This window comes from Salvia hispanica, chromosome 1, assembly GCF_029641045.1.
Source record: "Salvia hispanica isolate PSC_SH4W2 chromosome 1, Shi_PSC_v1, whole genome shotgun sequence".
Taxonomy (NCBI): Eukaryota; Viridiplantae; Streptophyta; class Magnoliopsida; order Lamiales; family Lamiaceae; genus Salvia; species Salvia hispanica.
The window spans coordinates 50,402,142-50,472,633 of NC_142692.1; the positions used below are offsets into that span (position 1 = coordinate 50,402,142).

The 70,492-nt window shown below is 37.8% G+C and overlaps 6 protein-coding genes across 9 annotated transcripts; 3 read left to right on the forward strand and 3 right to left on the reverse strand.

Moving 5' to 3' along the window:
* Positions 1-3,736: 3,736 nt before the first annotated feature.
* Positions 3,737-7,996, forward strand: LOC125220444 (SNF2 domain-containing protein CLASSY 3-like). Its single transcript, XM_089057922.1, has 3 exons — positions 3,737-5,284; positions 5,361-5,513; positions 5,918-7,996. Exons 1-3 carry the CDS (start codon positions 3,794-3,796, stop codon positions 7,733-7,735), a joined length of 3,462 nt encoding a protein of 1,153 aa, XP_088914048.1. The 5' UTR covers positions 3,737-3,793; the 3' UTR covers positions 7,736-7,996.
* An 895-nt stretch (positions 7,997-8,891) lies between these two features.
* On the reverse strand, positions 8,892-14,335 carry LOC125222013 (uncharacterized). The gene is made up of 9 exons (XM_048124390.2): positions 14,193-14,335; positions 12,198-13,852; positions 11,799-12,025; positions 11,405-11,737; positions 10,629-10,875; positions 10,125-10,253; positions 9,834-10,049; positions 9,579-9,702; positions 8,892-9,462 (listed from the first exon to the last, which is right to left on the reverse strand). The coding sequence occupies exons 2-9, from the start codon at positions 13,743-13,745 to the stop codon at positions 9,230-9,232; spliced, it is 3,057 nt and encodes a 1,018-aa protein (XP_047980347.1). The 5' UTR covers positions 13,746-13,852; positions 14,193-14,335; the 3' UTR covers positions 8,892-9,229.
* An 878-nt stretch (positions 14,336-15,213) lies between these two features.
* On the reverse strand, positions 15,214-18,455 carry LOC125219490 (CO(2)-response secreted protease-like). 3 transcript variants are annotated; one of them, XM_089068356.1, is made up of 11 exons: positions 18,437-18,455; positions 18,255-18,347; positions 18,080-18,168; positions 17,895-17,992; positions 17,663-17,818; positions 17,448-17,559; positions 16,843-17,383; positions 16,417-16,763; positions 16,236-16,350; positions 15,949-16,162; positions 15,214-15,874 (listed from the first exon to the last, which is right to left on the reverse strand). In XM_089068356.1, the coding sequence occupies exons 2-11, from the start codon at positions 18,333-18,335 to the stop codon at positions 15,315-15,317; spliced, it is 2,313 nt and encodes a 770-aa protein (XP_088924482.1). In that variant the 5' UTR covers positions 18,336-18,347; positions 18,437-18,455; the 3' UTR covers positions 15,214-15,314. The 3 variants fall into 3 exon arrangements, with proteins under 3 accessions (XP_088924482.1, XP_047977431.1, XP_047977432.2); XM_048121474.2 differs by lacking the exon at positions 18,437-18,455 and having other exon boundaries at positions 18,255-18,401; XM_048121475.2 differs by lacking the exon at positions 18,437-18,455 and having other exon boundaries at positions 18,261-18,347.
* Positions 18,456-21,505: 3,050 nt separating this feature from the next.
* Positions 21,506-38,366, forward strand: LOC125219693 (protein unc-13 homolog). Of its 2 annotated transcripts, XM_048121736.2 has the most exons (26): positions 21,506-21,693; positions 21,936-22,111; positions 22,194-22,258; positions 22,402-22,741; positions 23,099-23,165; positions 23,267-23,420; positions 25,191-25,358; positions 25,646-25,756; positions 26,622-26,831; positions 27,107-27,208; positions 28,155-28,385; positions 29,733-29,807; positions 30,551-30,631; positions 31,114-31,299; positions 31,371-31,526; positions 32,078-32,170; positions 33,692-33,763; positions 34,431-34,548; positions 34,890-35,068; positions 35,776-35,854; positions 36,704-36,808; positions 36,887-36,993; positions 37,406-37,483; positions 37,569-37,664; positions 37,779-37,874; positions 38,026-38,366. In XM_048121736.2, the coding sequence occupies exons 1-26, from the start codon at positions 21,686-21,688 to the stop codon at positions 38,197-38,199; spliced, it is 3,327 nt and encodes a 1,108-aa protein (XP_047977693.2). In that variant the 5' UTR covers positions 21,506-21,685; the 3' UTR covers positions 38,200-38,366. The 2 variants fall into 2 exon arrangements, with proteins under 2 accessions (XP_047977693.2, XP_088920075.1); XM_089063949.1 differs by lacking the exon at positions 21,506-21,693 and having other exon boundaries at positions 22,048-22,111; positions 22,412-22,741.
* Positions 38,367-38,408: 42 nt separating this feature from the next.
* LOC125219695 (peptidyl-prolyl cis-trans isomerase CYP22) lies at positions 38,409-41,419 on the reverse strand. The gene is made up of 7 exons (XM_048121737.2): positions 41,163-41,419; positions 40,716-40,739; positions 39,932-40,019; positions 39,424-39,516; positions 38,968-39,000; positions 38,719-38,775; positions 38,409-38,597 (listed from the first exon to the last, which is right to left on the reverse strand). Exons 1-7 carry the CDS (start codon positions 41,330-41,332, stop codon positions 38,487-38,489), a joined length of 576 nt encoding a protein of 191 aa, XP_047977694.1. The 5' UTR covers positions 41,333-41,419; the 3' UTR covers positions 38,409-38,486.
* A 12,702-nt stretch (positions 41,420-54,121) lies between these two features.
* LOC148934077 (uncharacterized) lies at positions 54,122-54,789 on the forward strand. Its single transcript, XM_089069620.1, has 2 exons — positions 54,122-54,653; positions 54,761-54,789. The coding sequence occupies exons 1-2, from the start codon at positions 54,209-54,211 to the stop codon at positions 54,787-54,789; spliced, it is 474 nt and encodes a 157-aa protein (XP_088925746.1). The 5' UTR covers positions 54,122-54,208.
* The last annotated feature ends 15,703 nt before the right edge of the window (positions 54,790-70,492 follow it).

Below are 70,492 nucleotides of genomic sequence, written 5' to 3' on the forward strand. Positions count from 1 at the left end.
GCACAATTAATCACATAATTTAATTTAAATTATGTTGTTGAATACTTACAACAATGATTCTCCAAAGAATCGAAGTGGCTTGCTACTTCTCCACGTGTAGATCTTGAAACTTGATTGTGAATGCAAGACCAAAGATCTTCTAACCTATGACCCTTAACTCTATAGATCTAAATTCCTTGTGGGAGGAATCTCTTAGAAATTATAAGAATCTTGAAGGAGAAGACAAGAAAGCCAAGTGTGGAGGCTAGGGTGTGTGATAACATGTGTGTCTCCTCCTTACATTCTTATTTATAGAGTTTATGATGGGCTAGGTTAGGGATCTATGGGGCTTGGATTGGGCCTCTCCCATTGGACCTTCTTTACTAATTAAATTATAACCCATAATTTAATATAAGGCCAATGGAATATTTCTTGTGCCACTATAGAAGTAATATTGACCGCCCATCCAATCCGTGATTACAAGCAATCCGGGTTAACCTCTTTAATATATTATTTCCCGTGTCTAAGACTTTCTATATCCATTAATTAATTTGTAGTCTGCTATAGACTTTAAATTAATTAATATCTTTATTTCCAAGAGTTTGTCTAGTACGAGATGTATATTAAAAATATACTTTTCCTTTTCTATTTATTCTTGGATTAAATCCAAACCGGCCGGGTTTCCGAATAATAGAACTTCTCTCGAACACCTCTTGGGGATATAGTCAAACCGCGCAGGCACACGATTCAATGTAATAATAAAACTGACACCATTCTAGTTATTAATTACTACTACCCAAGATATCAGGAATATTGGGTTACGAAAAACCCGCACCTATTGATAAGTCAAAGCAGCGTATGATTAAATAACGCGTGTCCTATATTATTACAAAGATTAGGAAATATTAAATCTCCAAGACATCGTCTTACAGTAGATAGCAACAAAGACGTGTCTATACTTTAGATCCATTCAATGTTATACCACACCAGTGTCACTAGTCATTCTCAAGGTAAAGACGACTTTCGGATGGACACTGCAACCTTTCACTATAGGTAGCCAAAGCCTATCTAGGTTGTGAAAAAGTTTTACTTCTACAAGGTACCGGTTGGGCCACCTATTGTGATGACCTGTTCCACGACCCAACCTTCAATGTAGAAGACTTAGACTGATTTTACTTTCCGGCGTTTTAATTATATAATTTAATATATAATTAAATACGGTCAATACCCATTAAAGTAAAATACACAGTGTGAAGAAAACATTTATTATTCTCATTAAATGAAGAGTGTTTACAATATACAAGCAATTTATCAAATTCAAAAACTCGAAAAATGCTTTTTAGTATATATGTTCCAACACGGATGAGATTGGGAGGAGGACGATCTGGACCGTGTGGAAAAATGCCGCGCTTGCGAAGGCATGGATCGGTGTTGTAGAGGATCCCTACGTCGGAGCGAACCAGTATGTTGACCGAATGTGGCATCGCATCAGTGCCGCCTACTGCGCCAATAAACCGCCTGGGGCGAAGCCTCGCATCCCCGAGCAATGCCGGAAACAGTGGCTCCGGTTGAGGCCTAAGCTCAGTTGTTTTGCCGCCCTCTACCAAAACAACATGCGCATGGTAAGCAGCGGCATGTCTGAGGATGATGTGCGGAGACAAACCTTCTCTCAGTACCCCAGCAAAGAGTTGGGGACCAAAGAGTTTGACCAGTGGGAGGCCTTTCTCGTGGTCAAGGATTCGCAAAAGTTTGCGATTGGTGTCGAATCGGGCTGGAAGCGGACGAAGATCAACTCTTCCGGTGAGTACAGCAGCAGTGCTGGTTCGCACGAGCTCCCCGAAGCCGAGGAAGTGGCCCCGCTACCACGAACAGACTCTCGCCGTCGTCGTCGCCCGATGGGGCAACAGGCTGCGCAACGGATGGCGAGGGGAAGCGGCAGCGGCAGCGGGTCCTACGAGGTCGAATCGGAGGTCCCAGGAGGAGAAGAGGACGACAGCCTCGCCCGCGCGCAGCAAACGAAGACCCTGATGCAGATCACTTTGAAGTGGTATAACACGCACGATCCAGTCTTGAGAAGGCTGTGCAAGGAGATGGTCGACCAATGTCGGCGCGATTTAAGGATTCCACCCATTGATGATGATGGCGTCGAGATCGGGGGCGGAGACGTCGGAGGTGGCAGCGGCACGGGCGACGGGGACGAGGAGGAGGAGTGAGAGCCGAGGGTATTATGTAATTTTATTTTTAAACTATGTTTTTTTTTAAAAATTATGTAATTTTTTTTAATTATGTAATTTTGTTTGTTAATGTAATTTTCGTATTTCCCGTTCGTATTCGTGTCGAATTTTATTTTCGTGAATTTAAATTTTAATTGTGAATTAATTTAATTGTGGGAAGGGCTAGTGGGGGGGGGAGAGTGGGAAGGGCTAGTGCAGTGGGAAGAGCTAGTGATGTGGCAGTGGAATGGGAAGGGCTAGTGCTGACGTGGCATGGGAAGGGCTAATGGGAGGGGCGAGTGGGAGGGGCGCCACCGGAGACACCCTAAATGGATCTAATCAAATAAACCTTTTAATTATTTTCATCACTTATTTTCCATCTTTTATTTATTTTTCTAATTGCCACATCAAATTTCACTAAGAAAATAAAATGAAGTACTTATATTAATGTCAGTATTTTCATTTAAATTTTATATTTTTTAAAAGTTTAAGAGAAGGAGAAAGAGAGTAAAAGATATTTGATATAAAGTGATTGAAAAAGTGAAGTCATGCTCTTAAATTATACTGTAAGAAAATATTAAATTCTATGCGAGAGAAAAATAGAGAAAATATCATGCTTCATATGTCCGCCATTAGAAGTCTAATTTGAGTTCGACTCAGGTTTTAATAAATAGTATAAAAAAAAGTGGTTGAGAAAAGATATTGGAATGCGAGACCTATTTTTATACTCCTTCTGCCCACAAAAAATAGAGCAATTGGTGTATGACACGTGTTTTAATGTATAATTGGTAAAGTAAGAAAGAAGGAAAAAAAGTAAGAGAGGATGAGAAAAAGTAAGTGAGAAGTAGTGTTGGTGGAATGATGTGTAGGGTTATTATTTGTTGAAAACTTTCCACAAATGAATATGCTCTATTTTTTGTGGACGGAGGGAGTATAACAGAATGTGAGTATAATGAATTAGCGGAAAATAAGACGTACCTACAATTTATTAACAATTGGGAACTAGGATTCAAAATGGCAAATAGGACTAAAATGATGAACCGATATTCTTAACGGATGGAGGGAGTACTCAGTACCCAAGTATCTCATTTTTATAAATGGATAAAATTGCCCTCCAGCTGCAAAATTGCTTTAGGGATATTTTCATCCAAAATTTGCTATAAATAGTAAAAAAAGACCTAGTATGATTAAGACTGAAATCCAGGAATATGAGAATATATTTTTAAAACTAGAGACTAAATGTGTAGTTCATTTATTTTTTTAATTAGCACGCTTTTGGGGTGAGTGAAAATTTTAGTCAGTTGAATTTGTGCAATAATTTATTTTTTGACTTTTTAAGCTTAAATGTTCCGAAAATTGTCCAGTACACGACAACTAATTAACGACAATTATGTCAACTCAAGATTTGATTGTGATTAAAAAATCTGTGTTTCCTGTAATGGCGTGTTTAATTAGATAAACATAAATAGGTTGAATTATGATTGGTGCAGCTGCAGCGATTCATATTCTCTGTGTCTACATATTTACTTCCTTTACTCTACATTTCTCTAGGTCTTTTTTTTTGAAAATCAGAGCGAGGGAGTTTTGGTAGAAGAAACAGAATGGAGGTCACCAGAAGAAAAAGAACTAGAGGCCAGTGGGATTGTTACTGGGAACAGGTGTACGCCGACCTGAAACAAAAGCAGAAGAAGAATGATGCTGCTGCTGCTTTTCAAACCTTGAATTCCGATGATATGGAGCAGAATCATGGTGTTGAAACGTTGATTCCCGACGATATGAAGCAGAATCATGGTGTTGAGACGTTGATTAGCGATGATATGGAGCAGAATCGTGGTGTTGAAACGTTGAATGCCGATTCTGAAGAGGTTTTGATTGCATCGGATTTGGAGCAGAATGATGGTGTTGAAGCGTTTGACAAGAATGATGGTATGAATGTGGATGATGACGATGATGTTAACAACAGTGGCGAACATGATGTGGAAGATTCAGATGAGCCTGCCTCTAAATCTGAGGAGGAAGATGATGATTGTAAAGGAGGCGAGTCTTTGGTTTCTGAATCATTAGATGATGAGTATAGTGTTGCTGAAAACACTAGGAGGAATAAGCATCGCAGAAAAGAGAGTCCTACAAAGCAAGTAAATGTTATCGTTATTGATGACGACGATGACGATGACAATGATGTTAGCAACAGTGGCGAAGATGGTGTGGAAGATTCAGATGTTTCTGTGGAGGATTCAGATGAGGCTGCCTCTGAAGATGATGACTATAAAGGAGGCGAGTCTTCGGTTTCTGAATCATCAGATGATCAATATGCTGTTGCTGAAAGCACTAGGAAGAGAGAGCATCTCAGAAAAGAGAGTCCTGCAAAGCAAGTAAATGTTCTTGTTACTGACGATGACGATGATGTTAGCAACAGTGGCGAAGATGGTGTGGAAGATTCAGATGTTTCTGTGGAGGTATCAGATGGGCCTGCCTGTGAATGTGAGGAAGATAATGACTATAAAGGAGGCGAGTCTTCGGTTTCTGAATCATCAGATGATGAGTATGCTGTTGCTGAAAACACTTTGAAGAGAGAGCATCTCACAAAAGAGAGTCCTACAAAGCTGGTAACGGTTATTGTTGATGACAATGATGATGGTGGCGATGATGATGATGAAGATGATCAAAGTGATCAAACCAGTGAAACAAGGTCTCATGAGCACAACACAATTTCTGAAGTATTCACCGGAAATTTCAGTGAGAGGTCTGTCAGGTTAAGGGAGAGGACAGTAATTGTGAATATGGAGAAGGAGACAGAGACAGACAAAGAGATGCTTAAGGAGAAGGATACAGTGAAGAAGGTAAAATTTGGCAAGAAAAAGTCTCATTCTGCAAAAGATCTCAACCTTACCAAGATTTTGGAGTCCATCCATGCAGTTAAGGATAAACAATGTAACATCGATGACAAGCCTGTGCATGTGCCTGAAAATGCCCTTCCATTAAGGTTCAGATTTGAGGATGAGGTGGTGCTCCCCCAACAGAAATCGGAACATGATAAGTTCATGGATGAACTTTTTCATGATCTAGAGTTAGGATTGCGACAAACTGAAATGGTAAGCGTAATGCCTTTCACCTTCAAGTTGTTTCTATTCGAATAAGTTTTTAATCTTCTTTGTTATCCTTTCTCAGGCTGAGAATGATGAGCTTAAGACCACTGTGGATATGGATGAAAGTTGTTGCTACCAAGGGAAGCATGAAGCTATTCTTGATGAACAGATAGGGCTCATTTGCAAATACTGTGATACTCTGATTATGGGCATAAAACATGTCTTACCATCTTTTGTAAGTGATCTCCACTTCTTGTATTAGGGTGTTTTTTCGTTTCATTTTGTTAAATGTGGGCGTTTCTTTGTGGCTACCTATTTTAGGGACTATCTTGTGCAGCTAAATCTAATAAAATAGTTGTTTGTGATGATGGTCATAATTAGGGAATTATGGTGCACTTTGTGTGATGATTTTTAGATATGGAAGATGTTTGATGGTTTAAAAATGATAGATACTGTGTTTCAGCTTCGTCTCCATGGGGCAGGGATGGCATTGTCCTTTATATTGTCATCTCGATCGTTGTTGTGGTTTGCTCCATCTCATGTGCACTGTCTTAATACATGCTGCTCTTTCTATGATGCCATGATTTGTTATGTTATCATCGTCTTATGTTGCTATGCTGTGCTCCTCGTCTCATGCAGCATGTACCAACTTGGGAGAGGCGAGACAGGAGGTATTACCACGATGAGTTCCAAAGCTCCTACTTAAGCGAGATTCAATTCGGGGGCCCTGGTTCCAGTACCCCTGGTTCGACAAGTTGTATGAAAGGAACAGTATGGGATTTAATCCCTGGTGTTAAGGAAGAACTGTACCCTCATCAGCGGGAGGGCTTCGAGTTCATGTGGAGAAACATTGCAGGTGGCACCATAATCGATAACCTGAAGCAGACTCCTGCTGATGATGGTAGGGGGTGCATAATCTCACATGCCCCTGGCACTGGCAAGACGCGTCTCACCATAGTGTTACTGCAGTCATTTCTGAAGCTGTATCCCGCTTGCAGCCCCTTGATCATAGCTCCTAAAGGGATGCTTCTGACATGGGAGGCTGAGTTCAAAAAATGGAACTTCAACGTTGCGTTTCACAATCTAAATAAGAAAGAGCTATCTGGGGAAGAAAAGGCAGTTGCTACTGAGCTTCTTGGGGAAGATGGGAGTGGAGTCTTGCATCAAGACTGCATTCGCCTTCTGAAATTGTATTCATGGCAGAGAGGAGGTAGCGTCTTAGGAGTCAGCTACCAACTGTTTGAGAAGCTCGCAGGAGAAAGAGATGGGAGAAGAAAGCAGCATAAGAAAATCGGGGAGTTGCTTCGTGAAAGGCCAGGCCTTTTAGTGCTTGATGAAGGGCATACACCTCGTAATCACAAGAGCCTGATGTGGAAGACCTTGACGAAAGTCTCAACACAGCGACGTATCATCTTGTCAGGCACTCCATTCCAAAACAGTCTCAGGGAGCTATTCAACACTCTTTGCATCGTTGCTCCAAAGTTTGCAAATCAGGACAACAGCGTGCGTGGAGCAAGATGGAAGAAATTGCTCAGTTCATCTGACATAAGTAGCGGCAGCATGCTGAAAATGAGGGATGTGCTCGAACCATACGTTCATGTGTACAAGGGAACCCTGCTAGAGGAAAAGCTTCCCGGACTGAGGCACACACTAGTATTCTTGCACCCAACCAAGTCTCAACAGCCACTGCTAGAAAGAGCTTGCAAAGAGAAATTAATGTTTAACATGGTTAGGATGGTATCCCTAATCTCCATTCATCCTTCAATAAACGCAGTAGCAGAGAGGTACTCCATTAGAAGAGAAGAGATTGCAACGGATATTGACGCTGGGGTGAAGGCAAGGTTTCTTCTGAAGCTAGTACACTTTGCTGATGCACTCGGTGAGAGGGTGCTCATCTTCAGCCAGTTCATAGACTCTCTTGTCTTCATCAAGGAGCAGCTTGAGTCCATTTATTCTTGGAATGAAGGAAGAGAAGTTCTTTACATTGATGGACAGGTTGATGACAAGAAACGCCAAGAATCCATATCATGCTTCAATGATGAAACAAGTGAGGCAAAGGTGCTTCTTGCATCCGAGAGAGCTTGCTCAGAGGGAATAAATCTGACAGGGGCTTCAAGAGTTGTGCTGCTAGATACCGTGTGGAATCCATCAGTGGAGAAGCAAGCAATCAGCCGGGCTTACCGGCTTGGACAGAAGAGAGTCGTGCATGTATATCGCCTATTTACATCTGGCATTGAGGTCAGACAATATGCACAGCAGAATCTCAAAAAGCGCATATCACGGTGGATATTCTCTCCCGGTGAAGAACGTAGTGCAAATTCACGAGCCGTCTCAGAGGACAAGGTTTTGGAAGCCATGCGTAATCTTGAAAATTTCAATCAGATATTTGAGAGGATTATTTGCCAACCAAAGGAATCCGACCTCATCCAAACATTCGGACTGGAAGGGCAGAGGTAGAAGATGGTTCGTGCCACGTTGCTTATCATTATCAATGCAAATTTTTTGGTGAAGTTGGATATAATAGTGTTTCTGTTGAGATATGAAATACTCCGTTAAGCATGGTTCAGTATATTTTGTATGGATCTGTTTGCTACTTTTGCCATTTATATGTGGTGATTTAGTCTTTATATGTTGTTGCTGGTTGTGAGAGTGATCTCACTACTCAGTACTCACTACACATATCATTTAGTTGCAAACACACAGATTTTGCTAGTTCAATTAGCTCTCAATGATTTACTTATACCTTCCACCGATATTTTCTACTTATATCCAAAAAGAAACTTTAATTGGCACCCTCAAGATTCTGGATTCTTCTGCATGCGTAATGATCCATCACCCATTTCCGCTGTCATTTTCCTCTTATCTATATTTGATGTGATGCAAAGTTGATAGGATTGCTGGGATTGACAGGGGGCTATAACATTGACGAGTAGGAGCAGCCCTACCTCATTATCGTCATTAAGAGTAAATTATAGAGAGTGATTATTTTTGAAAATGTGACAATTAAAATGGGATATTTCCAAAGAAAGTAATTTGAGTGGGACGTGTAATTATTTATTTTTGGAGTAATGCTTTCTAAACTTATAAACAATTTGGCAGAAATTTGGTGTTTTCTACAAATTTTGAACTTGATCACTGTTATCAATATCATAGTAAAATTTTCCACTGAGTTCATTTTTTCCCTAAATTAAATTCGGTATGACGCATCGAATTATGTAGGTGAACAAACCGGTCAATATGAGAAACATTGTGGCTTTTAAAAGGTGAACAGCAATATTTTATGCATTACTTGAAGTCAAAATAATTCTCAAATTTCACTGAGATTTCAAATCATGTAAAAATTTACTGCACTACATATATTCATGATTTTTGCGTATTAAATTTTGTGTGTTTTTATTGTAAATGTCAATTAAATATGTTGTCGTTGTAGGAGTTTGTTATCCACAAAAGGTGAGTCAAGACAATTGCGAAAACAAATATTTTGAACCAAGGTAAGAAAAAGAACAAGTCTGTCACTTGAAAACAAATACTATTGTTATTGTTTGTCCGAAAATAATAATCATCCAAGGACAGTTGAACATGAAAAAGACAATCAAGCAAGCATTTCCCGCAGTTAAAAAAACGAATCACTCAATGTGAACACATACCAAAACTTGTAACTTGAGTAGTTTTTACGCCGCCGAATAAGAGTGGCAGTTTTATACATTCTCAACTCTTGTAGCCTCGATCATCCAACGATGAAAGAAACACTTTTTTTCAATTGGCAAAAGGGAAAAAAATGAGAAAACTGTGTATCGATTGCTGTTGTTAGCTAACGCATCTCTTACAGAAATGTCAATAGCATGTGAAAGTGTAAAGAAAGGCATTAGTTCACAGTCCTCCGTCGATGACAACATCGACTTCGGAGAGTGAGCTTATTTCCATTGAACTCGGTGTCCAAACACATAAATATCACATATTGATGGGATCAGGCTGCACGGCTTTCTGGACTATTCCGGTTTGCTCTTTCGTGTGGACTTGGTAAAATCCGGTGGCAGTGGCAGCGGACGGAGCACGTCCTACGTACTTGATGTCATCCACATTACCTCTGCTCACAGATTTCATTGTAGTGCCAAGACGAGGTGCTATGTAGCTGTATGCTCCCATGTTCATTGGCTCTTCCTGGCACCAGACAACTTCGGCATCTGAAAGAATCGCAATTGGTCCGATGATTTAGTTAAGATGAGATAATAGGTAACTATTTAACAGGCAAATAACAATATAGAATTTAACATGAATGAAAATCATGTTTGAGACATACTTGGATATCTCTTCAGCTCACGTTGGACGAGGTCATATGGGAAGGGGCAAAGCTGCTCCACCCTACAGATTGCGACGTCCTTTGCACCAACCTTTTTCCTCTCTTCGTCAAGCTCATAGTAGATCTGCAAATAAGGGTAATATTTCGAATTACGAACGACACACAACAAAATGAATAAAAAGGGAGACACAAGTAACAGGCATTAATTGACCAGCCAGTGATGAGTAACACAACAAGGAGTACAACTTTTCACACCTTTCCGGAGCAAAGAACCAAACGTCTAATGCCCTCCTCAAGATCCGAGTGATCACTTTGGTCCTTGATTAGGCGTTTAAATCTGGTTCCTTGCTTGTCAAAACCTGAGTGGCCTTGAACATCATCAAACTCTGACAAATTAGATTTGCAGTCCTTGTGACGTAGCAAGTTCTTTGGCGACATCACAATGAGAGGTTTACGGAATTCTCTATGTATCTGAAATCGCAAAGAATATAGAACGAGAGTTCATAATTTCCCTAATTTTGCATATCTTTAGTCAAATCTGCTTACTTGCCGCCGCAGAACGTGGAAATAGTTTGCAGGTGTAGTCACATTCACCACCTGCCAGTTGCATTCCTGAATCTGTTTCCTGAGGGTTGATTCCATCTCAGGTATGACAAAGGGATGATCATCACTCATCTGCAATATAACATAAAAAGGATTACATCCCAGGAAAAAAATACACAGGATATATATCTGGAATATTAAGCCTATACTTGTTACCAATGTCAAATACATGAAAGTGATAGCCATGTCATGTCTGAAGTTGACACAGGGGGGACATGTCAGAAAGAAAAATGGACATATGTAACATAGCTAACTAATGATTCCTCATTTTCATCAATAAGTTTAGGTCCTTGCTACACATTCACTAATGACTTATAGATATTCTCCACTACACATGGAAAGGAACAAACTAAAACAGACAAATGGCCTGCATACATGGTTGGTTTTCTGATACAAGCTAAACTCTAATGAAAGAAGCAGCGTTATGATGAAGAAAAAGAGCATTACCTGAAGGAAGCGTTCTAATCGAGCACTTGAGTGTTCTGGACCTTGCCCATCATACCCATGAGGTAGAAGGACAACTAATCCTGTTTGACGCAGCCATTTGGCTTCTCCACTGCTCACAAATTGGTCAAACATCACCTGGGCGCCATTGGAAAAATCACCAAACTGGGCTTCCCATAGTACCAGAGAATTTGGATTTTCCATTGAATAGCCTAATTCAAACCCCAAAACTCCAAACTCGGAAAGAGAGCTGGACAAGACCAATTATCACATAACTAGTCAGAAAGGGACTAGAAAAATTTAAAGTTCTGTAAGTAAGTGCCAAGAACAAGGATGTAATCCATCTTAAGTAATGCTAGTTCAAAGGTGTAATAATGAAAATCGAAGCATCTAACAAATTTGCATGGTACAACAGATAAGCTAATTAAATGTCATACATGAGGAATAAATCCATCCTTGCCCCAGCACACACAAAACTTCAAAGAAACTTGTAGGTTGTAACAATATTGCTAATATAGGAATAACAAAGACAACTCTAGGGAAGATAGTGCCAAGAGAACCCAAATGCACTCAGAGCAATCCTAGTCCCAAAAAAAAATGCAAAACAAAGATTTAATTCTGTAATTTGTATGGTCTTTAAATGCTTGGGATTATTAAACAAGACTACGATTTATTAGAAGTCCACTAAGCACAAAGCTTAAACAGTACAACCAAGAAAATAAAGGTAGCTTTTACTTGTATGAACTGATATAGAAAGCAAACGTAATAACTGAAAATACCTGTTGCTCACAGTAAACATCTCTTCATGTTGGTTCATCATAACATGATCTAGAGGGCAGTATTTTTCCCCTGTTTCCTGATCATGAACAACAGAATGCCTATGGCTAAAAGTACCTCGCTCGACATCCTGCCCACTCAACCTAACATGATTTCCCTCCACAAGCAATGTTGCAAATGCAAGGGCTTCACCAACTGCCCAGTCAATGCCCTCTCCTGTCTCAATCATTTTTGCACGATCTTCAAAAATCCTTTTAACTGCTCTATGGGGTTTGAAATTTTCTGGAAGGGTGGTGATAGCCTCGCCAACATTCTTCAAAATCTCTGGTTTGACCCTGAAAACAGAAACAGCTTAGTGCCTCATACATCATTTGATAGTGTCAGTGAAGGCAATACCCAGTGTTGCGAATGCGTGAAAGCTGTTCAGGAGACTTGAACCCAGTCCAGTACGCTGAAAGCCAGTCCCTTCTTTGAGGTACATAGTCTTTGCTGGAAATAAATTCTTCATTCAGAATTGATGCGACTTTGTTATTTATCCGATCAACATCTTCTTTTTTAACCTCGCCAGATCCCAGAAGCTTCTTTTGGTAAATTTCAAGTGCTGAAGGATGATTCCTTATAACCTAAAATCATTCAGAAAATAGAGGCTTTCATAAGTTCCATGAAAAGAAAATATTTAAAGTGAACGTCTGGCACGATAATTGCAGTACCAAACTTTAACCAAAGTGAACTGGTAAAAAAATATCATTGTTAACGTTATATACTCCGTATAAAAAAATGAAATATATTGAATACCTTGTACATTTTAGGTTGAGTAAAGGATGGCTCATCAATTTCATTGTGCCCAAATCGACGGTAGCATACAATATCAACTACAACATCAGTGTGAAATTTCTGACGCCACTCAGCAGCAAGTTCACAGGCATGAACAACGGCTTCCACATCATCACCGTTGACATGAAAAATAGGAGTGCTAAGAGCTTTGGCAACGTCCGTGCAGTATTGAGAGGATCTTCCTGATCTTGGGTCAGTAGTGAAAGCCACTTGATTGTTCACTACAATGTGAATGGTCCCACCAGTAGTGTAATTTGGAAGAGCACTAAGATGCAAGGTCTCGTAGACAACCCCTTGTCCAGCAAAGCTTCCGTCACCATGAATCAAAATACCCATGTTTTTTGTTCTGTCGACATCATCAGAGAAATATTGTTTGGCCCTAGTCTTTCCAACCACAACAGGGTCCACTGCTTCCAAGTGGCTAGGATTTGCAACTAATGACAAGTGAATTCTCTTACCACCCCTTGTCGGGCGATCATAAGAAGTTCCAAGATGATATTTGACATCACCAGTCCCAGTGTATAGTCCAACTTCATCCACAGGCTTTATACCACTACTAAACTCGCTGAAGATCTGCCGCAGAGGTTTTCGAACAACATTACCCAGAACATTTAATCTTCCTCTATGCGACATTCCAATCACAATGCTCTCCACTCCAAGATCTGCTGACCTATCAAACATTTCCTTCATACCAGGAATCAATGTCTCACAACCTTCAAGCCCAAACCTTTTTGCTGCAGTCCACTTGGCAGCCAAAAAGTTCTCAAATTGGGTACTCCAGATGAGCCTGTCAAGGATCACCTCACGTCGTTGTCGATTATATTGTGTAGGCGTAGGAGTCTCAATTTTGTCTCTCAACCAATTACACTTTTCACGATCAGCAATATGCATGTACTCGTAGCCTATACTTCCACAATAAGCTTGTTCTAGTCTTTTCAATATCGCCCTTAAGGTTTGCACGGGGCGGTTCTCCGACAAAAACCCTGCCATTCTCCATACACCAATGAAGAACTCTCTGTCAAGATCAGCTTCTGTAAAACCATAAAGTGCTGGATCTAGATCATCAGGAATCGATCTCTCTTCCAAACCCAATGGATCTATCTTGGCTTTCAGGTGACCATAAACCTGGTAAGCTCTCACTAGCAACAACAGCCGCATACTCTCTTGAATTGTTTGGCCAGAAAGGCCAGGAGATGTCGCGGCCTGGCCGACAAAGTTTCTGAAAAAATTGTCCCATGATTCATCGACGCTATTGGGATCTTGCTCCCAGGCTCTCTGTAACTCCTCAAGATAAACACTACTCGTTCCATCTAGAAAGCTGTCACTCAATCTGGAGAGAGGCACCGGGCGAGGAACAGGCGCAGATTGAGCCTTTGATCTGAAAACAGTAGCATGGAAATATCGACTCCGTTCAGGAGCCCCTGCTCGAGCTACATAAGAACCAGTTTGAGATAAAGTCCTTCTAACAGCAAGCCTTGCCACATTAGTGCCCGCCCGAAGCCACGTCATAGCTATCACAAAATCTAGTTAACCACAACCACTATTGTACTGCAATATTATGAAGCTATTCCAACCAAATCAAGCGCTATGCACAGTCATTCTATCTCCGAAACATCCTAATCCAACAAAAAAGAGACAACCATTAATGCACCTCACCACATCATCATTCATTGGCAGAGTACTAATAGATGGCAAGCGTCATTCAACTTAAAGCAATAGATAAACGCGATCGATTCGATCATACATACTACTACTTTGCATAAATTTCAAAAATGAAGATCATTACACGCAATCGGCAGAACAGATCGAGTCATTGCGAAGAAATATTGAAACTAATCGCTAGGAACAGGTGGCGCAGCGATTTCATGCAGCATAGCAATATTCACATTAAAAAATTCAAATAAATACTTTTCCAAAATACTAATAGCAATAACGTGTCTGGTACAGATTTAATACCTGAGTAGAAGAGAAAAATGCTCCGGCGAAGACTAAACCCTAATCCGCTGCGATTGCCTGTTTCTTAAGCAGCTCCTTCATTTTTTTCTAAATCCATCTCCATTTTATAGCATTTGTCCTTCAGTTTCGGCGCATTTCTTAATTCGAAGTCAAATGGGAATATTATAGTATTATAAATTGTACTACTAGGTCTAAATATAACGTGTCAGCTTTGAATTTTCTCAATAAAATTTAGATATATCGTTGTTAATAATAATAATAATAATTTAGTAGATTAAAAATCACTTTATTAATTATTATTACGTCGACAAACTAAAAAACAAATTTTGGAGGGAGGCAATGTTTGCAGGGAAAATTCCTCAGACCTAGATCAAAGTTCTAATTGGATTTGGAATTCAAAATTATTTGCCCGAAAATGGTCAAATTGCTTCTTACCCCAATTATTGTTTGCGTATTAATTTTTATTCAATACCTATTTCTGTGTTGCACAAACTTGTGCATATTTTTATAACTTTTAAAATATAATCATATTTGTAAACAAACTTTCCAAAAAAAAAATTATTTCCTCCATCTACAATCAATAGTTTTATTTTCTATTTTGATTTGTTCATAAAAATTACTAGTTCATTTTTGTTTTTGATCAATTATTCTGTCTATTGAGTTTAATCTTATTACCTTAATCATTTTTTCTTTCTATATCTCACTTGATTACTTTATTAATTTTGCATAAAATTTACGTAATCTACTACCAAGAATATTGCCAGTATTAAAGAAAGGAAATTTGCAATTAACTAAATGATCAACCAAGGCTAATTTTGCATATGATTTGTATAATCCACTACAAAGAATATTGTCAGCTGTATTAAAAGAAAGGAAATTTGTAATTAACTAAACCTAGCTTTAGAAAAGTATAATTGTTGATCAACCAACGCTGCCTACTACATGCATCATGCATACACTATGATTTCACATCACCCCGAAAAAAGTTAAATAAAATAACAATTGCAAATTGTGCTCTCCATGCCAAAAACCACTGTAAATTGTGAATTGATACCTTTTAAATCTACAATTTAAAATTACATAATTTAAAAAATCAACTATGTAAGTCAAAAAAATGCATGATCAGACAACGTTAACTGCAAATACAATTCGAACAAGGTGCGATCCATCAAACCACGAGACATGCCCAAAATTGTAGCCCTTGGCCGCTCGCCTCCCATCGAAGAAAAGCTTGAACGCCGCCTTCTCCACGCCCTGCCGGAACACCATCTTGCTCGGCGCCACCTTCACCACCAGCCCCGCCGGCGCGTCCACCGACGCCACGTACGTCGCGTTGCTCTCCGACCCCACGTTGGTCGCCACTCTCTTCACCTTCCTTGGCCCGTCTCGGCGGCTGAGGCTGCCGATGGAGATGGTCGGGTAGTTGAGGCTCGAGATCAGCTCCTCCGCGGCCCCTCCAGCCGGGCAGCTGAAGTTGCCCGTCCCGCTCAGCGACCGTATCGTCCGCTGCTTGTATCCCTTGTAGCAGAGGAAGTAGAGGTGATCGGTGATGCTCGTCTCGATTACTAGGCCGGGGTCCAGAGCTTTGATCGGCCTTATCTCCCCTGCTCCCACTTGGTGCGGATTTGCAGGAGAGTCTGAGGTGTTTGACACTGTTTTTCCAATGTTGTTCGAGGTTGATGCTGCAAAATAGTGATACAAAATATCATCTTCTTGTCCTAAATTGTTATTACTAATGAAAAAAATGAATGATCACCTGTTGTGATCAATGCGGACTTGATGGCGGAGAAGCTCCAGTGGGGGTGGATGGATTTGATGAAGGCCATGGCGCCTGTGACGTGGGGGCAGGCCATTGAGGTGCCGGACTTGATGCCAAATGCAGATGGTTTCTTCCCCGGTGCACCGTAGTTTGCTTCTATTTTCGGCACTGTTGCTGCAAGAATCGCCACGCCGGGTGCCATGATGTCTGGCTGAAACCAACCACCAATTTTCTCTTACACTTTGAATTTTATATTTAAGTACTCAATCGTTTAATAAACATACCTTGAGGATGTTCTCGGTGAGCCCCCCGGGGCCCCTCGAAGAGAAGGATGCAACAACTGGGGCTGGCCTCAGCCCCTTCATCTCTGTAGCTGAAAGTATAGTTGCACTAGGATTCCTGTGTGGGAGGTTTTTTTTATTAGATTTGTTTTTTCAAGCAAAATAGGGAAGTAGCTAGGCTTACTTAGTGGAGTTGATGTAGTGGAGGATTTGAGAGCCTATTGTTGCTCCAGTTTCTGCAAAAGGAAATGTGCCTGCATCAAAAGGGGAAGTTTCCTCTTCATCTCCATCTATTATGATCACCCCTTTTGCTTTGGCATCTTCCACTACTAGCTTCTTTATCCTCCTTGAAACGTTGGCCTCGTCGTTCATGCACACGACGATTTTCCCAGCTACCTTGGTGTAATCCAGAGAGCCCGGTATGCAGTTCCTAGCATCGGATGCTGAGGCGAAATTTCCAGCAATATCTTCTCCGAACACCAAGGGGTATTTCTTGCCTAATGTGAGGGGAGAGAAGTTTATTGCAAAGCCCTGCGCTCACACAAGAAGAATTGTTTAGATTAATGGTGCATTTCTGGTTGAAGTGATGTAGTAGTGTCTGAGTTCCTACCTTTAGGGATTCACCGTTTCCCAGCACGACCGTGGTCTGAAAGCCTCGATCAATGGTGGAGGCAGCCACGGTGAATATCCAAGGAGCGGAGTTGACAATGGTGTAAGGGTCAGGGCCATCGTTCCCGCCTGAGGAAACAACCATGACGCCCTTCTGCTGTGCGTGAAAGGCTCCGATTGCAATGGTGTCGCTGAGGAAATCGGACTGGAAGATGGAGCTCAGCCCGATGGAGATGGAGATGATGTCAACTCCATCCTTGACAGCATCATCAATGGCTTTTAGTATGATGGAGCCAGGGCAGCCATCCTCGGTGCAGGCCTTGTAGCTGGCTATCCTAGCAGACGGGAGGCCCCCACGGGCAGTGCCCCATGCAAGGCCATAGTAGTTGGCATTGGCAACGGGTGCTCCACCTGCAGTCGATGCAGTGTGTGTCCCGTGTCCTATGAAGTCCCTCGCTGAGCCCCTGGCCGTGGTTGGGTTCGTCTCATTTGATTTGTATGTGGAGTGATGATTTGAGTAGAATCTTGCACCTATTAACTTCCTAAATCAGGTATGGTTAGTTAGATGTAGGTTAAATTCCATTGCATTTTAAATCGAAAAAGTACCTATTGCAGTTGAATTTCTTGAAATCAGAACCCTCCATGCACACTCCTCTCCACCTTGATGGGATCTTTCCAATTTGTTGGTCACTGAAACTAGGTGACTCAGGCCATACACCTAAACACAACTCAGTCAAATATCTTAAGATGGGATTGATTGAATCATTGAATTGATTCTTGGAAATTATTTTGGGATTTGCATAAGGGAGCAATGCATATACCTGTGTCTATGATTCCAATGATAACATCAACTGACTTTTGCTCATAAGGGAAACTTGATCCAGAATTAGAATCTGCAGCTTCAAGAAAATCCCAGGAACGCGTCGTGTGGAGTTTCAGGACCGGATCAGGGAAGACCGACACAACCTCATCACGACCTGCTTTTAATATCAGCAATCAAACAAAAAGAGATTTCCAACCAGATTCAATTCTATAGTAGAAACAAGATCACACCAGATAAAACAGATGCTTCAGTCTCTGTAAGCATAGCAGAGAATCCCTTCAAAACATGATTGTAGGAGTTCAACAAGAATCTTCTTTCACCCTCTTCCCTGTCAATTGTCAACCAACATGTATTAGAGAGAGAGAGAGAGGCTTTACTTAATAAAACAATACAATTAGTTAGCACTACAACTCACCTCGGGAACAAGGATGACAGCAGCTGCAGATGGGACGAGTCATCGCTTGCACTTGAACTCGAAGAACTCCCCATGTAAACAATGTAAGGCTGCAAAATGCAAAATATCCACCATAATTCCATACACTATAAAAACTCGTCACGCCTCAAGATTTATTGAATGGTTAAGCACTTGCCTGTACCCTTGGCTTTGTCGCCATACAGCAGATAACAGCGAAGGAGAATTGTATGTAGAAGAGCTGCAACACAGAAGCCATGGTGTTTTGTGCCTGCTCACAAATGCAAGGCATATATATTCATCTAATATATAACATTTCACACACACACACTCATAGCTGAAACAAGCATACATCTATACCTTTTTTGTCTAAAACAAGACATCTGTTAAAAAAACATGTTTCAAGCAAATAAATATAGAATAAAAACATTGACACTATCTTAACTGCAATTCCTTGCTTTCAGGACAAGATATGTAGGATTATGGCCTTATTGTATCATCTCCTAATTTAATGATTAGTTAACATCAATAGATATAATTAAGCACCAAAACGGCACAAGGTTGGTTAAATAAAGAAAAAGAGGAAAATATTATATAAAACCAATGCAGTAAATTCTGAAGCTGTATTGGGGATTGCTTCATCTAGAGGCATCTTGATTACTTATTGCAATTTACTCTACACATAACCACTTTGGGCCTACATGTCAAATATTTTTTTTCTTATATACAGCTTTTAAAAAAATGTAAAACTACATTAACAAAAATTGGCCATAGTTGCAAAAAGTTTATCAAATGATTATAGTAATCATACATCAATAATTTTCATTCCTTTTGCTACCAAAAAATGGTTGGTGGTTATAATGTCATTGTTGGTCGAAGCATATAATCCTCAAAGCCATGTGGAATTATATTATTTTATATTATATGTTGGGGAAAATAATAGTATAGGGGCATCTTGAGCTTTATTCTTGTTTGTTTTTATTTCCAAACTTTTTTCTCCTCTTATCCCTAGTATATACATTGCGTGTTTTGATTGATGATGACAGCCTTGATAACACGTTTCTCAAAGTTGCTTTGAATTTATTTTTGTTCCGTTTCTCACTATCATTCACATTAACAATCCCACTTCGCATATAAATATATAATTCCCTTTACATAAAATTGTAAATTTTTGCTTCAAAATGAAAAATAACTTGCTGATTGTGTTCCCAATCAACCGTATTCCTAATTACAGTAGGAGATTGATACAATCATACAGTAGAATATGATTTATTTGGCAATTTACTTTTATATTTAGATTGATTGATTGATGAGACTAGTAGCGGATTCAGAATTTTTAATATGAGAATGCGATACAGAGGAATTGTCGGTGTTGCGTCAGGATCAGTCGGTGTCATGTTGCTAGAATGTCTTATTATCAATCAATTATTATCTTAATCGCAAATATTATGCATCAAATATGTAACAGATTCTTTTTAAAATTAAACATTAAATAATACTCAAGTGAATTCTACCATCAAGATCATATTATTCTAAATTGAGTAAAGGCCAAAACTGATCCTGAACATATGTCTATTTTATGATTTTGGTCCTATTCGGGTTTAAACCGTTTAATAATCGGCCAAATCGGGTTAAAACAATTTAAAAATTGACAGAATTGTTAGTGTAGAACCAATTGTGACCCGAGTTGAAATGTTCAGGATGCAAAAATTCAAAAGATAAAACCATCAAAATCGGTCAAAATTGAGTTAAAACTGTTTAAAAAATTGACGGAATTGCTAGTGTAGGACCAATTGTGATCCGAGTTGGAATGTTCAAGATGCAAAAATTCAAAAGATAAAGTATCGGACTAAAATTGTAAAATGGACAGGACCAGTTTTGGCCTTTACTCTTCTAAATTAAACTGGATAAATATGCTACTTTATTTTATTAATGCAAATTTAAAATAGATGACCAATAACTAATCAAAATGTTTTTTCGATTAATCGAAACTTTGGCTTCAAATATAATCAAAATGAAACCCAACTCTTATGATATGAATACTAGTGTAACACTGTGTGATGCACAAACTTTATATTTAATACTAGTAATAATTTGAATTGATAAGACAAACATAAAAAAATAAAATAACATATTTAATGAATAGTGATTGACTTAATTATCAATAATTTTGAATCGAATATTAAATCGATTTATTACTTTATTCATAAACAAATTTACATAATCCAATCTCCAAAATCAAACGCACGAAATAGAACACGATTAAACAGTTATGAACAACAATTTGACAAAAATCCATTCCTAAAAAAACGCAGAATTAATTTATAAACAACAATTTGACGAATCTTTGAAAAAAGAAACACCGCAATCGCTCCAAATCCGTCGTCGCAAACATCTGCTCACCACGATCATCTCAACCATTAGGTCTCTGAGTTCTCCCTTGGATCACACGACCTCTTTTTCCCCGAATAGCTCTCTGTCGTCATCTCCCCGCATGCCGCCCTTCTTCAGTAAAAAATGCAATGGGTATATTTTTAATGGATTTACAACTACCAAATATCATATATTTATAGTCAAATAGTAAAAGATTTAACTTCTTTTAGCTAAAAACCTTTCATATACTCCTACTAGATTAATGGATTAATTGATTAGTATATTTTTAACACTTACTAATTCTTTGAATACATTTACTCCAAAACTTCTACTGTTTTTTTGTTATCTTTTTTGTTTCTTGTACATCCAAAACTTCTAGTGTATTTAAAATTTTCTTTTAAAAGACTGTTTTATTTTATCTTTATTATTTCTTGATCATTTGTAATGCATTTTTAAATATTTTGCTCTTTCTAATATATTAAAATTTGTATCTTTAATAATTGAAAAGATGATTTTCACAGAAATAACATACGTTGCAAAATTTAAAATAAATCATCTATATAATATAGATATAAGAACCTTCATTTTTATATACAATGAAGTTTATTATCGAAGAAATAAATATATAAATTGTGATTAAAACATCCGTGGAATTTAAAAATTCTAAATCTTTAGAACTATTTATCGCGCCTTCAAATCGAAAATCTGAGATCCGTCACTGCTTATAACCTGGTGCAATGAAAGCTTGTGTTGTGACATACACATTTGCAACCAAATGGCCACTCTATGAGCATGCTCGACACTAACGTTTGCGTTGCCGCCTATTACTAATTGAGTTTGTATCTAATCCATCAATATGATTTTGAATAAATTCTCATATGAAAATTTTTCTCAAATGCATCCATTACATACTTGGAACAAAATAGTAAATTAGTAGTTATAGTTAGTCCCTATATAATCAATATTTGTATTACCAAAACGCATAAATCATTCACTAAATTGAATAATATATTAAGAATTCAAGGTTTTTAAAATATAATTTTATACCCATTCAAACACCGCGTAACTGACTTTTCAGTTGGGTAGTCGACTTTCGCTTCAATTCTACTTTAGTAGGAGTAATTGTTTCAAGAGATCCACAATAATCTGCTTAAAAAGTTGCCATTTCGTTGTATCAAAAATCTCCTTCACGTTTTGATACTTGAAGATTCAGTGCAGAGCTGCTGTTAAGTTGCCATGGATGAGTATGTGCCCTGCCTTTAATTCTCGATCATTCTTTTACTACGATTTCATGGTTTTGGATTCGTCGATTTCTTCAAATACTAGTTTGAAATAAAAATAGTGATTTAATCAGTGCTCAAATTCTTAACTATGTTAAGTGACTCGAGATGCTTGATGTAGTTGTGATTGGGAGCTTTAATGAGTAAAACCACTATAATTAGGTTTCAGTCACTTACGAATGAGTTGTTTATCTTTGTCAATTTAGGGAGAACGAGGTCGAACTTTTGCAGAGATATCGACGGGACAGGAGGATACTATTAGATTTCATACTCTCTGGTAGCTTGATAAAGAAGGTAGTTATGCCGCCTGGAGCAGTGTCGTTAGATGATGTGGATTTGGATCAAGTAAGCGTCGATTTTGTCCTGAACTGTGCTAACAAAGGTGATGATTCTTCATAGAGATTTTCTCCTCTTTTGGCTTAACTCGCTTTCTTACTTTCCATTTGGGGATCTGACGATTGTAGGTGATATGCTTGAACTCTCCGAGGCCATTCGAGATTACCATGATGGCACTCTATTCCCTAGCATGGTATGCCCATAATTTATGCAATTCCATTCTTTTAACATACTGTTTTACCTTTTGAGTTCCCTTAATATTTTTGAGTAACTGTGTTAGTGAGTGTGATCAGACACTGGTAAACTATTTAACGTTTGTTGTTACTTCAAAAAAAGAATAATGCAGGCGCCTCTAATGAGTTCTTTCTAGTCACAAGTGCTGAATCTTCTGGTTCACCTCCCCGAAGGCCACCTCCGCTGGTACCAGATGTGGTAGCAACACCAATTTTGGCAAGTCTTTCCATTTCAGAGCCTATTGAAAGTGATTTGATTGAGGAATCACAGAGCTTGTCAAAATCACAGTCTTTGAACTCTACACAACTCAAAGAACTAACAGTGGACGATATTGATGATTTTGATGATGATATGATGGAGGAGATGGAAAGCCGTAGATATTCCAGGAGAGTTCTGAATGATGCTTCTGATGTTGTTCTTGGATTGCCTTCATTTTCTACTGGTAGGTGTGGTTGGTGATGGTTCATCATGTTCCTTTGTGCTTGTCTTATTTGCTTGATGACGAGTTAATGGTGCTCTTAATTTGCGTAACTCTTCCGAGCAGGTACTTCAGAACCTGTGAGAAAATAGAATCAAAACATTCAAATATGTCCATACTCCCGTTTTTATCACTCTGAATGTAGTCAATTCTTGTAATTTTGTTGAAATTATTTCATTTTACAAGAAAGGTTGGAACCTTCTCCAAGTGAATGTTACTTAGCTCAGAAACTACCCAACTGTAATTCTTAGAAATACCTACCAGTGCTAAACTTTATTAGAATTAAGAAGTAATGTTTATGAATTTTTTTTCTTATTGTAGGTATTTCAGATGAAGATCTACGTGAAACTGCATATGAGATCCTCCTTTCTGCTGCTGGAGCTTCAGGGTACCTTTCACTGGATGAACCTCTTTCTCCTCCTCCCCAACCAAAAAAATAAAATTGTGTGTAATCGAATGTGTTTTTTCTTAACTTCATTATATTGGCAGCGGGCTTATTGTTCCAACAAAACAAAAAAAGGAAGGCAAAAGATCTAGATTGATGAGGAAGCTGGGACGAAGTAAGACTGAACAAGCAGGAACACAATCTCATAATTCCCATGGTTTAGTTGGCCTCTTGGAGATAATGCGTGTCCAGATGGAGGTCCGTTATGAGTCTCCTGCCTTTTACTTTATGAGCTCTGTTGTCCACTCCCATAGAGTGTGAAATGAATTAATGTTGAAGCTTCAATGTATCATTAAGCTTTTACTCTAATGCTTCCTTAGTAAATTAGAGACTTGGCCTTTGATTAGTTTTATTCTCTCAGCTAAAAACATGCCAATTTAGACAAACTTATAATAAGAATAGTTGCACCAAGGAACTTTTAGCTGTAATAGCATTAGTATTTTCCTTTTTGGGTTTATGCTCTTCACTTGATAGGCCTGGATGGGTATAAAAGTCTTGGTTTTGTTTCAGAAGCTTTTTGTAGAAGGTTCCCTCACAATTACTAGTTTAACGTTCGATTGTTCATACATAGTCATACCGTCCTAGGTAGTATTTTGGATTTGATAGGTTTTGCTGGATGCGTGAAATAACATGCACTTGAAGATCCTTTGCATGGCATTTTAGTGACATGAGATACACATCCTTACATACTTACTGCATTGCGAAAATTAATAAGGCGGAAGTAGAAAGTTCTACTCATTTGTATGTTCAATTTCTGTCTACTTGCTCTCCTTTTTTTAGTAAAAGCTTGTAGAAGTGTTCGCTCTTCAAGGTTCCATGGTGCCTTGTCGGACAGCTCTCCCATCAGAATTTAAAAATAGCCTCTTGCTATTACTCTAGCAATTATTAGGGCGAACTTTAGTTAGGAAGTCATATAATTTATGGAGATTCAAATGTAAAGAATTTTGATTTTTGAAATTTCTATAGCAAATAGTTCCACTTTTGGAGATGTATGGGGAGTATTTGCCTCAATTTATTTATAGAAATCTACCGAGATGCATAGTACCTTCTGCTTTAATTTGGAACAGTTTGAACTTGAAGGAAATACTATACTAGTATTATGAGAAAACTGGTCTTAGAAAGAGATGTGTTTTCGAGGGAATATGGAAATAAATTATTAATATTGGTCTAGTATTGGGAGATACAAAATGAGATCGTTCCTAACCTAAATGTTCAGTTTGAGAAATTAGTTTGCAAGCAATCTTGACTATTGGTATTAAGAAAGGAACTGGAGAAGTAGGAGCCTAATTTGATTTATGTGTTGCTAGTCATGTCAGGAGCTTTATTGGTGTCCATGGAAAATAGAGTCATCTTTGGATATAGCAAGTAATCAACAGTGAATTTATGTTTGTTAGGTACAGACATCTTGTTGATTCATTCAACCCTCTGATATTTTCACGGTGCACTGAATATGGCATGTTAGGCTGGCATATTGGCTGTTGTTAATTGAGTCTGGTAGTTCTTGAAAAGGTTCCAGCTTTGCTGATACCTTATCGGACAGTGTTACAAAGACCATGTTTACTTTATTGTTTGTTTTGAAATTGAAGTGTAATATTCTCTCACTTGAGAGGGTCTTCATAACTTGGGGAGGGTGTTCTTGATATATCTGGTATGTCACTATGTCATATGTGCATTTGAATTAAGCATCTAGAGAACAATGTTCCGTTACATCACATATATTATCTATCAGACTTAACTGACATGACTGAGTGTATCCCTGTTCTTTTCCTTTATGGATTAATAACTCAATCTAGTTGTTGCTGAAAGAAGGTTCTTAAGTTCGATAACATGTTTACCTCTGCTGCTAAGCGTTTCTACTTTTTTGCTGAGAAATCAGTTGAACACTAATAGCTGTTGTCATACTGACATTTTCCTCAAAACTTATTCTCATGCTTCTGCTTTTGTGTTCATCCACCAAATTCTGAACAGATTTCGGAGGAAATGGACATCAGAACAAGACGAGCGCTACTCAGTGCCATGGTTGGCAAAGTTGGAAAAAGGATGGATACATTATTGATCCCACTGGAATTGTTATGTTGCATATCAAGAACAGAATTTTCGGATAAGAAGTCTTATATAAAATGGCAGAAAAGACAAGTGAGCTCTCCATTTTTCCTTTCTTTTGTAAAACCCCCTACCACCCTGATGGACAGCACCTTCCTGTATTGTTTGGTTTCGTATTTCTTTTAATTTATTTCTCTTCTCGATTATATTGTCCTCTTTTGAGGATGAGGACTTCTGTTTCTTACAGAGTTGTTTTGAAACCAGTTGATATATTTAAAAGTAGTGGGAAAATATGCATATATAACTGTATGTATTTGTCAATAAAGTGTAGCTTAAGTTACCTCTTTTCTTAATAATCATTTAATTTGCTGTCAGTCCAGTTAAATATGTTGGAGGAAGGGCTTGTGAATCATCCTGTTGTGGGATTTGGAGAATCTGGCCGAAAAGCAAGTGATTTGAGGATTCTTCTGGCAAAGATTGAAGAGTCTGAGGTGTGTTTGGCTGTTATGTACTTCTCATCATTATTAACACTTTTCTAGCTTATATGACCCCCACACCATATAGCATCTTCAGTTGTTATTTCGTTGTCAGTGCTCTCCTCCCATACTTCACCTTCATGCATGCAGTGCCCTTGCATTTATTTTCTCAACTAGATCTCTTATGCTCAGAGTTTTTGGTCTTGTTAGTTTCAGTTTTAGTTCCATATTACTAATGTAATTTACGAAGTGAGTATTGACTTTCGTTTGATCAATGATGTATGATTTGATTCTCTAAGAGTTATATCTGATTGGTCGATTGTATTTTCAAAACTATGGGTTCGTGGAGAAACCAATATTCTTATAGCCAATTTGTAGAGAGGAATATTTGTATGGTCGGCCTCACATAGCGATGACATATTACTGTTATAAATGATATAGTACTCACAAAGTGTTTGCAGAAATAAAAAAATTAACAAAGCAATGTGTTTTAGGCACATAGCATAGTTGAAAATTGAAAAGAGGGGTTTGAAAATGTAAACAAAGAACCCTTTGGCTTCTGGAACTTCCCTGTCTGTTTGTGCCTACCTGAAGTGTTCTATAGATTGTATTGAGTCCTTATTGTGTCCAGTGTGATTTGAATAACCAATATACATGTTACATATATTCTTCTCATTTTCCTTCCCCCAACACCCCCTCCCCAGTGAATAAATAAAATAAAACAAACAATGATAGAAATAATCAATAAAAGAAGAGAAATGAAATGCTCCACATAACTTAGGTTCTTGCCATTGACATACTACACTTTGGGATCTAAACTATTTTTTTTTGTACCACAGTCTCTTTTGCGTATTACTAACATTTTCATTTCCTTCATCAGTCTCTTCCATCAGCTACAGGTGATCTTCAAAGGACAGAGTGTTTGAGATCTCTGAGGGAGATCACTATTCCACTTGCAGAGAGACCTGCAAGAGGTGATTTAACTGGTGAAGTATGCCACTGGGCAGATGGTTATCATTTAAATGTCAGGCTGTATGAGAAACTATTGCTTAGTGTATTTGATGTCTTGGATGAGGGCAAGCTTACAGAGGTTAGTGGGATGTCATGGGCATTATTGCATTATTTGTTTTTCTTTTTCCTCGACAAGTATGCAGTGGAAGTTGAGAGGTTTCTAGTGTTGTCAAATATGCACCACTATTTACTTTCCAGACATTTGATAGTGAATCAGTCACTAAGTTTATGTCAAAATAATTACTGGACCTCTACAGAGTTAAGGTTACTAGGACCAACTTAAAATTTTATTTTTGTTGAAAAGAAGCGCTTCTGAGTCTCATGCTTATTTCTGCCATGATTTTGTTCTTCCAGGAAGTAGAAGAAATGTTGGAGCTATTTAAGTCAACATGGCGTGTTTTAGGAATCACGGAGACAATCCATTATACGTGCTATGCATGGGTGCTATTTCGGCAGGTATAAGGCCAAATAATTTTCTCGAGTTCATTGGAATGTCTTTTTTCTAATAAGAAATTCGTTCTTTCAGTAGATGCCAAATGAGAATTTTCTCAATAGTAATGCACAGAGTGAATGTTTTTAATCAGCCATTCATCCCCCCCCCCCCCCCCCTCTTTCTTGATGTGTTTCCAGTAGTTGTCTGTACTTTTTCTTTCGTTAGTGTCTCACTGTCTTGATTCAATGTTGGCCACTCTCATATTTGCTGCTATTACTCCATATGTCTGTGGTACTACTCTTGACAGGAAGTGGGACCTTAATGGAAGGGGGTTGAGGTTAACTAATATGGCGATACAGATTGTCTCTATGGCTGTGGAGAAACTGGAAACACTCATGGTTTTTGATCTGATTATATAAGTTGAGTTTGTTACATTAGTAAAGAAGTTCTGGCATATTTGAGAATCCTGAATCCCTGAGACTAAATAAATTGTACTCCTAATAAGTTTTTGTTGGAGGAAACGTGTTAGGATAATGTAAATTTAGGAGATTAACAAGTATGCTGTGGACGAACGCTTGCAATAATAAATTGATTTTTACCGAGTACCTTCTTTTAATTGGCTTCTTTTGTGGCTGTCGGGGGCATGGACTCAATAGAAGGTTTATATCCTTTGTTGCTGGTCTCTCCCATATACCTCTAAAAAATTCTATCTGCAATTTTACATCAACTTGTCTATGTGGCTTTTGAGGGTACGTGAACTTTTTATTGCATATTTTTTGAGAAGAACTTCCAATTGCATATTGAATACAAGTATAATTCTAAGCGAATTCTTTCACATGCCATTGTCATACTTTGAATATTGCTGGCGGAGTTCAAATCACGCAGTCTCCTGACCTTATTTTACACACTCAAAGCTGCTAGTACATTTTTCTCTCTGTTGACCACCATCCTCTTACATGTGCGTCACAGTTTGTCATCACCGGTGAGGAAGATGTCCTGCAGCATTCCATCAACCAGTTGAAGAGAATACCTTTGAAGGAGCAGCGAGGTCCACAGGAAAGATTGCATTTGAGGAGCTTGAGTTGCAGAGTTCAGACTGAAAAGGGATTTGAGGACTTGACTTTCTTGCAATCATTCCTAATACCTATCCAGAAATGGGCTGATATGCGATTGGCTGATTACCATCTTCATTTTCCTGAGGTCTTTTGCTATCCTTAAGTTGATTGATTTGACATGAATTAGTTCGGTTTTCCACCATTTAAACATCTTTTGATTGTCTCCTTTAAATTTATTTCATTTCTCTCAGCTTCAAGAAATAGATCTAACAAATGTAGCTATTGCAACTTTTAACATTGTTGCTGGGTTCTTTCCTAAAAAGTCAGTCCGTTGAGTAATTTTTCATGACATTTTAATTTGTTATGGTGGCTAGAATGAAAACGTTATAAGTTAAATAATAGTATTGTGTTAACTCTTCTGTAAGATTCAAATTTTCTACCTCTAAAGTTCTAATGCAGTTTGTGGATATCTATTTTTTATGATAGTCTAGCAGTATGACTGCATCAATACTCACATGTTAAGTATGATGTTTCATCATTTGACTGGTTGGTTGTATTGGTTGACCAAGCTAGATATCATCCATGTAGATGTATTTATTGGTACACTACTGTTCTTAAGTAGCTATATATATACTCCGCATAACATTGGGACCTCCCTAGCCCATTTTCGTTTCTATCTAGCATATATAGAAGATGGTGATCTAGAAGTGTAAGGTATAGGTATGTGAGCAAACTTGCTATTGTTTTTCAAATCAATCTGTGTGCAGGAAAATGCAAAAGATAGGGAATGTTAATGAGGACTTATTATTTTATTTGGTATACAGTGCCTCCTTTTCTATTCATGATTTTGATTTAGTTGTACTAAAACGTCTTGACATATTTAATTCCTTAAACACTTGTGTGTTATTTATGGCTTAGGAATGTACACACACATATGTATATATATATATATATAGGTGAGTTAGTTGCTCAAGGCACTTGCTAAAATCCAAGTTCTGGTGTTAATAAATTATATTGATCCACCCTGAATGTTCTGATGGACCAAAAAGTCAACTTGTTAGGCTGTTAGCTGCCCTGTATTTAGTTGCTGGTTATTGTCATCATTATTACTCCCTCCGTCCTCGAATAGGAGTCCTGTTTTTCTATTTAGTCCATCCGTGAATAGGAGTCCCGGTTCATTTTTACTATAAATGGTAATAGGGTCCCACATTTCACTAACTCATTCCACTCACATTTTATTTAAAACTAATATATGCAAGTGGGACCCATATTCCTCTAACTTATTTCCACTCACTTTTCCTCACATTTCTTAAAACCCGTGCCGCCAAGAAATGGGACTCCTAATGGCGGACGGAGGGAGTATTTGTTATTTGTCATTATTGTTTTGTATTTTTATTTTTCTAATATTGCTTATTGTGAATCATGATCAAAACTTTGGATGATGACCATCTCTTTTAATTACTACTCCGTATTTACTTCTCTTTCATGTTAGGGATTGAGAATGATGGAAAATGCATTAGTAGTTGCCATGGTTGCTCGGAGGCTTCTTCTTGAAGAACTTGACTTGGTAATGAGTTTTCCTTGGTTAATCTCATAATTTGCTTCTGTCCAAAGGAATATTTAAGCATTTATTTGTGTATACTCATACTTCACTCATGCTTTGTGAATCATTGAGTAGATTTATTGTTGTAGAGGTTCTTCAGTAATTCTTTTCAGTACAAGTACAACTCTGAACTCTCACACGAACTTCATCAAAAGCCAATTCTATTTCTGCAATGCCTCTGTTTTCTTCACTTATTGGCCTCTCTTGCTAGTGAAATGCCAAAGCTGACAAACACAACTCCTTTAGTTATTACGGGTACATTCTTTTGATGGAAAAGAGTGAAAAACATAGATTTTCACTCTTTTTTCCACTCTTCTCACATGTTCTGTAGGAACGATAATATTCCCCCCACGGCAGGATGTGAAAAAAAAATTCAGGCAGCCCCCTTTGCCTCATTTTCACTCCTTAACACTTGATGTGATAACATGCGATAAAAAAGATGGGGACATTAAAATGTGATAATTCTCTTCCCATCTTTTCTTATTCCTCGTTTTCTTATGTTAAAGTTACAACCAAAGAGAATGCACCCTACTGTTATAGAGGGGAAGAAATACTAAATGGTGTCATTAGTGTGAAACAAATATACAAGAAATCAAGAACGGTGAAAAAAAAAAAAGTATCATTGAGTAGGAGTCACAGGCCTTTATTTTATTGCAATAGAATTGTCAGCTAATTTGAACAATATTAAACTAACTCTTGGATTTCAGACAATGCAGGGTCCACCTGTCACAGATATAGAGCAAATCGAGATATATGTGCTATCTTCAATCAAGCAAGCATTTTCCAGAGTGAGTGCTTGAATCTAAATATTTATCAGAAAGCTTATAAGCTGAAGGATAGTTTGGAAAATATTGGATATTACAAAAGTCACAGAACATTGGCTGTGTAGATCTTTAAGCTTTGCAAAAAAATGCGACTTTCCTGCAATCTGTTAGAGCAAAAGGAGTTCAATTTGAAGTATTTATAGGAGGATATGGGACCTGAGAAATTATCATGAACAGGAAGGCTATTGTCTTTCTACTTGTATTAAAATGATTATTATGACTTTGGTAAGCAAATATAGCTATGCTTTTAAAGTTAAAACTGGTATCATCAATAATCTTTCTTCTAATAATACTAGCTTATTGATGAATAGCTTATTATGATATGGGTGACCATTTTACATTTGCATAGAGCTTAAATCTTGTGGCTACACTGTATTGTATTAATCAGAGGTAAAAGTTATTTATTGAGATTATATATATCTTTATATTTGTATCCTCCTTTGCAGATTATACAGGATGTCGAAACACTGTCTGACTCAACAAACGAACATCCTTTAGCATTACTAGCTGAACAGGCTAAAAAACTTGTTAAAAACAGTACAACCATGTATTTTCCTATATTAACTCTGCGGCATCAGAATGCAAGTGCAGTTGCAGTTTCTCTTATTCACAAGCTTTATGGCATCAAACTGGTAAACTTGCATCCTAACATTTCCTCACCATTCTGACTAGCGTGGAAGTCTAATTACTCTAATTTCCTTAGAAACCATTCCTTGAAAGCGCTGAGCACCTGACCGAGGATGTTGTTTCTGTGTTCCCGGCTGCTGATAATCTTGAGCAAAACTTAATAGCTGTTATCACATCTACCTGTGAAGAGGGCACTGCAGAGGCTTACCTCAAGAAGCTAAATTTGTATAAGGTGAGGGTTGTTTTTGAATATATTTAATATGCTGTACCAAGGATGTAGGAAATATTATGGGCGACATGTTTTGATGGCATTGAGTTATGTGAATGTTATCAAAAAGTTGTCATGCACCGCCATGGTGCTTTTCCGTGGCAGGATTTTGGCAAAACGCCATCGCCATGACGGTTTATGGCAGATTTTGATTAGCTTAGCTCTAAATCCAACCCAATTTCCCAAATGACCCGGCCCATTTGCCCAAAATCTGACCCGTTTTCACATTTGAAATAGGATTTTAATATGTTTTCAGATTTCACTCCTCTATGAGTGGCTATATTATCCGAGTGGAAGTGTGTGAACTGTGTAAGTAACCTTACTCATCTATCGCACCTTGTATTAAACCTTTTCCATATATTCCCTTTTTTCTGTTGTGAGATTCACATACGACTAAAGGCTTTAGAGCCTCTCATCTAATGTGCTTTTATTAAATTCCCTAGTTTTAACTGCATCATTTTTGTACAATAATTAGTATTTTAATGGAAGTTTCTACACTTATTTGTATTATTCAGATTGAGACTGTATCTGGAACATTGGTGTTGCGATGGGTCAATGCACAACTTGCAAGAATTTTAGCATGGGTGGAACGAGTCCTGCAGCAGGAGGTATCAACTTATATTAACAGTTCATAAACTATAGATATCAGGTTGTGCACTTCTATGTCAAAGAAGAGTTAGGCCAGAGTACAGTACTGCAAAGTTTATGCTGTACTAAACTTTTTGGTGCAGTAAAGTTGATATAATACTTTAAATGGATGGTGGAATCTGTTCTTGGTGGTAGGGCATGGTTAAACTTTTAGTAGGCATAGAGTAGGAGAAACCCTTTCCTTTTTGCCTTGTCAACACCCAACTCTTGATCTGTCTTAACTCTTAACCTTTTGAAGCTGTAAAGTTGGTGCAACATGATAAAAGAAGGGAATGCTCATACTATAAACACAGACCAACTGTATGAAAAAAAACCACAACGGAAACCAAATGTAATTGAACACAAAATAGATCGGAAAAACTGGAAAGAAACTCCTCTCTCGAGGCCTTGACCTAAAGCCAAAACAAACTAATATTCTGCACAAAACCCCCTCTCAAACCTCAAGGGTATTTATAGAGAAAGACTCCAACTAAACAAATACTAACAAACTATAACATCTAGAGGATATACATGAAAAGAAAGACTCCTAACAAACTACTCCCTCTGTCCCAATGAAGATCAACAAAGGGGACAACAAAGATGGCCCATTTCTAAAAATGAAAACACCTCTATCTCTACTTTATTCTCTCTACTACATAAAATCCCACGGCGTCCAAGAAAGAGGCCATCTTCCTTGGGGACGGAGGGAGTATAATATCTAAAGGATAATCAATCCTTCACATCTGTATCACAATATTATTTTCTTTATGTGTAGCCACTAGCCAGTGCCCCTCTGAAGTTGGATTAGAATACCTGTAATTTGTGAAGTTAGACTAGTTGATGTGCCTTGATGGCCGAAAGCATGACGTTGGGTTGAATTTCTAATATTGCATATGTCATCCTAGTTCTCATGTTAACATGTTTGCTTATGTTTTTAGTTTGATTTTTGAGTGCATTGTTCTCATGTTATCCTAGTTTTAGTTTGATTTTTGAGTGAATTTCTAATATTGCATATGTTATCCTAGTTCTCATGTTAACATGTTTGCTTATGTTTATAGTTTGATTTTTGAGTGCATTGTTCTCCGATGAAACAGTATCTCCATACTGGCCAAATATATTACTCCTCTATTAGCCATATGAAAGCCACAAAGCTTTGTGAGAATCTTATGTCATGCTTTAGCTCCATAATTTCTGTGGAAATGTGATATTGAAAGTGAGTTCTGTGATATAGCATGTTGATATTTTGATGTCTGTATCATACCTGAACTTAATGTTTCTATTCAGTTTCTTGGATAACAACACACATTATATTTTAGATCAATTGAGGTGCCCGTTTTTTTTTCTAATTTACCCTTCGCTGAGTAATTGGATAACCCTTTGTCTGAGAATTGATCTTTTAATCAAAAGTTTACTTTTATATCTCTTTATTCCTTATTGTTCTATGCAAATAAGGACTGAACTCTTCTTCTCCATCTTCCTTGTTTTTTCCTTTTCTTCTTCAGAATTGGTCTCCAGTCTCAGCACAGCAAAGGCATGGAAGCTCGATAGTTGAGGTCTACAGGATTGTTGAGGAGGTTTGTTTGCTATGATGTTCAGATTTTTCTTGTCTTTCTTATCTGATTTTCACTCCATTCATAAAGACTCTTGTCATATAGCTTCAGTTTTATGATATAGTGTGGTTGTAACAAAGTTCTATGGCAAGATGAGAGATTTTCATCGTAATGACTGTTAAAAGACATTGTTCACTCAAATAAGGTTCTTTTAGGTATTTTCATGCATACCATCTGGCCTAATAGACTCAGGGTTATCCGGTTATGCTAACTCCATTATTACAGATTAGGATGAAATTTAGTTAATTGACAATGGAAGCAATACAATATGATTAAGTTCAAACGCCAATAAGTAGAATTGTTAAGTAATAAGGTTATATAGATACTTATAGGCATTTGCCCAAGCACCTTCTGTTAAGGGGAGAGACGACCTGTGCACGAACTGCTTGTTCATATGCCAGACACAGTAATAACTATCTAAATGTATGCAAACCCTGCCCTAAATCCTCCACTCAAATCAAATCCTTCGATCAACGTAAGCTAATTAAGAAGGATTATTTACCAGTAGCATAGCAGAATAACTAAATAAATATGCAGTGAACGTTATGATAAAAATTAAGGATATAAATAATATTACAGTCATGTTATAATTAAACTCAATTGAGAGCCCATTTGTTGATTTTGTTTGCAGACAGTTGATCAGTTCTTTGCTCTTAAAGTTCCAATGAGGCCTGGAGAGCTCAGAAGCCTCTTTCGTGGCATTGACAGTGCATTCCAAGTGTACACCAAGCATGTTGTGGACAGTCTAGGTATTGTATTCGTGCATGTGATTTCAATTTGATCCTGTCTTGTGGTTTCTGTTTTTATTCGCCCGTTTGCTTTACAACGAGCTTTGTGAATTGGTATAGAGTTGAGTAGTGTTTTGTGGCGTCCAATTGTACGTCCCTAGCTTGCGCACTTGTTTGTCTGTTTCTTTTATTAAATTAGATCTGGAAGGATATGTCCGGGGTGCTTAAAATATCATTTTATTCAAATTCCTGTATTTCTTACCTGTGGCTTTGGATACATGGATCCAAATTTAGGATTCAACAACTTTTATTCAAGCTTCAGCCTGATAATTGATATCATGAAACTCTTTATTCTACTGCAGCTGACAAGGAAGACATAATTCCACCCGTGCCCATTCTTACCCGATTCCGGAGAGAAAGTGGAATCAAAGCTTTTGTGAAGAAGGAATTGACAGATCCAAGGCTGCCTGATGTCAGAAAATCTAATGATATCAATGTTCTAACAACACCTACCCTTTGTGTTCAATTAAATACTCTTTATGTAAGTTGGATCCGCTTTTCTAACCTTTATGACAATGCCATTTTCTCAACTTCCTTATGCCTTCTGATACGCTTGATCACAATAAAGATTGATGTAGAAGGATCCTGATTAGGTTGACTTAAGGAAAAGGGTCCATCTATTCACAATAAATAGCTTTACATTTTCACTCAGATTTTGCTTTGGGAATAACCAGTAGCCACTGGTGGATTTTAGGTGATTCTTTGTTGTCTCGGCTGAACAATGTCGTATTTCTTTTAGGGTGAATCATGAATTTTTCAGGTGTGTCAATTGTGTACTCCTAAAGTTGAAGTTGGCTGAAGACACTTTTGGTTTAGTGGCAAAAGAAATATGGATCAATTATAAAAGTCAACTCATTTTTGGTAATCATGTACCATTGTGTTGCAAACTACCTTTATTAGATAGCTTTAATTATTTGTCTCTGAAAATAGTGTTTGTGTGCAATTATTGTTGGGTTATTTTCGACTGATTGCTATTCTACAATAGCGCATTTGGTTCATTTGACCAAAATTTATTTGAACTAGACCTACCACTGATCTATACTTTTCCATCTGATTCCTTTCCTCCACTTGAGGTATTTATCAGGGAACATCTTCTATCTGTTTGTTCATGCCTATTAACATATTGCTTTTGATGTATTCGTAATTATGTACCATCTAACACTAATGCAAGCCTTTTGCCAACCTTAGTATGCGATCAGCCAACTCAATAAATTGGAAGACAGCATTTCGGAGAGATGGTCTAAAAAGAATCATAGTCAAACAATAAGTAAGTAATGTGTACTTATATTTCATTGCAAATTGTTGTTTTTAATCTGTTCTGAGACAGACTATATTTTAAGTTAAATGCATTGCTTTCTCCTAGAGCAAATATGAAAATCAATTGAGCTCTTACAGGGGCTAATGTAACCACATTGGTCAACTACCTCTCCAATTCAACCTTTCTAAAGATTGCCATATTCTTAGAGGCTCATATTTTGTTAATATAACTCTTTGAGCTGATTTCGTTGTCAGATCTCTACTTATTATTGTTATTTATTATTCTTTATTAGTTAGTTGTATAGTAAGAAGTCTAGTTCTTAGAGAGAGCTTTTATATTTAGAGTTGAGTTTAGTTTAGGAGTCCTTGTTTGATTAGGAGTCTGTCAGTATGTTAAAAAAATAGGGCTATGTTTCTAATGTTTTATTCGTCAAGAAATATAGTTTGAGTTCAGTATATCTGCTGTGGTCCTTATCAGAGGAACGGCCTCTTCGGGGTGGACTTTATCTTTTGTTCTTTTTGTTCTATCGCCGTTATTTCCGTTCATTGATTCTATTGTTGTTATTTTCTGCTCTTTCCTTCTTCGTTTATTTCTGTTCTTTCCAGCTTCCACCGCCCATCGTCTATCATCTACTCTGCGTTTCTTAATTTCTTGCCATTCTTCCCGTCTTTTCCTAGTGATTCTTGTGTTCTAAGTCTGCAAAGATTTTATATACAACTTTGGAACACTTTAGCTGGATTCCTGTCGAACCTATAGCAAGCACTTAATGCTAGTGCATTTGGAAAAATAGAATACATATTTACTGATTCCTTTCACATTAACAACTTTTATATTGCTCCTCCTGTTCTCCATTTTCAGAAAAACTAGTAAATAGTAACTCAAAGAATTCCACCCAGAAGGATGGTTTCGATGGAAGTCGAAAAGATATCAATGCTGCTATGGACCATATGTGTGAATTTACTGGTATGTCTCATATATAGTGTATCTCTGAAGTTTGCAATGTATGCATTGTATGCTAATGATTTCTGCATATACTTCTAGGAACCAAAACAATTTTTTGGGACTTGAGAGAGCAATTCATTGATGGTCTCTATAAGCCAAGTGTTGCTCAGTCCAGGCTGGAAACTGTGATTGAGCCTCTTGATATGGTATGATCTTTTGAAGTTGGGAAGAAAATGCTTTGTTTAGTTTTTTTCTATTTGGATTCAATTTGCCCAAATGGCATTCATTTAATTCTTGTATTTTCTGTCGCTCTAAGTCTTGCATCCTACCTAGCCTCTAGAGATATTCCAAATTAAGACCTTGAGTAACTAATAGACTGCCCAAGGCTAGCTATGTGATTTATGAATGTTTTTGAAACATTCCATATCATTCATCAATAACCCTTAAACAAAGAAAAGGAAAATGTGACGTATTACCCTATAATTTAACATAGAAATCGCAAGGATATTTTCAGCCTGCTCCAGAAGCTCTGATATGTAAAGTTTCTTATCAAACCCAACTTTATCATGAAGAGAAACTCTTGAGGCTGACATACAGATTTCATTATAATGGCTGCAGGTACTCAGCAAGTTGTGTGATGTCATAGTAAAACCTCTTAGAGATCGTGTAGTAACAGGACTTCTTCAAGCATCCCTGGTTTGCTACTCTACCTTGATTGTCTAAACTGGCAGAATTGCAGAAATAATAGAGTCATCAATTGATATAATCTACTTTGTACCAGGATGGCTTAATCCGTGTGATACTAGATGGAGGTCCGTCACGTATGTTTACTCCAGCTGATGCTAAGTTTATGGATGAAGACTTGGAGGTTTTAAAGGTAAATCATAGAAGTTGTCAGTTGTGTGAGAGACTTGTTTGGCTCCATCATCACAGCTAATGAGAAATATGAACTAATTATGTTTCCATAATAATTATCTACATAACACTCTAGGAGTTTTTCATATCTGGAGGAGATGGGCTCCCAAGAGGAGTTGTGGAAAACCAAGTAGTTCGTGCCCAGCAGATTATAAAGTTAGTTGGCTATGAGGTTAGTATGGAATCAGCACTGTGCTCAGCTTCATTCTTGTGCTTACACATGAACCATACTAGGGTCTTTAAACACGAAAAACTGTTTTCTGACATTGCGCATTTGTCTCTCCTTTTTATTTCTCATCTCGTGTTTTGCTTTTGGGATGCAGACTCGAGAATTGATAGAGGACTTGAGATCTGCTAGTGAGATGGAAATGCAGGGTGGAAGAGGTAAACTGGGTGCAGATTCAAAGACCCTTATTAGAATTCTATGCCACAGGGGTGATTCAGAGGCTTCTCAGTTCCTCAAGAAGCATTACAAAATACCTAAATCCGCAGCTTAGAACATCTCTGTTTCTTGCTTGTGAAGGATGTTAGGCTGCTTTGTAACTACATAGTGCGTTAGTAATTTTTTATTGTATTTTTGAACTGGAATATGATGATAATTTATTAAATTATTTGTGTATATTTAAAGGAAAAATGTTACATCAAGGTTGGATTTTCTTATCAACTTGTTAGTAGCTAATACTGAATAGAGATCAAGTTGCAACAGTTAAAAACAGCAGTCTGCCACCAGTTTTATATCCCCAAATTTACCACATCAATTAACAATAATGTTAGAGATCAAACTCTACATTTCTCCACATTCTGCAATGACACAAGCAAGTTTAGGCCGGTTGTTGGGTCCGGTGGCTACATTCTCAATCTTCCTCACGGTCAAAAGACCATCGCCAATCACACGCTGCATCAGAATGAAGGTTTTCAGCAAGATAATTCAACAGCTTGTACTAATGAATAATGCTGGCAGGATAGAATGAATAAATAACTAGATCATGAGACAATAGCAATGAAAGTACACATACCCCGAAGACTACATGTTTGTTGTCAAGCCAGTCACACTTCGCACAAGTGATGAAGAACTAACATAATGAGGACAGTACACAATTAGAAAAGTCGAAGTAGTAATGAAAGTACGCATTTTAGGAAAACTACGTGACCATTTTTTTGGCCTTAGCATCCACATTATTCCTACAGTTCGACTTTGCATGAGAGAACAGAATATCACTGGATATGGTTTGTCCAAACATAAACATGTCAAATAAGATGTTTACCTGACAGCCATTAGTATTCGGCCCGCTATTTGCCTGTCAAAACCAATAGAACAATCAACTTAGGTAAAGATAGTAGTAATTTATTTCTGCAGATAAATCTCCCACAATGGCAAATTCAAGTGATAAAATCATAAAAATATCTTATTACGACAATGATACAACTATTTGATACACGGTTTAGCACCAATATTCAAACTCAGAGGCATCAAGAAATTATTCAACTAAGATCATCTCATTTAAAAAATACTATTGACTTGCTTCCTGAGGCAAAAGAAAGAATCTATTTACAGTTTTACACGTTAAGTAAAAAGTTATACTACAAACTTAGTGCAGAGAGAATTGCCAAGTCACACTTCAGTTCCTTTCTCTTACAACACTGCTTTTTTTTTTACTTAAAACATTACCTTAACCACAAATTAGTTTAATTTACAAAGTAAATACTGCAATGCATCATACCATTGATAGTAGGCCAGGGCCAGTGTGTTTTGCTATAAAATTTTCATCATCAAGTTTACTTCCATAAATTGATACACAGCCACTACCATCACCCTGCCAAGAAAGAACATATAAACTAGATCAATAAATATGCAAGTCATGTGCAAAGCATGTACAAGACCCTTCTAATTAGGCTAGATATCAAAGTGCTTATAGTAATTCATGTGTTCAACTATTTATAAAAGGACTAAATGGTTGAAGTGTTTGAACTTTATAACAAAAAACAGTCATTTCAGTTGTTCAAAGTGGTTTCATCGATTGGATTGAGGTCTGGTATGCGAATAGGCTGAACCCAGATAGTATAGTTTATACAAGAGTCACAAAAAACATGGATTCAAACAACAGTCCATAAGTTATGGTCAAGGGACTGGTGGCTTATGATTAGTTTTTCCAATTAACTTAATAGTTCAAATGCTTACTCAAACCGGCATATTAAAGGGATCAGGATAGGATGAGAGAAAGGAGACACCTTAAGAAAATCACCAGCTTGTATCATGAAGTCCTTGATTACTCTATGGAACTGACACCCCTTATAACCGACAGGTAATCCAGCTTTCCTGTAAAAGAAACCAACAAAGAAACATGACCAAATTTAAATGAGAATAACTGTCAACTTTGGAACAAGATGCCATTGAAATTAATGGAAAAAATGTCAAAGTTTAACAAAAAATAATCCAGTGCACAGAAGAATTGACCAGAGTATCAGCAGCAAGTTGTTCCTGCTATTTTTTTACTACAAAATTATTTACAGCATTCAACTTCAACGGCTCTTCCACACTCTCAGATAGAAGGCTTAGAAAAGTTTCACTGTAATTTAGAGTACAAAATAGTGGAAGGCCTAATATTCATTGAAAAGTGCATTTCACCCATCAAAAGTTTTTGTAATACAAGGGAATCTCTCTAAAATATATGACTTCTTCGAAGACGAATATTGTTCTTCTACAACATTTAGCATTTCAATGCTTAGGATCAGTTTTATAACAATAACATAACTCTACCACGACTCGAGATTTTTAACCGATCTTCGCATATAATATCCGAATCGCATTTTGTAAAGTCTTTTTGCATGTAGTATAAAAGAGTTGCAGATTCCTTGCCAGGAGGAAACAATAACCCTATAAATTTTGTAGCCTCATTGGTCCTAAAATTTAACAGTGTTGGATACAAAGACAAAACATTTAAACATTCTGGAATGGTACAAGAATAAAGAGGTCAGAAACTCATGATATTAGCACGAAAATAGAGTTACGAACCTGTACTCACCCGTGCAGAATTGCCTAAAACACAAGAAAAACAAACATTAGTAAGAAAGGGACACCAACTTAAATAAGAGAAAATACTGAAGACAGTAAAGAAAATTGAAATGGAACACCAGCTTGTCCAACATCTTACATAGCTTTGTATACTAATAACATAAATAAACAGTTTATAACCTAAAAAATAAATGCATATGGTCTTCCAAACCCCTTCAACAAACTTGAATACATTCATCAAGTAGTAGTTGCTAACTTATCGTGCTCCAATTTTAATCCAATTTTCAACTTCCCTAACTAAACTATGGTGCAATCATTCTAGCATAAGCTCAATTATTTTACAAGTTCAAAAAACATCAAAATCATCTCGAGATATTTGAACTGTTGAATAAGCTTTAACCATCATGTAATCAGAGATAGTTAAAAAATGATGAGGTTAAAAATTACCGGAAATTTTCGGCGGTTTTGGGGGCAATATCAGCAAAGAGCTCCATCTTGATGCGGCCAGCAGGAATGTTGCCAATGGTGACATCGAAGAATACGATTGGGTTTTTAGGGTTTGGCGGGCGCTGGTGCCACTCCACTCCCGCTCCTCCACCGCCGCCCGCCGCTGCCATCAAATCAGAGTTTCTTCTACTGCTCCGCCTTGGCTGTTAAAGTAAACAATTAATGTGTGTTCTTCTAAAAAACAATTGCTATAAAATCCGATTCCATTCGAATCAAATAAAATCAAGTGTAATGAATATAAATTAATTTATTAATTACCTGTGATATAAAAATGGATGGTCAAACTTGGAAATTTATGAGATAATTGTAATTTATATCACGAAGTTGCTTTAGTGTACGTAAGTTTTATTACAATGTAGACTACCGGTAAGGATCTCCTCATCCACTTTTCCTACTTCACTCCTCATCCACCTCTCACGATACAATAAAATAATATTATAATTATAACAAATTTCAATAAGTGATGATGGATTTTAAGTCCATCCCCATTAAATGAAGCTACATCTCACTTTCACTAACACATTCCACTCACATTTTATTTTAAAATTAAGAGTAATATATAAAAATGGATCTCACATTCAACTATCTTTTCTCATTCATTTTTTTAATATTTCTTAAAACTCGTGCCGAACTCAAATATAACTCCTAATAACGGACAAAGAAACTATTATAAAAATCTTGACTTTTTTATTCTCTTCTTCTCCCCTAATTCCTTTCTCTCTCTTCCCTAATTCATTTCTTCGGTTATTTAATTGGTGTGCCCAATTTGTAGGCATTTTTTTTATTTTTTAAAATATAAGTAAAGTATGGTTCAGTGTATCACAATTTCATTTTTATAAAAAATTATTAATTAAACATTAGTAGATATAATAATGGATCATGGTTTTATACGAAAAAATTGTGATATTAAATCACATTATTCAAACATTTATTTATAGAACACAATGCTACGTGTATCCTTCTTTTTTGTGACATTTGTTTCCTTTTCCCAGAAAACTCTTAGTAATGGGAGAAATAAAGATAAATTAAAAGATTTCGTCTTCATACGATCTTTAGCTTCGGAAAACATATTCCATTATTTCGAACTCGTTATTTCACCCTAGAAAAGAAGAAAGAAATGGAAAATAGAACAAAGAAGAAATAGAAACTGACGTAAAAAAAAAAAAAAGAAGAAAAGAAAGGAAGATAAAGAAAAAGAAAAAGAAACCGAAGAAAAAGGAAAGAAGAAAGGAAGGAAAAAAAATCACATGTTCGATATACCATTTAATTTAAATTTTCAAAAATACCCTTCATGGCCTAAAAATCACATATTTGGTACTTAGGGTTATTTTTTTCACGAGGTACTAAAAACAAAATAAAACAAAGATCAAGTATTATTTTTGTGTAAAAAAGAAAGATCAAGGTTATCCATTTGCACAAAACGATATATCTAGTTCACTCTTTGTGCAGAGATCAGGGTTATATCAGTTTTATAATAACGAGTTCATTTTTTGTGCAAATGATATATATAGTTCACTCTTTATTAGTATAAAATTAATATATTTAAATATAAAATTAATATATTTAATTAGAATTCATATTTCACTAACTTATTCAATTCAATTTTTTCACATTTCTTAAAAAACCCATGCCCAAGTTAGATAGGATTCCTATCATGGGACAAAGTGATTATAAAACAATTATTAAGCTTTGACACAAGTAAAACGTTACCCAAAAGGTAACACAAGACCCCAAACTCTAAATCTGACCACAATCTAGAAGCTACTATATGAAGGATTTGACAATATCCTTGTGATTTGTCTTCCTTATTTATCATATGCCCATTTGTTAGTGTATATTCTGTCAAATTATCTTTTGTAATTAGCTCCATAATTAGTGGGATTTGCCGTAGCATTGAGTTGTATATATTTGTGCTCTTTTCAGCACATAAATATGAGAGAAAATATAATCAAACCCAGTTGTGCCCATCGTTTCTTTCATGGCACCAGAGCAGGTTAAAGATCAACCAGCTTCCGCATATTGATAATCCTTATATCCAATTCACTGATATACCTTTTTATTCCTTCTCCCATCGTCTTAAACCATGACAAAAGGGGAAGAAACCTCTGAAAGAAAAAATGGATCGGTCGTGGTCGACGTAATGTCACCATTTTTTATATCCGGTTCCGATAACCCCAATATTGTTTTCACGAGTGATCTCCTCCGTGATGGCAATTATACAGATTGGGCTGATGAAATAAGTAATGCCCTCTTTGCAAAAAATAAATTTGGCTTCGTTGATGGATCGATCCCAATTCCAGAAGAAGGCTCACCGGAGTTATTATTGTGGAAACGATGCAACGCAATGGTTCGAGGTTGGTTGCATAGTTCAATGGACAAAGAAATTCGCAACAGCGTCAAACATGCGAAGACGGCCCGTGAGGTGTGGGAAGATTTACAGGAGCGGTTTGGAAGTGAAAGTGTGCCTAGAGCGTATGAACTAAAACATATCTTGTCCCTCACTCGACAAGAAAAGATGTCCGTTTCAGCATATTACACGAAGCTCAAGGGCTTGTGGGATGAAATTCAGGCAATATCACCCCTTCCTAAGTGCAAGTGTGGCGGATGTACTTGTGATATTAACAAGCAACTTATAGCAATGAAGGAGAAGGAACGTCTCTATGAGTTTTTGATGGGTTTGGATGAAAGCTTCGGAACAGTGAAAACTCAAATATTGAGTACGAAACCAATGGTTCCCCTTGGAGCCTCCTTTCATCTTGTGTCTGAAGACGAGAGACAAAAACAGATTTATGCTACTGGAAAAACAAGTGTTGAGGCAGCAGCCTTTCAGACTCAAGCTGTTCGTCTTAGTGACAAGAATTGGGGGGCACCTAAAGAAAATAGGCGTGAGCCCAAGAAGTGCACACATTGTGGGAAGCTCTATCACTCAGTTGAAGAGTGTTATGAAATTGTTGGCTATCCAAAACAAGGGGAGAAGGCTGGACGAAACGGTGGCAAGAAGGAGGATTCACGCTACAAACTAAGAGGCGCCAACAAATTAGCACACATGGCAGCAGGCAGTAGCCCTCTTCCCGGGATAACAACTGAACAATATTCCAAGCTTGTGGAATATTTTAGCAAAAGTGGAGACACCTCGCAGGTAGCACGTGAAGAAAATCCCATATCCGCGAACATGGCTGGTAAGATAAATAATTTGAACTCATGGATAATTGATTCAGGGGCAACTGAACATATAACATGTGATAGCATGTTACTTGAGAACCAAACAAGCTGTGGAACTGAAATACCTGTCAAGATTCCGAACGGAGAAACTGTTCCAGTCAAGAGCATTGGGAATGCAAATCTACCCAATGGATTAAAACTAAACCAAGTTTTGAATATACCTGACTTCAAGTGCAACCTGCTATCCGTCAGCAAATTGACAAGAAATTTGAATTGTGCTCTCACATTCTTTCCGGATTTTTGTGTTATGCAGGACTTACCTTCGAGGAACCTGATTGGGATGGGTAGGCATTGCGATGGTCTCTATCTGCTGGAACCGACTATCAAGAAAGGTACTGCTCTCTCAGTCAAAGTAGACTCGAAAACTTGGCACAAGAGATTGGGGCACACTTCAAGTTTAAAAATACAGCAGTTAGACGGTTCTTTTGGTAGTTTTGGAAAGAATAATGAACATTGTGACTCTTGTTTGAGAGCCAACTTGACTAGGCTTCCGTTTCCTATCAGTAGCATACAAACAACTTCATGTTTTGAACTCATTCATTGTGACATTTGGGGTGGTTATCGTACTCCTTTGCTTTCAGGTGCTCATTATTTTTTGACTATAGTAGATGATTTTAGTAGAGGTGTGTGGGTGTTCCTTATGAAATATAAGTCTGATGTGAGTCATTTCTTGATCTCCTTTTGTAATATGGTGCACAAACAATTTGGTAAATGTGTCAAAAGGATTAGATCAGATAATGGGGTTGAATTTCAGTCTAAAAGCATGATTGATTATTATAGAGATAATGGAATTATCCTTGAAACATCTTGTACTGATACTCCACAACAAAATGGGATAGTCGAAAGAAAACATAGGCACATTCTAGAAATTGCCAGGGCATTACGTTTTGAAGCTGAGTTACCCATAGAGTTTTGGGGGGAATGTGTCTTGACGGCTACTTACATAATCAATCGGTTGCCCTCTAAAGTCCTAAAACACAAAACACCTTATGAAGTTTTGTTTGGAAAAACACCATCTTGCCACCATCTTCGTATATTTGGCTGTTTAGTTTATGCCAAAGATAACAAGAAAGGGGGAGATAAGTTTGGAGAAAGGGGGAGACGTTGTATTTTTGTTGGGTATCCGTACTCTCAAAAGGGCTATCGAGTTTTTGATCTTGAAACAAGAAAATTTTTCACATCCCGTGATGTTAAATTCGTTGAAAACATCCTTCCTTTCAAGAAATATGGGGCCGAAGGTGTCATTGTCAGTGATGTTAACAAGAAAAGACAAATAGAATGAGAAGAAGATGAGGAATTAATGGATGGAGTTGGTAGGAGTACAATTGATGATTCAAATGGGTCTAACTCTGTAGATAGCACATCTATGGAAGAGATTAGAAATCAGCCGATCCAAGTTGTTGCAAGTGACAGTCAGCGAGATACTGAGGGCACACGGAAAAGTGAACGAACCAAGTACCAGCCCAAACGACTTGAAAACTATGTCACTGATTTGCCAAAGTCCATTGACCATTCGCAGCCCATCGCCAATTCAGAAACCTCCGAGGTATATCCTTTAGCACATTTTGTTTCTTATGATAGATTTTCTAATAGTCATAAGGCTTACCTCGCTGCCATCACCTCTCATGATGAGCCAAAGTTCTTTTATCAGGCCGTAAAAGATTCACGATGGTGCGAGGCAATGAGAAAAGAAATAAAAGCCTTGGAAGAAAATGGTACATGGATATTAGTATCATTACCACCTGCAAAGAAGGCTATTGACTCAAAATGGGTTTACAAAATCAAATATAAACCCAATGGAGAAATTGAGCGCTACAAGGCGCGATTGGTGGCGAAGGGATTCAAACAAATTGAGGGGATAGATTTCCATGAGACGTTTGCACCAGTTGCAAAACTTGTCACCATGAGAAGCCTACTTGCCATTGCCTCCAAGAAAAATTGGGTGATACATCAATTGGATGGATCTAGTGGAAGATGTATACATGAAGATTCCACAAGGGTTTGCAAAGGAAGAAGATACCCGAGTTTGCAAATTACAAAAGTCACTTTATGGTTTGCGTCAAGCTTCGAGAAATTGGTACCATAAGTTCACCCGAGCCTTGGTCGATATTGGCTTTCGTCAATCAAGAGCTGATCATTCATTATTCATTTTCAAGAGAAATGGAGTTTATGTGGCTGCACTCATATATGTTGATGATGTCATATTAGTTGGAAATGATACTCGCAAGATCGATGACGTGAAAGAGTATCTGGACAAGTTGTTTAGCATAAAAGACTTGGGGCCTTTGAAATATTTCCTTGGGATTGAGGTGGCACGATCTGCTGAAGGGATTGTTCTAAGTCAGAGGAAGTATACACTCGACATTCTTGAAGACAGCGGATTGCAGGGTAGTCGTCCAAGCGAATTTCCCATGGAACAAAATTTACGTTTGAGCAATGAAGACAATAGCCCACAGGTGGATGCTCTCTGTTATCAAAGATTAATTGGTCGACTTCTTTATTTGATAGTTACGAGACCTGATATTCAGTTTGTGGTGAATTATTTAAGCCAATTTATTACAGCTCCACGTCAAAGTCATATGGATGCCGCTGTTCGCATTTTACGATTCCTCAAAGCAACAGCGGGGCAGGGAATTTTTCTTCCAGCAAATAAGGACTTCCAGCTTGAAGCATATTGTGACGCTGATTGGGGGGGCTGCTCCATGACAAGGCGTTCATGTACAGGCTATTTCATTTCCTTGGGATGATCGCCTATATCTTGGCGCACCAAGAAACAATCTGTTGTCTCGCGCTCCTCCGCGGAGGCCGAATATAGATCCATGGCAACCACTGTTAGTGAAATCTTATGGTTACGGTGGTTGCTCAAGGACATTGAAGCAACACACACAAGGGCGACACCACTCCATTGTGATAATCAAGCTGCTTGCCACATTGCCAATAATCCCGTTTTCCATGAGCGGACAAAGCATGTTGAGATGGATTGTTATTTTGTTCGAGAACGGGTTGAGTCCAAAGACATCGAGCCGCGAAAGATTTCCACAGATCATCAAGTTGCAGATTTGTTCACCAAAGCCTTAGGAGCTTCCCGTTTTCGCTATCTTGCTGGCAAGCTGGGCATTCGTAATCTTCATGCTCCAACTTGAGGGGGAGTGAAGGATTTGACAATATCCTTGTGATTTGTCTTCCTTATTTATCATATGCCCATTTGTTAGTGTATATTCTGTCAAATTATCTTTTGTAATTAGCTCCATAATTAGTGGGATTTGCTGTAATCAAACCCAGTTGTGCCCATCGTTTCTATCACTATACGACCAACTTACACAAACCACGAAGGATCACCAATTAAACGAAGGAAAATTCTCAACTCTCTCGAGAACTCGGGCTCCTTCAGTTTATCAAAGCTTGGAACACCAATGAGTTTAGACCAGAGCCGATATGCATGGTAAAAGGCAACTAGATGTTACCACCGCTAAGAGCCACTCAAAAAGAAGATGAAATCTCACGAAGAATCCAGCCAGAGATAAAAGAAGATGATCTGAGAAGACAAAGTGTCGCGCACACATAAAGAGAGTAAAAAAACCCTATTTCTAAGATAGGGAGAGGGTATTGAAATGAGCACAAGGTATGGTTTTGGCCTTTAAGCCTGATCCTAATTATTAAATGGTATTATTACACGAACAAAAAGAGTTCGTTTAATTCTTATTATAAACTTATTTTAAAAAAATAAATTATGAGGTGGGCTTTAATTGAGGAACACTTGGACTCACAAATCCTGTAGATTGGGTCGTCATCGGATCAACTCAATATCGATCCAACAAAATAAAGCCAAACCCTAATTCAGTGGCGGATCCAGGATTCATAAACGGAGGGGGCAAAATATATATTAGTAGGTTCGTCTAGAGCGAAAATGACAATTTTTTTTATTTTCGGGGCGACGTTGGGGCAAACGGAGGGGGCGGACATGGTAATTTTACGTCCGGATAAGAGGAAATTAGTTGCACGGAGGAGGCGACCGCCCCCTCATGCCCCCCCTAGATCCGCTAGTGCCCTAATTCAACCTGAAATTATCGGGGTTTTATAGGTCCCAACCTATTAACTTCGTATATATTTGTGCGAAGTCATGTTAGTAAGATATTAGCTACTATACCAATTTACCTTGTCACATAATACTGAAACAATTTGCAAAGTGTGTTTACACTTTATAAAGTGAAACAATGAATGAAATGCTCTAATAATCACGTGTTTTTTTTTTTTTTTTTATCAGCGCTACGCAATATAGTGGATACTAGCAATCCATCCGAAAACAAAAGAGGAAAGCACATTGTATTTTTTATTTATTTAATCGTAGTTGTCGAATAATAATTGGACAAATTTATGAGAATGAGACGTTAAATTATCAATCAGTAAAAAAGGCCGCTTAACCGCCCCAAGTCCAGCAGCCATAATATTATTCCACGCAACATTCCATGCACCCAAATCACATGATAACTTCTAATTCAGTAAATAAAAAAATAGATATGTCCCATTTCCAAATTCATTGTATTAGACCTGTACCAAAGAGACAAATCATCTCTTGTTCTTACCTTTTCAAATATTTACTATTGATAATGTTGAACAATGATACAAATATTGTACTAACAAATACTCCTAATCTTATATACAGTAAATTATTTTTATGGTTACTTTTACTATCACCAATTAATTTTAATACGGAACTTTGTAAAATTCTAACATTCTCGAGTGGTATCGCTGATTGTGGTTTAAAACTTTAATTTCTGGTCAATCTAGTAACTTTTGAAATAAAACAACTAAATTAATATTTTTTCATATTTTTTTAATTATCTTATTTGTCAAATTTTTGGTGAAATCAGTGTCAATATGACAACCGAAACATTCTATATGGATAACACTCTCAAGAAACAAAATAACATTATTTAAGTAGTACTCCCTCCATCCACCTATAAGAGTTCCATTTGAATTTGGCACAGATTTTATGAAATACAAAGAAAAGTGGGTGAAAAAAGATAGTGAAATGTGATACTCATTTTTATATATTAGATTTATAATAAAATATGAGGAGAATAAGACCATTTATGGTAAAAATGAATCGAGACTCCTAAGTGGACGGACTAAAATGGTCAACCGAGACTCCTAACGTAGGAGATAGGGAGTACTCAAAACGGCATCTTCAAATATTGTGATATCACTAAAAATAAACAACCAAACGAATACTGTGGAAGTTTTGTCAATTAGCAAAAAACCTAGCACATCCAATCAAATGATATTTGTATGTCTTTTCTTCCAACCTTCATATTTCCCCTGTCACCTCAAATATTTAGTTTCCTTCCAAGAAACAACCCTTACTTACAAGCCATATACATACAAATATGCCATCTCCCATTACTCTCAAACACACGATACAACACAACACAAAATGGATCACAAGAAGAAGAAGCGCAACCAATCACTCAAAGTAGTATACATCTCCAGCCCCATGAAAGTCAGGACCAGCGCCTCCAGGTTCCGGGCGCTGGTGCAGCAGCTCACCGGAAAAAACTCCGACATCGCCCCCTACATGGATTCCGACGGCGGTGCCCTCGACTACTGCGACCACGACGGCACGCTGCTCCCTGACCGCCCTCCGCCCTCTCTCTCTAATTCCGACACGTCGGATTCCCTGCAGGGGGCTGTCGATGATGTCTTTGCCTCCCAATTCTCCAGGATTTTCTCGCCGGAGATGGCCGACGTGTTAGGGACCTATCATGACTTGATCATCTGAAACTTTAATTTCTCTTTTTTTTTTCTGACTAGAAAATTATGAGTTCGCTTAGACTAGTGATTATGTAGCTAATGTTAGATGCTTGCAATTGATTTATAAGGTGTGTTCAATCAACTATACTTCAAATCGTAAATTAATTTGTTTTCCCAACATTTATGTCCGATCTTACAAAATTGACGATGAAAGTTACATAGTAGAATTCATTATAAAATTATAAAAAATCTCTAGAACTAAATAATTCAGCTTAGAATCTGAGTCATATATTGATTCATAGTTCTCACTTCTCACTCTCTTTAAAACTAGGCATAACAGTGATAGCTTTTACTATCCAATAAAGTACACATTGATTGATTCATATATTGTAAAACTAATTAATCAATCTAATATGATTATACAAACTAATCTTAAAAACAATAATTAACTTACAAAAATAGTTAACTTTGTTTCATTATTTCCCTACATTCTTCCATTTTATGAAAAATAGTCTCAATTTTTATTTCAGTCCATCTACTAAAATTAGTCCTGGTTCTATTTATAAAACTTTTATCACCGTATTTCCTCTTTCTCTCTTACTTTACTGTACTTTTTCTTATTCTCTCGCCCTTTAACAATTGAGTATTTAAACTCGCATTATTCACAAATGAGACTATTATTTATGAATGAAAAGAAGATATAATATCTCTCCTCTCTCTTTAAATTACTATAACTATCTTTCATCAACTCACAATTTTCTCACTTCTGTAAGCTCAACGTTCAAGTATATTTCTCATAACAACTTACGTACAAGCTATTGAACGTAGCAAAATGACAAAATTATAAGTGATTATAGTAATTTAATCACGAAATTTTGTAAAATTTTGATTAGTCAAATAACATTTGAAAATAAAATACTACTATTAAATTATGAATTTTTAATTTTTTTCAATTATGTCATCTATGTACAAAACGATAAGTACTATTTTTGAAGATGCTCAAAACAACGTTATCTCATTCAAGTATTTTTTTTTCTATATTTTTCCTATCTTTTTTATTTTACAGACGAGACAATTAAGAAATGAAATAGTTTAATAGTATAAAATTTTCAAATATTGTGAGATTGGCCGAAATTAAACCCAATTTTATAATTTAATTAAATAATTAATATCCCAAATTCTAAATAGTTGTTTTCAATAGCATATACACGACATCGCATGTTGATCATCAATCTTGTTGCCTCTTGAAACAGTCGAAGAAGATAGCAAGAGAATGCTAAATCCAAGTAACATATGGACCCGCTTGAAATAAAAGTCTTCAAGTCAAATTTGTCTCATTTACTTTATAAATTTATTGAACTTCTCGAATTCAACTGGATATATCTAGTGGTGAATGTGGCTCATTGAATTCAAAGTTAGATTTGGTTCTTCAAAAATTAAAATCAATGGAAGCTTCCGACCTTAAATAAATGCAAACTAAAGCGTCACAAAAGTGTAAATAATTTTAGGGTAGCTATATAATATTTTTAGCAACGCCTAACTTTGGAATATTCGTAAAAGCTTAATAAAGAAAAAGAAAAAATATATAAACATATAAATTTGGAATGTGATGTCATAGGAGTATTAAGTTAGCACGTTGGAACATTTTAATATGATCCAACATAATAGTCTAAAGATTGTATAATATTTATGGCTATTTATTGATTGACCCGATTACGTGATCTACTAAGGTTATATAATTTATAGGGTCAAACGATTATCTATAAAAGTATGAGGACTATTGTGCAGATACTACTTTGAATAACTTTAATTTTGTTATGGGTGAAATTAAAGTTATAATAAAGTTAGGGACTTATTCTCTAAATAATGGTTATGGTCCACAAGTGCAACCTATAAATAGGTCAATAGAATCCCATTCCTATTGACCAGACGTAATATCAAGACTCTGCAGATTACAGAGAATCTGTGCGAGAGCGTTGTCACTTGGAAGATTAATTTCCATACTTCAGAACCATCAACAACATCATGAATCCGACTCCATGTACGCTTCCGCTTTATGTTTATCAATCGTATTCGACATGTGTGATTTATGTGATGAATTATGTGAATCATTGATTTGATTCCAACAATTGGTATCAGAGCCAATACATGTTGGAACGAATTGATAATTCATTTAATATGAGTTTTCATTGTGTTGGAGTCGTTTATGAAAATTATGTGTTCAAATTATTTTGGGATTTGTTGTTTAACTTACTGGTGTTGTTCGTCAATTCCTCCGTGAATTTTAATGTGAACACAAATTTTCTTTTACAAATTATTGATGAAAAACTTTGAACGAAAATTTGATATTTTCTTTTGGAATTCATTCACAAGATTTTCAACAAATTGTTGATTGTCTACGTACGCACCAATTACGTAAATGGTTTATGGATTGAAAATTCATATTACTAGACTAAATTGTGGTTTTGGACTCTACTTCAGTAGTATTCAATTTCTTGAATTTCTGGTTTCCAACGCCAAAAGGAATACGTGGGAAAATTTGGAAGGAAAATTTTCAAGTTTTATACATTGTGTTTGCTTAAATTTCTGCATCCCTTGTGTTCGAGAAAGGGCCTGAACAAAATTTTGATAGAGTTTTGATTTCACTTCTTCTCAAAGTTTGAATCTGTCAAAAAAAAAAAAAAATTTTGCCGGAGCATTCCCATTTTTTTCAAAATTTATTTTTACAATTAATTCTGGCCGCCATCCGTTTTTCCGACGAACGGAGAGTCGGCAGTTCCGGCGATGTTGGAGCGGTTGAGGCGGTGAATCGTTGGCCTTGTTTTGTGAAACGACGCGTCTGTGTGTTTTGTGATTCAGTTTCTTGGGGCTGAATAGTTGTGATGTTTCGCATCGAAAGTGACTAGTCGTTTTCTAAAATTAAATTGGCCAACAAAAGTTTATTTATTTTTTTTAAATTCATTTCAAAAGCCGACAGTTGCTATTAAGTTTTATAACTCAATTATTTAATAATTGACTTAAATCGTTGGTTTCTTTTCAATCGAAAACAGCAACTTATGTTTTCCTTTTGGGCTTATTTATTTACATTTTACAAAATAGCCCAAAATTTTAAGTTTAAAACAATTAAAGTAATTTAATTGTTTTGGTTGTTAAGTAATTAATTGAATAATGATTTAGTTTATGTTGTCTATTATTTTAATTTAATTAATTGAAGCATTACCTTGCCAAAGTGAGCTCTAATGTGTAGATTAATTTATTTAGAATATATAGGATATTTGTATACTTGAAATACATGCGAATAGTTAATCGGCCCAAAGGAAGATTGTTATTTGGCCGTGTTTCTTGTGTACTTTGTGGTAATAATATGAGATTATCCTTAAGTCATTGTGGACTCTAAGTCGGCCTAAAGGAAGATTTATTGTTTGACAGGAAATGATTATCTATATTTGATTACTACGTATTAAGATGTCACTTGCAAGTTAATTATTTTGTCCAAAGATGAAATTTTAATGTTGTGCCGACATCTTGAAATGGGAATTGTCATTATTTAATTTATTTACTTATTATTTACGTGAGCTAATTATTGTCCTATTTGTTATATTTGTTCTTTGCTAGCTCAAGAATCTGATATTGGTTTTCTAAATTCCATTCCTGTGCTAAAAGGCAATACCTATGCATCATGGAGAAGCAAGGTATTGATTTGGTCTGGGGATTGCAAATTTAGACTATGCACTTCGGACAGAGCAACCCGCCCCTCTTACTGATGAAAGTTCCGATGAGGATAAACGGACTTTTGAGAGGTGGGAACACTCCAATCGCATGAGTCTTATGATTATGCAATATGCCATCCCTGAAAACTTTCGCGGTACTGTCCCGAAAGAAGCAACTGCTAAGGAATTTCTCGAGGCCATTGATATGAATTTCGCAAGCAATGAAAAGGCCGAAACGGCTTCATTGATGCATAAACTTGTGACTATGAGGTATAATGGCCGAGGGGAAATTAGGGAGCAATTATGGAAATGTCAAACACTGCTTCAAAGCTTACGGCACTTAATTTGACGATCAGTGATGATCAACTAGTGCATTTGGTTATGATATCTTTTCCTCATCAATTTGATCACTTCAAAGTTAGTTACAATACTGTGAAGGCTAAATGGACATTGAATGAGTTGATTTCTCATTGTGTTCAAGAGGAAGAGAGATTGAAGCAAAGTAAGAGAGAAAGTGCTCACTTAGCAACAAGCTATAGGGGTAAACGAGGAAGAGACAAGGGAAAGAGGGTTCTTTCCGAGTTCGCTAAGGGGAAGAGGATTCTTCCTGATTCCTCTAGAAATGTTGTGGGTCCATCTGCAAAACAGTTTAAGAAGGAAAGATCAGCTTCAGTTTGCTTCTTTTGCAAGAAAGATGGACACAAGAAGAATGATTGTGAAGAATATCACGCTTGGCGCGTGAAGAAGGGTACATTTTTCACTTATGTTTGTTCAGAAGTTAATTTAGCTTCTGTACCTGGACATACTTGGTGGATAGACTCTGGTGCTACTACTCACATAAGTGTGTCCATGCAGGGTTGCCTCCAGTGCCGAAAGCCGATTGATGCTGAAAGATTCATCTATGTGGGCGATGGCAAACAAGTTGAAGTGGAGGCAATAGGCACATTTAGATTATTACTAAAAACTGGTTGTTATTTGGATTTAGAACAGACATTTGTTGTACCGTCATTTAGACGGAATTTAATTTCTATTTCTGTATTGGACAAATTCGGTTATACTTGTTCATTTAGAAATAGTAGATTTAGTCTTTATCTAAATTCAACTTTGGTTGGCACCGGTTCTCTTTCCTATGGCGATAATCTTTATTTGCTTAATACTATTACTTCATTTAATGAAGCCCTGCATGTGAACTCACGAGGTACAAAGCGTAAATTAATAAGTGAGAATTCTGCTACAATTTGGCATAAACGTTTAGGTCATATCTCCAAACGGAGAATAGAAAGACTTGTGTCAGATGGAATTCTTACCATTCCCAATATGGCAGACTTTCAAGTCTGTGTTGAGTGCATTAAGGGGAAACAAACAAATATTAGGAGATTTGAAGCCAATCGGACTACAGACGTCTTAGAACTTATCCATACAGATATCTGTGGACCGTTCCCTACTGCATCTTGGAACGGTCAACGATATTTTATTACGTTCATAGACGATTATTCCCGATATGGTTATTTATATCTCATAAGTGAAAAATCTCAAGCACTGGATACGTTCAAAAGTTATAAGGCCGAAGTTGAAAATCAACTTGGAAAAAGAATTAAGAACGTCAGATCTGACCGTGGTGGAGAATACTATGGTAGATATGATGGCTCGGGTGAACAACGTCCAGGACCCTTCGCTAGATTTCTTGAGGAATGTGGAATCGTCCCACAGTACACTATGCCTGGTAGTCCTACCATGAATGGTGTTGCTGAAAGACGAAATAGAACCCTCAAGGATATGGTTAGAAGCATGATCAGTCATTCTACTTTGCCAGAATCCCTTTGGGGAGAGGCACTTAAGACCGCAACATACATCCTAAACCGAGTACCTACTAAAGCAACTGCCGTAACCCCTTATGAATTATGGACGGGCAAAAAGCCCAGCTTAGGTCATTTACATGTTTGGGGTTGTCCAGCTGAAGCTCGGCCTTATAGGCCACACGAGCATAAATTGGACTCTAAAACGGTAAGTTGTTATTTTGTAGGTTATCCTGAGCGGTCTAGGGGTTTCAAGTTCTATGATCCCACAACTAGATCATTTTTTGAGACGAATAATGCAAGGTTCTTTGAGGAAGTTGAGTTTGGGGGGGAAAATGGTATAAAGAATGTTGTCTTTGAAGAGGAAGCGATTTCACTTCCTTTCATTCCAGAAAAAGATGACACTCTTGTAATTCCTGTTCCACCTCCCGAACAACAACATGAAGAACAACCACAACCTCCTCAAGAACATGATGAAGTAGTGCCACTAAGGAGATCCACTAGAATGAGGAGACCTGCAATATCTACGGATGAATATATTGTATATCTCCAAGAGCATGAGGTAGATATTGGAGTGATGGAAGATGACCCAGTCACTTTCCGTCAAGCCATTGAAAGCCCTAATGCTCAAAAATGGATTGATGCTATGATTGAAGAGATTAAGTCTATGCAAAGCAATGACGTTTGGGATCTTGTCACATTGCCTGAAGGTGCGAAACCCATTGGCTGCAAGTAGATTTTTAAGACCAAACGGGATTCGCAAGGCAATGTGGAGAGATATAAGGCTCGTCTTGTAGCAAAAGGCTTTACTCAAAAGGAAGGCATCGATTTTACCGAGACTTTCTCTCCAGTTTCGACGAAAGACTCATTCAGAATAATCATGGCACTAGTAACTCATTTTAATTTGGAGCTACATCAGATGGATGTAAAGACAGCGTTTCTTAATGGCGACATTACAGAAACGATTTATATGGTGCAACCTGAAAACTTTGTGTCTGGTGACCCAAAGAAGATGGTATGCAAACTTAAGAAATCCATCTATGGTCTTAAACAAGCGTCTCGTCAATGGTATGTTAAATTTCATCAAGTTGTCGTCTTATTTGGTTTTGAGACGAATCCAGTTGATGAATGTATATACTATAAGTTCAGTGGGAGCAAATTCATTTTCCTGGTTCTATATGTCGACGACATTTTACTTGCTTGCAACGATGTAGATTTATTACGTGACACCAAGAAATTTCTTTCAAGAAAATTCGAAATGAAAGATCTTGGCGATGCTTCTTTTGTGTTAGGAATCCAAATACATCGGGATCGTTCCCTAGGTGTACTTGGATTATCACAAAAGAGCTACATCGATAAAGTGTTGGCAAGATTCAACATGAAAGATTGTAGACCAGGAGATACCCCTGTGGCTAAAGGTGATAAATTCAGTTTGAATCAATGTCCCAAAAACGAGCTTGCAAGAAAGGAAATGGAATTACTTCCCTATGCATCGGCTGTGGGAAGTCTTATGTATGCACAAGTATGCACGCGTCCGGATATTGCGTTCATAGTAGGCATGCTAGGCAGATACTTGAGTAATCCCGGTATGGATCATTGGAAAGCAGTCAAACGTGTTTTGCGGTATCTGCAAAGAACAAAGGATTATATGCTCACTTATAGGAAATCAGATCAGCTTGAGATCATTGGGTATTCTGATTCGGATTTCGCGGGATGCCAAGACAGTCGTAGATCCACGTCAGGTTATGTCTTTATGCTCGCCGAAGGGGCTATATCTTGGAAAAGTGTTAAACAAACATTGATAGCCACCTCTACAATGGAAGCAGAATTCATAGCTTGTTTTGAGGCATCACAACATGGAGTATGGCTGCGAAACTTTATTCAAGGGCTGCAAATTGTGGATAGTATTGAAAGACCACTCAAGTTATATTGTGACAATAAGTCCGCAGTCATGTACTCCAACAACAACAGGAGCTCGTCGAAGTCTAAACACATTGACATCAAGTTCCTTGCTGTTAAGGATAGAATTCAGAGTAGACAATTGCAAATTGAACACTTAGGTTCGACTTCCATGCTTGCGGATCCTTTTACTAAAGGTTTACCGCCTTCGGTCTTTCATGAGCATGTATTTCACATGGGTATTCGACCTTGTGATACTTTGGTTTAGTGGGAGTTTATGTTCATCTATGTAATAACATTGAATTTCAGTTATATTAAGTGCACTTTAGTCACTTTGGTTTTAGTTACTTTGAATTATCATTTGGTATTTTCTGATCTCACTACAGTTTCAGAGGACCAGTTGAAAATAGACATACAAAAGATCACATAGCATGTAATTTTCATGCTGCACACTCATATTTTAATTTGTGTTGCTAGATGTGTTGATATTTGTGATCACTGATGAGTTTAGTCATGTATACGTGTTGTGACTTAAACTTCTTTGGTTCTATATTAACATGTTTAGTAGACCGGATCGGCAAAGATGATTAATATAAATAGTTAGCGCGCAACTTTAGTAATGTACAATCATTTGGTGACTTTAAGTGGGAGATTGTTGGAACATTTTAATATGATCCAACATAATAGTCTAAAGATTGTATAATATTTATGGCTATTTATTGATTGACCCGATTACGTGATCTACTAAGGTTATATAATTTATAGGGTCAAACGATTATCTATAAAAGTATGAGGACTATTGTGCAGATACTACTTTGGATAACTTTAATTTTGTTATGGGTGAAATTAAAGTTATAATAAAGTTAGGGACTTATTCTCTAAATAATGGTTATGGTCCCCAAGTACAACCTATAAATAGGTCAATAGAATCCCATTCCTATTGACCAGACGTAATATCAAGACTCTGCAGATTACAGAGAATCTGTGAGAGAGTGTTGTCACTTGGAAGATTAATTTCCTGTTGGTGCACGCAGCGGAAGAGCATGTAAATAAATCACATAATAATCAGATCTATTTAGCAGATTATTTAGACAAAATCTATTCGCGTAATTATCACATGTATCATGCTCATAACTTGAATTAATCATGCTTTAAGAATATTGAAAACCTAAAACATGCTTTTCTACGGAGTAGAATAATACCTAATTAATTCTCCAAAGAATTGAAGATGGCTAGCGACTTCTCCACGTGTAGCTTTAAGTACTAGACCACAAATCTTCTCTCTGGTTCCCGAACTGTACTCTAATATCAGTGTGGGCTGATCTTACTAGAATACTAGGACTTAAATAAAGAAGACAGAAGAAATCCTTTTTGGAATAGGACTCAAATTCGAAATCTCCTACAGCTGGGAGAGATCGAAATTTTCGAAAATTGCAATATGAGATATTGTGTATTTTCTGTCTCCTTTATTCTCCTATTTATATTAAGTTCCTTTTGGGCCCAGACAGGGATCTATGGAAGGCTTTGGATATGGGCTCATCCAATTTACTTTTTACTAATTAAATTGAACCCACAATTTAATATAAGTTATAATTGGAATATTACGAGCAGCCACTACAGAAGTAATATTGAACTCTCCCCATCCAAATCCGAAATTATAAGTAATCCGGGTTTCCGTTTATCTTTCATTTCCCGTGCTTAAGATTAATATGTCCATTAATTAATTAATGTCTGCTATTGACTTAATTAATTAACTTCTTATTAATTCCAAGAGTGGACTTAGCATGAAACACTCATTTATTATTCATAGAGTAATCATACTCCAACTAGCTAGGTTCCGAATAATAAAACTTAGTTTCACGCTCCTCTTGAGGACATTATCAAACGAGACTCACCTCGTGCACGATTCAATATAATAGCAATCCTAGCACCGCTAGATATCGATCACCACTGCCCAATATATCAGGATAATTGGGCTACGAAAAACCCGCACCATTTGATAAGTCAAAGCAATGCATAATCAATACCGTATGCTCAATGCTAACCTACATTGATTAAGAAATAAATACTTATCAAGACCTCGCCTTTCAGTAGATAGCCCAAGGCAAGTCTTGCTGTTAGATCCGATCAGTGCTATACCACACCAATGTCATCTTATTTCAGTAAGGCTTAGAAATATACGGACTGACATTGCAACCTTTCTCGATGGGTAGTCTAATTCCATCTAGGTTGTGAAATTCATATTTTTCTTTGTTTAGAACTGACCGTATTACCTTAAAGTGGACGACGCCCACAACCGGTCTACTAAAACAAAGACTTAGACTTTGTTAAGTTAACTTATACATTTAAACATGCATTAACATCCATTAAATGTAAAACATAACAACATTATGACAAAAATAATCTGTTTTATTCATTGGAAAATAAAATAAGAGTTTTACAGTATTCAATCACTCGAAACGTGATTTCTAGTATACAAACTCTAACAATCTCCCACTTATACTCAAAACACTTTCGAGTATACAAAATGTGCTAACGTCTAAATCTCCCACTTATACTGAAAGCGGATTGAGGTCTTGAATTAGTCGAACTCCCATTCCTTCAACATGGCTTTCATACGGCTTTACCGCTAACGCCTTCGTGAAAGGATCTGCCAGGTTGTTTTCTGACTCAATCTTGACCACTTGTATGTCTCCTCTCTGCACTATATCTCGAATGATATGATACTTCCTCTCTATGTGCTTGCTCGCCTTATGAGCCCGTGGTTCCCTCGAATTTGCCACAGCACCAGAGTTATCACAATAAACGGTGATGCGCTTGGGCATATTCGTAACCACACCTAAGTCCAGAAGGAAGTTCTTAAGCCATACAGCCTCCTTTGCAGCCTCCGAAGCGGCTACATACTCGGCTTCCATGGTAGAGTCTGCAATGCATTTCTGCTTTACACTCTTCCAAACTATAGCTCCACCTCCTAAGGTAAACACATATCCGGAAGTTGATTTTCTCGAATCCAGATCAGCCTGAAAGTCTGAATCTGTATATCCTAAAGGACAGAGCTCGGCTGCATTGTAAACTAGAACATAGTCCTTAGTCCGATTAAGGTACTTGAGTATGTTCTTTACGGCAGTCCAATGTCCTTGGCCGGGATTTGATTGATATCTTGCTACCATGCCAACAGCAAAGCAGATATCGGGTCTAGTACAAAGCATAGCATACATGAGACTACCAACTGCCGAGGCATATGGTATTCTTCTCATCTCTGCTATCTCAGATGCTGTCTTGGGACACATCTCTTGAGACAACTGGATGCCATGTCTAAAAGGTAGGAAACCTTTCTTGGCATCTTGCATGCTAAAGCGTCTAAGTACCGTTTCGATGTAAGATTCTTGGGATAAGCACAACATTTTCTTACCTCGGTTCCTAAGAACCTTGATACCGAGAATGTGTCCCGCATCACCCATATCTTTCATCTCGAACTGGCTGGACAACCAAGTTCGCACTGATGACAACATCTTTTTATTGTTTCCAATTAGAAGAATGTCATCTACATACAAAACTAAGAACACAACATTTCCTTTTTCAACCTTCTTATACACGCAGCTTTCATTAGGGCATTTTTCGAATCCAAACTTTTGAACAGTTTGATCGAAACACTGGTTCCATGATCTAGATGCTTGCTTGAGACCATAAATGGCCTTCTTAAGCTTCCAAACCATGTGTTCCTTGCCCTTCACTACATAGCCTTCGGGTTGTTCCATGTAGATGGTCTCCTCAAGACTCCCGTTTAGAAACGCAGTCTTAACGTCCATCTGCCATACTTCCCAATCCATGTAAGCTGCTATAGACAAAAGTATACGGATCGATTTGAGCATGGCCACTGGGGAGAAGGTCTCATCGTAATCGATACCTTCCTTTTGGGTATACCCCTTAGCCACTAGTCTTGCCTTGAAGACTTTAACTCGTCCATCGGGTCCACGTTTACGTTTGTATATCCACTTGCTCCCAATGGCAGTACAGCCTTCGGGTAGGACAGACAAATCGTAGACGTCTTTGTCTAACATAGATTGTAGTTCCGAATCCATTGCTTTCACCCATTCGCAATGATCGACATCAGCCTGCGCCTCTGCAAAATTCCAGGGATCCAGTACATTGCTGTCCGAGGAGTGATCCATACACTCACCCAAACCAATGTATCTATCGGGCTCATGAGAGACCCTCCCACTGCGGCGCGGCACTACAATATCTGGAGTATTAGTTGAAGTTTCTGGAATTGTTGTTACACTTGGTAATTGTTCTTGGTTAATGGAAGTTGAAACTTGAGTTAGCTCTTCTAGAGCAATCTCACTGCTGGACTTATGATTCATTACATAGTCTTCCTCTAAGAATGTGGCATGAGTGCTCACAATCACTTTCTGATCTCTGAGACTATAGAATTCATAAGCTTTCGTTCCTCTAGGGTATCCTATAAACACGCAAACCTCAGTCCTAGATTCCAGCTTAGTTGGATCCTTTTCCAATACATGAGCCGGACACCCCCATACTCTGAGATGTTCTAGATTGGGCTTACGCCCATTCCACAACTCATATGGGGTAGTAGGAACAGATTTAGAAGGTAAGACGTCTAAGAGATAGTTTGCAGAAAGCAAAGCATGACCCTAAAACGAAACAGGTAACCGTGCATAACTCATCATCGATCTGACCATATTTAATAAGGTCCTATTCCTTCTTTCAGCCACGCCATTCTGCTGGGGTGTGCCCGGCGCAGTCGTTTGGGATTCAATCCCAGCTACCGATAAATAGTCCAAAAACTCGGCACTTAGGTATTCGCCTCCGCGATCAGATCGCAGGCATTTGATACTCTTACCATGTTGCGTCTCTACTTTAGCCTTAAACTCCTTGAACTTGTCAAAAGTTTCAGACTTGTAGCGCATCAAATAGATGTATCCGATTTTCGAGTAGTCATCTGTAAAGGTGACGAAATATCGAAAACCGCCCCTTGCCTCGGTTGACATTGGTCCACACACATCAGTATGAATGAGCTCAAGTACTTCTTTGGCCCTATTCCCCTTTGATCTAAAAGATCTCTTAGTCATCTTGCCTTCGAGACAGGACTCACACTTCGAAAACGGTTCCTTCTCAAGACCTTTAATAAGATCTTGATCAACCATCGCATGAATCCTTCTTTCGTTGGCATGACCAAGTCTAAGGTGCCATAAGTACGTTTCATTCATTGAAGTTGAAGGTTCTTTTCTTTTCTTAGAAATTTTCGATGTAGCATTGAGTTCTGATTTACGTTGATTAAATTGTGTAGAAGTGATCGTGTACAGATTGTTTTCCATGATACCACGACAGATATAAGAACCATCTTTCTTAATAACGCAATTGTCATTAAAAGAAATCGAATATCCATCATAAGACAATTTAGAAACTGAAATTAAATTTCTTCTAAAAGAGGGTATCAACAAAACATTCTTCAAAATCAAAAATCTATCACTAGAAAAACGTAAATAAACGTCTCCCACTGCAACGGCCGCCACTTTCGTAGCGTCGCCCAGCTGGACCTCTATCTCACGATCATGTAGCCGTCTTGTCACCTGCATCAAGTCAGGATCAAAACATATATGATCAGTTGCTCCAGTATCAATAACCCAAGTATGAGTAGATGTCAAAGCCAAACATGACTCGACTACTAGAGCATGGTGCATACCTGTAGCCTTGCCCTTTTTAGGACAATCTGGCTTCCAATGACCTTTCTCTCCACACTTGAAGCATTTTCCAGTTTGCTTCTTGTCACCCCGCTGTTTCTTCTTTCCCTTAGCATTGTTGACTGCTACTTGGTTCGGTGCCTTTTTCTTTCCTCTTCTAGCCTTAGAGCCAGAGGAATTAGGCGCGATACTCATCATAGCTACTTTAGCTTGAACCATAAGGTCCTCCGCCGACTGAAGTTCAGTCAGCAACTCTGCTAAAGTATAATTCCGTTTGTTCATCTCAAAGTTGAGCTTGAACTGCTGGAAGCTAGGGGGAAGACTCTGAAGGATTATAGTAACCTGGGACTCGGGATCGATCGTCCCTCCCAATACCTCAATCTGGTTGAGGTGACTCATCATCTCGAGGACGTGTTGCCTCACAGACGAGCCTTCCTTCATAGACTTCGTCATGATACTCCGAAAGGCTTGAGACTTAGCCGTTCGATTCTGAGTACCAAAAAGATTTGCGAGATTTGTCATGATCTCGGCGGCAGTTTCCATGGCAGAATGCTGATGCTTGAGTACTGATGACATAGAAGCCAACATGTAGCACTTAGCCATCTCATTCGCCTTATGCCACCGTCTATGCGCATCTCGCAATGCTTGGCTGGCACTAGCAGCCGGGACAGCTGGGCGTGGAGTAGTGAGTACGAACTTGTACTCTTCTGCTGTGAGAACGATATCCAAGTTTTGTTTCCATTCGATGTAATTTTGGCCTTCGAGTTTGTTTTCTTTGAGAATGGCAGAAAGAGGATTAAAAGACATCTTGACGAATTTTATTGCACTGCAAACAGAAGATTTTACTATTTGTCATAAACTTATGTAAGGAAATTGAGTAGATTAACCATAAAACTTTTCAAAATCTTACAACAGCAAAATTAATAAATTGTATCCTCCTCAGGAGGTTAATACGCATTAAAATTTCGACAATTTACTGGTCACAACACCGACATATCAATAGCTTCCTCCTCTGGAGGTTGACATGTCAAATGCTTCCTAAGCACGACCACCTGGTTTAGCATTACAGTATTTTATTTCTACAACACACTCCCATAACAATGTTCATGTGTTGATAACAAAATCAAGCTATCTCATAAATTCCGATTGAACCCTGAAACTCGCAATTCCTTAGGATTATTGTCCCTACTCTGTAGGTGGCGATAATATTAGGAATCACTTTCTAGTTCACTCTATTCATTATTTGAGAAGTCCGCCCTTATGAACTTACTGTTTTCGTAGGATTATTGTCCCTACTCTGTAGGTGGCGATAATATTAGAAAATCAGCTTCACAAAATTTGGCAGTCCAACCGATGGAGACCATATATAAACCATTAGTTCATAATTATCGCTTAGATATTTGGGTTATGGTTTTAATTAATTATCCTTTAGCCTTAAGGCAGATTAAGATTAATTAAATTCTGTTGGTATTTAATTTACTGGATAATTAAATCTTTTATAATCTTTAATATCTTAATATAGAAACTATTAATCTAGAATTTAATTCTCATTCATGTCTTACTATAAGATATATCTAAAATAAAATACATTATTTATAATCTTAATTAGACATGAAAAATCAAATTCATATAATTTCCAAGTTCAAGATTAGGAAGAATATCAATTATATTATTTAATGTATTCTTATATATATCATATCTTATAATAGATTCTAGATATATATTATAATTAGGAAACTATTAAATTATTCTTATCTATATCATCTAGGATATAAAATATTCATAGATATAGAAAATAATCCAAATATTCCTAAAATCTAGGGAAATCTTCCCAAAATGTTTTATTTCATTAAATAATATTATTTTTAATGATATCTATTAATTAAACAATTAAATAATCATTAAAATAATCTTTCGTCAATTTCTAGAGATTCGAGGTTGGCACGAATCTACACAACGAAGATACGAAGATATCCCCGGAGATTCTCGCCGGGACGGCGTGTTCGCCCCCCCGACGACCGCCGGAAAACCCGCGCCTTACGGCGCGCTCTTCCTTCTCCCTTCTTCCTCCCGGCGGACAACCGCCGAGATTTCACCCTCCGTCGTCGTCGAGCCAGAAGGCGCAGCCAGAGCCACGACCTCCCGGCGATCTCCCACTGCCCGACGAGCTCGCGCGCACCAGCAGCCGGCGGCTGCTCTCGGTTGCGCCTCGCTAGGGCTGGGTCGGCTAGGGTTTCGGTATTAGGGTTAGGGTTAGGGTTTTGCGAAGAAGACCGGCGCCTCGGTGGTTCTCGGACGAGCCACCGTGCCAGGCTTCCTCCGTCCGACGCGTCTGGTGCCGCCTGGGCTCGCGGTCTCGATCGGCGGCGCGCGCGAGCCCCTGCTCGCATGCGCGTCGCCGCGTGATCGCACGTCCTCGGCTCCTGTCGCGTTGCATCGCGTTTGATCGGGGCCGGCTAGGGTTTGGCGGGCTTGGCCGGTGGCGCGCGCGAGCCCTTGCTCGCCGGCGCGTCGCCCCATGCCCGTCGCCCTCGGCTCCCACTCGATTGGCAACCCTCTTCGATCGATCATAGCGCAATTCGTCCCGGCGCAAGCGCCGACGAATCGCACATCTAGTTCGTTCGAATAATTCAAGTTCTATGATTCGAATGTTCTTGAGTTCAACATGCATAAACATAAAAAAAAAATAAAAACACAAGAACATGCTTCGTAATCAATCAAGACATGCATACATGAATTTCGCGAAATTTAAATCCAAATAATCAGAGCCAAAGACTGGCTCTGATACCAATTGTTGGTGCACGCAGCGGAAGAGCATGTAAATAAATCACATAATAATCAGATCTATTTAGCAGATTATTTAGACAAAATCTATTCGCGTAATTATCACATGTATCATGCTCATAACTTGAATTAATCATGCTTTAAGAATATTGAAAACCTAAAACATGCTTTTCTACGGAGTAGAATAATACCTAATTAATTCTCCAAAGAATTGAAGATGGCTAGCGACTTCTCCACGTGTAGCTTTAAGTACTAGACCACAAATCTTCTCTCTGGTTCCCGAACTGTACTCTAATATCAGTGTGGGCTGATCTTACTAGAATACTAGGACTTAAATAAAGAAGACAGAAGAAATCCTTTTTGGAATAGGACTCAAATTCGAAATCTCCTACAGCTGGGAGAGATCGAAATTTTCGAAAATTGCAATATGAGATATTGTGTATTTTCTGTCTCCTTTATTCTCCTATTTATATTAAGTTCCTTTTGGGCCCAGACAGGGATCTATGGAAGGCTTTGGATATGGGCTCATCCAATTTACTTTTTACTAATTAAATTGAACCCACAATTTAATATAAGTTATAATTGGAATATTACGAGCAGCCACTACAGAAGTAATATTGAACTCTCCCCATCCAAATCCGAAATTATAAGTAATCCGGGTTTCCGTTTATCTTTCATTTCCCGTGCTTAAGATTAATATGTCCATTAATTAATTAATGTCTGCTATTGACTTAATTAATTAACTTCTTATTAATTCCAAGAGTGGACTTAGCATGAAACACTCATTTATTATTCATAGAGTAATCATACTCCAACTAGCTAGGTTCCGAATAATAAAACTTAGTTTCACGCTCCTCTTGAGGACATTATCAAACGAGACTCACCTCGTGCACGATTCAATATAATAGCAATCCTAGCACCGCTAGATATCGATCACCACTGCCCAATATATCAGGATAATTGGGCTACGAAAAACCCGCACCATTTGATAAGTCAAAGCAATGCATAATCAATACCGTATGCTCAATGCTAACCTACATTGATTAAGAAATAAATACTTATCAAGACCTCGCCTTTCAGTAGATAGCCCAAGGCAAGTCTTGCTGTTAGATCCGATCAGTGCTATACCACACCAATGTCATCTTATTTCAGTAAGGCTTAGAAATATACGGACTGACATTGCAACCTTTCTCGATGGGTAGTCTAATTCCATCTAGGTTGTGAAATTCATATTTTTCTTTGTTTAGAACTGACCGTATTACCTTAAAGTGGACGACGCCCACAACCGGTCTACTAAAACAAAGACTTAGACTTTGTTAAGTTAACTTATACATTTAAACATGCATTAACATCCATTAAATGTAAAACATAACAACATTATGACAAAAATAATCTGTTTTATTCATTGGAAAATAAAATAAGAGTTTTACAGTATTCAATCACTCGAAACGTGATTTCTAGTATACAAACTCTAACATTTCCATACTTCAGAACCATCAACAACATCATGAATCCGACTCCATGTACGCTTCCGCTTTATGTTTATCAATCGTATTCGACATGTGTGATTTATGTGATGAATTATGTGAATCATTGATTTGATTCCAACAACAATCAAATTCGTTTGCCATCTTACAAAGTTACAATGAAGTTTAAACTTCTGCTTGGGAGTTGAATAAAATCATACTTATATTTGTTAAAATGTAGACTGATCAACGCAGTTTGGCCGGGTTGCATGTGTGACAAGAGATTTAATTTTGAGAAATTAAATCATAGAATCGATCTAGTATATTGTTGGGGATTATTCATTTTTTAAAAACTGATTTGTGATGTGTAAGATACGGTGAATTACAGTTTGTCACTAAATCAAATTGCTAAGAGCATCCACAGTAGCGGATGAACGCACGCCCTAGCGACCGGCTAGCGGCTCGGCGTCGCGTTCGTCCGATATTGGAGTCGGCGAACGCGGGTAGGACGAACGGGGCGGACGAGCGTTCATCCGTGGTGGTTTGGCGTTAGCCGATCGCTCATCCGCTATTGTGCTGATGCGACCGGCGAGCGCTATTTTTTGATTTATTTTTTATATTTCAACTCTATATATACGACTCGGTGCACTTCATTTCATTTGCACCACTTGTATTAACGAGTTCCTCTTTCTCCACTCTCATTTCTATTGAAGTTAAATAGTTCACGTCAGTGACTCTCCCGCCACGAGCGAATCACAAACGCCGACGTTCCCCGTTGTAGGTGGGGGAAACATGGCTAGAATGGTCGGGAATGCTGGCGGAGTGCCTGGGATGGGTATGGGTATGGGTGGATATCCCGGGTACTTCGGGATGTACCCGTGGATGGGGGGGATGATGCCCGGGATGCCCGGGATGCCTGGTATAAGTACTGGGATTGGGGGGATGTTGCTTGAGATGGAGGGGATTGGCAGGATGATGCCCGGGATGGGGAGCGGCTTGGGAATGGGTATGCAGGGCAAGCCTGCCGCTGTCTGACAAACTCGTAAATTTAGTATTGTGATTGGTATGTTGATGTGCATAATTGTTGAGTTTTTGTGCTCAAAATGGTTATTTCCAGCTAATTACTATATGTTTTGGAGTTCACGTGTTTGTTGAGTGTTTTAGGCAAAAGAGGTGAAAGTAGACTAAAAAGAGCTCCATCCGGCCAGGTGAATACCCTGTGAATAAATGCAGCCGGCCAGGTGCTACAATAAGCGGTGAAGAAATCTAGTAGGGGTCGAAGAACTCATACCCGGCTGGGTGAATTTCGTACTCAATAATTCCACCCGGCAGGGTGGTCTGCTAAAGCATGGCGATTTCCAGAAAGTTATACCCGACCGAGTGATTTTCTGGTGGATTATTTCCATCCGGTCGGGTCTGTCTCGTTGGCGTTTCTTTTCAGTAAAAACATGATTTTTAGAAGAGGGGAATAAGAAGGAAGACTTAGGTTAACTCTTGGGATCCCATTCCGCCGCAAAACACACACTCTCTCTCTTTGAAGAACTCTTGGAAGAAGATTGAATATTCAAGCTTCGATTTACCCGCTAATTGTAATTCGTATCATGTTTTCCATTGTTTTTCTTAGTTTTAGTTTGTTTTCTACCATGAACATGAATAGCTAAACTTTTCATGTAGAATTCTTGGTGAAGATGCATTGATTCATAGTTTTAATCCAATTGACTTCGTTTTATCTTGCTCTTGCAATTGTTTGAATTATTCTTGTGCTTTTTCCTGTCATTTGCTTAATCACCAATTGAAGTGTTAGGGTTTCTTAGAGTAATCGGGAGATGAAATAATTAATCTTGAAAGAGGAGTAATTCACACCTTAATTCAATAAAACTCGGGAGAGTTGAGATCCTGAGTGAGATCTTTCATCTAATCAAACTGTTGGGAGTTAGGTCTAAGAATTAGAAGGGGACTTCAATTATTACACCTAATCTACAGATTTCTCACCTCAGGAGGGGGTTTAATCTACAATTGTGATTGATTCAACAATTCTAGAGACTTTAAATGGTAAATTGGTTTCAGTTGGGTTAGGCTATGAGTTGTGCATCAGATCCTTGAATTCTGCATATTTCTCCATCATCTTATACCGTTTTCTTATTTTCTCTCTTGTTTAAGTGCTTTAATTTAATCTCTGAATTTATATGCTTTTAGTAGTTTTTAGTTTCAAAACTCAAAAATTCTTGATCGTCTGGATAGTAGTTGAAATTGTTCGTGGTACTTAGGTTTACACTTAATTGTCTTTGTGGGATACAATATACTCTTGCTTGCTATTTGCTACAATAACACTGTACACTTGCGTGTATTATTTGGGTAAAATAAAGTTTAGTCACAGTCGGAGGCAGTAGATCGAGGTCCCCAGTAGCCTGGGAACAATGTCTATCGGCTCTCTTAGGATTTTTTGACAAGTGGTTCCCAGGTCTCTACTCCACCAGAGACTCAGTTCACTGGCATTGAGACTTTCTCATTGGAGGAGTTGGGTCTTTCTCCGATTAGGGAAGCTCTCACTGAGAGAGAACCGGTGGTAGGCGTCGGGGTGCTTCGACAGGGAAGAAGAAGAAGATTGGCAAGGACAAGGGGGTGGCAGGTGAGTCTTCGCAGGCTGGGACGAGGGGGAGGCCGGTGAAGGACGAAGGTCCGTTTGGAGTCCGGAGGAGTGCGTGACTGTGGCAAAGGCCTGGATCAATGTTTGTGAAGATCTCATTCGGTCGAATAATCAGACCATCAACAGGATGTGGGCTCGCATCTCCGAGTCCTACAAAACATTTAAGCCAAGGGGCGCGAAGTATGAGGAGATCCGGAAACAATGGGAACAGTTAAAGGCCGTTGTCTCCAGATTTGCCAACATCTATGAAAACAACACTCGTTCGATGACCAACGGCATGTCCATGGAGG

What these genes read in the sequence shown, in the direction of transcription:
- LOC125220444 (XM_089057922.1), top strand. Translation starts at nt 3,794, where the DNA reads ATGGAGGTCACCAGAAGAAAAAGAACTAGAGGCCAGTGGGATTGTTAC. An exon ending in GATTGCGACAAACTGAAATG is followed by an intron (nt 5,285 to 5,360) that starts GTAAGCGTAATG and finishes ATCCTTTCTCAG; the next exon opens with GCTGAGAATGATGAGCTTAA. An exon ending in AACATGTCTTACCATCTTTT is followed by an intron (nt 5,514 to 5,917) that starts GTAAGTGATCTC and finishes CGTCTCATGCAG; the next exon opens with CATGTACCAACTTGGGAGAG.
- LOC125222013 (XM_048124390.2), bottom strand. Translation starts at nt 13,745, where the DNA reads ATGACGTGGCTTCGGGCGGGCACTAATGTGGCAAGGCTTGCTGTTAGA. An exon ending in TCACGCATTCGCAACACTGG is followed by an intron (nt 11,738 to 11,798) that starts GTATTGCCTTCA and finishes TTCTGTTTTCAG; the next exon opens with GGTCAAACCAGAGATTTTGA. An exon ending in TCCACGTTCTGCGGCGGCAA is followed by an intron (nt 10,050 to 10,124) that starts GTAAGCAGATTT and finishes TTGCGATTTCAG; the next exon opens with ATACATAGAGAATTCCGTAA.
- LOC125219490 (XM_048121474.2), bottom strand. Translation starts at nt 18,368, where the DNA reads ATGCCTTGCATTTGTGAGCAGGCACAAAACACCATGGCTTCTGTGTTG. An exon ending in CATTGGAATCATAGACACAG is followed by an intron (nt 17,560 to 17,662) that starts GTATATGCATTG and finishes AGTTGTGTTTAG; the next exon opens with GTGTATGGCCTGAGTCACCT. An exon ending in CACTACATCAACTCCACTAA is followed by an intron (nt 16,351 to 16,416) that starts GTAAGCCTAGCT and finishes CCTCCCACACAG; the next exon opens with GAATCCTAGTGCAACTATAC.
- LOC125219693 (XM_048121736.2), top strand. An exon ending in ATTGCCTTCATTTTCTACTG is followed by an intron (nt 22,742 to 23,098) that starts GTAGGTGTGGTT and finishes TTCTTATTGTAG; the next exon opens with GTATTTCAGATGAAGATCTA. An exon ending in GACTTCTTCAAGCATCCCTG is followed by an intron (nt 37,484 to 37,568) that starts GTTTGCTACTCT and finishes ACTTTGTACCAG; the next exon opens with GATGGCTTAATCCGTGTGAT.
- LOC125219695 (XM_048121737.2), bottom strand. Translation starts at nt 41,332, where the DNA reads ATGGCAGCGGCGGGCGGCGGTGGAGGAGCGGGAGTGGAGTGGCACCAG. An exon ending in AAAACCGCCGAAAATTTCCG is followed by an intron (nt 40,740 to 41,162) that starts GTAATTTTTAAC and finishes CTTGTGTTTTAG; the next exon opens with GCAATTCTGCACGGGTGAGT. An exon ending in GCCCTGGCCTACTATCAATG is followed by an intron (nt 39,001 to 39,423) that starts GTATGATGCATT and finishes TGGTTTTGACAG; the next exon opens with GCAAATAGCGGGCCGAATAC.
- LOC148934077 (XM_089069620.1), top strand. Translation starts at nt 54,209, where the DNA reads ATGGAAATGTCAAACACTGCTTCAAAGCTTACGGCACTTAATTTGACG. An exon ending in CGCTTGGCGCGTGAAGAAGG is followed by an intron (nt 54,654 to 54,760) that starts GTACATTTTTCA and finishes GTGTCCATGCAG; the next exon opens with GGTTGCCTCCAGTGCCGAAA.